The sequence below is a fragment of the Oenanthe melanoleuca genome, chromosome 11 (assembly GCF_029582105.1).
Source record: "Oenanthe melanoleuca isolate GR-GAL-2019-014 chromosome 11, OMel1.0, whole genome shotgun sequence".
NCBI lineage: Eukaryota > Metazoa > Chordata > Aves > Passeriformes > Muscicapidae > Oenanthe > Oenanthe melanoleuca.
Window position 1 is genome coordinate 9,146,009 of NC_079345.1, and position 56,485 is coordinate 9,202,493.

The window sequence follows — 56,485 nt, forward strand, 5'->3', positions numbered from 1 at the left end:
CTTATATCCGTCCTGGAATGTCTTGTCACTGTACACCCATTTCTTGATTAGGGAATATTTTAGTCTACAGAAATCCACAGAACAAGTTTGAATTGACAGTCCATAATAAAGCACACCAGCTGTTTTCCAGAGTTTTTTTCTGGTGATTACACAAGACATTAAAGAGAGACCCCTCTACTATCAAGGCCAGCTTTCAAATGCAGACAATAAATGGAATTTTCAACTACTAATTCACGTTTAAACTCCATGTGAAGGCTACCACATGCGAAATGAAGGCCAAGATACCCACTGCTGGCGCCAGCTTCTACAAATGTAAAGGCAAAATCTAATTTTGCACACTCGGGGGGAAGAGGTTGGGTGACTGGCGTGCCCCGAGCATTGCGGAGGGGAGGTCACGGCTCTGCCTCCAGGGTGGGAGCGAACAATGGTGTCCCCCGGCCCCGCAGCCCGGTGCAAGCAGCGCATCCGTCTGCTGCCTTAGCAACCGGCTGCTCTGCATCCAGCTGCCAACACCTGGACCGGCCGCTGCAAATCCCGCAGGCAGCGCTCCCAGCCGTGTTCCCGTCCCCGCCGAGGGTTTGGTGCCGCCGGAGCCGAGAGCGAGCAATAGGGAAAGCACGGCAGGCACAGGGAGCGGGGACAGCCGCACACCGCCCGGTACCGGCACCGGCACCGGTACCAGCACCGGTACCAGCACCCGGCTCTCGGGGCGCCGCTGCGCCTTCCGCCCGCCAGCCAGCCCCACGCCGGGCTGGAGCCGGGCTGGGACCGTGCTGCAGGAGCCGGGCTGGGACGAGCCGTGCTGGCGGAGCCGTGTTACCCCTGACAGCGCTCTCGCTGCCGGCGCGGCTCTCGGGTCTCCTGCCCGCCGCTCACTCGCTGATGCTCGCCGCACCTCCGGGCGTTCTGGGACCACCCGGCCCCATCCCCGGGGCTCACCCCCCATCCCCGCGCATCGCTGCTGCCTAGCAAATGGCGGCAGCGGGGGAGGGAGCCCGGGCCACGGCGGAGGGGAAATTTCCTCCCCGAGGCGGCCGGCAGCGCCCGCAAGGGAGGGCGGCGGGCGGAGGGCGCCCGCCCGGCCCCGCCCCGCTCCCGCCGCCCCCGGGCCGGCTCTGTCACCATGAATGCGGGAGGAAGGCTCCCCCTTCCCCTCGCCGGCCTCGCCGCCTCCGGCCCCTCCTCCGCGCCCCCGCCCGCCCGAGCGACCCCCGCCCGGCGCCGGCCCGGTGCTGGCGCGGCGGCCCCGGGGGCGGCGGGATCCGCGCCGCCCCGGCGCTGGCGCTGGAATGGGTGGAGTTGAGGAGCGCGGTTTCCTGAGAGGAAGTGACCGCACGGGGCAGGAATGCGCCGCCGGCTCCGCGCCGCGTCCCGCCTGCCTCGCCGCGGTGCCGCGGGGAGCCCTGTCCGCCCCGCCAGCCATGCCGCACTTCACCGTGGTGCCGGTGGAGGACAAGCCCCGCGCCGAGTACGACAGCGTAGAAGGGCTCAGCTGGGTGGACTACCGCGAGCCGGCCGCGGCGCCCGCCCCCGGCGACTCCTACGACACCGTCAGCTCCGACGGTGAGCGGGCACGGCCGGGCGGGGGGCGGCGGTGCCCGCGCTCCGGGGCTCGGCCAGCCCGGCTCCCCGCCCCGCTGTCCCCGGCCGGACAAAGGCGGCGGTGCCGGCTGCTCGGGGCGCCGCGCCCCGGGGAGGAGCCCCCGGAGCGCCGGGCGGCGGCTCCGCTTGCGCGGCCGGGATGCGGAGCGGTGACAGCGAGCCGGGCCGGGCCGGGCCGTGGCGGCGCAGCCCCGGGGATGCCCTGGCCGCGGGGATCCCCCGAGAGCACGGGAGCCAGCCCGGGGTTCCCTCCGCCCCCCCGCCGCCCGGTGACAGCCCGGGGTGCAGCGGGGAGCGGGCTGGCCCGGGGTATAGCTCTTATCGCTGCTCCCGCAGGCTGCCGTCTCCAGAGGTGATAAGAGTATGCGGAGATAGGCTCAGATGTTTTCAGTGCTCCACTGCCAAAATAAACGGGTGATAGAGCATTCAGTTATGTTAGCCGAATTTAACGGTGTCTGCTTTACTTGTTTATATCATCTTAAAAACCGCGGCTGCCCAGCAAGGTCTCTCTCCCGCAAACCGGCCCTTGAATACTACAGAGAATGCTTTGTGCCTGTGTGGCTCTCACAACTGCTCCTGCCATGGCAGAGCTGCTTTTTCTTAGGGGTTAATTTATTCCAATTACAGAAGAAGAGCACGTAAGTAGGAGGGGATTTTGGGTGGTGAGAAGAACATTCTTTAACTAGGCAGCTGATAGCAGTGCTCAGCTTGTGTTTGGCTGTGACTTTCAGATATAAATCGCTTTAAATACAGTGAGTGTTTCTAGTGGGAATGTGAAGGACACAGATTTGGGCAATAGTGTGGTTCTGGTACAAGGTTGTTTTAGCTCTTTGCACAATCTGTTCTTCTTTTTTCTGCCTTGGTTATGTTTAGCTTTCTGTAACCTTTAGGAAGAGGATCTTCCCATGGGCTCATCTGGTGAATCTGACTTACCTCTGTGAATCATGAGTGACTCTAGGCAACAAAAGAAAAAGCAGTAAACACCTGACCTGTTCTTCCTTGCCCGTGCAGTCAAACTTTTCAGACTGCAGATGTTATTGAGTGTACAGTAATCCCTGAAGGGAGCCTGCACTGCTCAGGCCTGTGCTTAAGGAAAGCAACAGGGTTTCTTTTGCTCAGTGATATTCAAATGCCGTAAGAACAAAGTTCAGTTCCTGACTTCTTAACTTGCTCATTTCTCTGAGAGTATGTGTTTCAATCTCCAATATGTGTGCATTGGGAATTTCTTTCTTTCTTTCTTTCTTTGTATCATTTAAAAGGAAATTTTGGATTTCAAGTACCGAGTTGCTTACCTAGCCCCAATGCCCGTTCTTTCCATGCCTAGTGTGGGTGTTTTAGGATGATGAAAGGGAGGTGCTTTTCCCAAGCTGTCTATTACCACAGACAATTTGAGGCACTAGCCCTAAAGGCTGTGCAGGGCCTTTAATTTGTTTTGTAAAATAGGACTGTTTTACTCCCAGGCTACTTTTCCGTGCAATCCCCATGTGTATGAAAGTAACAGGTGTTTTCACCCGTCTCAGCAGGTTGAGGTGGACACCGCGTTCAGTGCTTTTTCCAGTAGCTAGCTTTAGCCGTGGGTTGGTAAGTTGGCTTGTGGAAGTTGCTGCCATGGTGGAAAAGGAAGGTCTGCTCAAACCACCTCTTATTTGGGTATGAGACTGTCTGTAGGATGTGTGCAACCAGCACACTTCAGGATACCACTTGGTTCCTGTCACATCAGTCACTGGCAAGCTGTGGCCTCTAATGTGCTGCTGTCCCAACTGCAGTGCACAGCCATGCTGCTGCAAGTTAGCTGAGTCTCTCTATTTTAAAGCTGATAAATATCTAGTAATTTCTCTACTAATATATGGTAGCTAGTTCTGTTTCTATTTGAACTCTAACTGCCTTCCATTTTTTAATTTACTTTCACAGTAATTAAGTATTGTTTCATATCCTCGGGGTGTGCGTATGAAGATACGTGTCTTGCCTACCTGTACTGACAAGCTTGTTCTTCCCCACTAGCCTTTTCTGTTTTTTCCTAGGTTTCTTGTGTGTGTAGCTCAGTAGAGGAGAATCTGAACTCGATCTTGTGTTACTCCTTTCGGTTTTGGTGCTGGTTCCCACATCCTGTGCAGTTACCCTGGCCCCTCACACCGAGGGATGTTGATATGGCAGAGTATCTCAGAGCTGGTTAGCACTGCCTGGAGCCTGCAGGCTGGGGCTGGAGGGTGACCCTGCAGAACCTTCTGTGGCAGCTGATTACGGGGCTCTTGGAGGGATTTGTTGATGTTGGTGATGCCCCTGATTTGAGATAAGATAAACTGACTTGAGTGCAGAGTTCAAGTTTTAGGTTGTGGCCTTATCAAAGTGCACACAGTTGATACATGATACACACTGACACATGGATGCACTCAGAGCTGCCTAAGCAGTGCCCATGGCCCAGGCTTTCTGTGCCATCAAGTAGCTCCACCACAGGGTGAGAAACTGGTTGCAGTTGTGGTGAGCCTTCTTCTGGGAAGATTTTATTCAGTCAGCTTGCTGTTCAGAACCTGATTTCAAGACTGGTTTGGATTGCTTGGTTTGATTGGCTCGGATGAGGTGACTCAGTGATGACATGGCCCTTCCAGAGTGTGGCCCTGGCACTGGAACTGTTTGTAGCTGCTCTGTAACAGTGTGCAGAGCAGTGGCTGTGTTGTCCACTACTCCTTGCACAATATCTTAGTCTCTTGCTTATGATTCTGATGGATTCTTTTTTTGGTTTGATCTTTTTACCGCTGCCTTTATTTGTCATATCTCTGTTTTTGAAGGTTTTGCTTTTTTTTGCTGAATTTTGCTTTTTTTAGCACATCAAGTGATAGGGCGTCATCTGAACTCTACAGATGTGAAACTGTTCTGCAACAAAATTTCTCATCAACCATTTCCATAAGAAGACATTAGTCAGTATGCAATAATTAAGCCTTGTCAGATAGTTCCAGTGCTTGCTTATGAATAAAATCAGTCTTTTATTTCTAAGTAGGTTCCACTGACTGCCCCTGCTTGTAATAGACTTTGACATCTTTCATTTAGAAAAAGAAGTACAAAGAATTATTCTGTGATCCTATGATAAACACGTGAGCCCTTCTTTATGGATCGTCAGGGATGAGAAATGTGAATTTGGCATCCCCACTGTCTTTGAAATAAAGCCAGCATATTAGGTTGGGTACACAGGGCAAGAAGAGGGATAGTGGGGTCTGAATAGTGTTTTAAAAACCAAATACATTTTGCTTTAATAGAAGTCTCAGCTCCACAGTCATTGTGCACCCTGTTAACCAAAGTGTAGTCATGTCATGTGTCCTGTGTGGAAGTTATTTATCTTCCCTTGGCTTTTGTGTGCAAATGAGACACTGGTCAGCTCGGTGTCACTAACTAGCTTTGGTCAACTGCCACCCTTGGTTTTTGCCAAGGAATTGCTCTGCTTATATATTCCAGTTATCACATGGCTTCCTCCAAGCCCTGAATTCTCTAGAACTAGACTTGAGACTTTTACCTTGAGCTTGCATTCTGTGTCTGCGTGTTCAGTGTTCTTGTGCAGCAGCAGATTGTGCTGCTCATTTGCAGTGAGCTGCTTTGGAAAATGTGGGTAAAGTTCTGGTGTGATAGCAGTGTGCTTTTTCTTTAAACTTCCTGGTTCACTTCTTTAATGTGTGGTAACTTAATGGTAAAGATTTTCAGTCTTTTGCAAGACTTGACACTAAGCTCACATGAAATGCGTCTGAAGATACTTCTGATGGGGATGCATAAATCATTCAAAGATTCTTCTTCAAAGTGCTTAATTCTTACATGTAGGTGTTTTGGCGAAGTCCAGAGATAAGATAAAATTAGTCATGTAATAAATTAGAGCTAGGGCTAAATAGGACTGACAGAAACACATCCAAAGAGCATTTAAATTATCTTAAAAACTTCTGCTGGCAGCAGTGTGGCTAAATGGCACTGCTGTGGTGGCCATACTGGGATATTTTTGCATAACCACTATAGCACAAGTATCTTCAGCATTTTTTGTGTTGCCTGAAAGTCGCAGAAAGGAGTCATAGAGGAGGCAGCCTGGGGTGGAGTTGAGGCAGAACCTCTGAATTGTTTCAGAGAAAAGAAAGTAACCTGAGAATACTGAGTCAGTACTGATGTCAGTGAACTGTCTTTTCTGGTGATTTTTTAACTATTCTCTTACTGAAAATGGGATGAAGGCTGCATGTTCTTCAATGTAGTTGCATTTTGATGAAGAGTTTTTTTTTTTTTTTTTTTTTTTTTCCTGTTCTGCTGGCATCTTGTTTACCCTCTCTGAAAAGTATGATGTGTAAATTTAGGGATGTTGAAGGTGCCTTGTTGGTTCTAAATATGTCAATATTTATTTCTTTTCACAAAGTATATTTGGGAGATCCACAGCAATAGTTATGGTTTTCAGTGCAGATCCTGAAAAGAGTCTTTGCAGCAAGGTTATATTTTAGAAGTCCTGGTAGCTTTTCTTGTTGTTAGGACTTCTTTCCTTTTCTTTCCTTTTTCCTTTTTTAATTTTTTTTCTTTGTTTGACCAACCAGCAATTAGCATAGCACTGATTGCAGTGCTAAATTCCAGAATGCTTTTCTCAACAATACAGGTGCATAGAGAAGTGGACTCTTGCTTCAGATAAGGAAAGATAAGAGCTTGGCATGTGAAAAATGAGAGTGAAAAAGTGCTTTGTGACATAATTAACTGTTTATAATAGCTGGGTGGGTGAAGGAGGTGGTATATACTTTCTTTATACCCTGTAATCAAAGGAATGTTTTTGAGGAGCTCATTTTCCTGGAGCACATGGCCAATACCTTTGGTTTATTTTATTGACTTGTAGTGTAGTAAGGTTTAATTTGTTAAAATGCTTGTCTAGGAAAACAGAAAAGTTCTTGTTGCAGCATAAACTGCTACTTCATGTCTCATACTTCTAATTTGTGCAGTGATTGGGACTGGGCTGGAGAGGCTGCAGCTGTCCAGTACCAAGGGGATCGTGGTGCCAGCTGCTGGTGAACAGGAGACTTAGCTAAATATAGGAAAACATGGGCCTTTTTGTGGGTTCTCTGGTATTTCAGTTATTTGAAAAAGCCCTGGGAAGAATCTTTGTGATATGTCTAAGGGATGTGAAAGCAGCTCCCTTTCCCGTGTGTGTGTGGGTCTGCATGTTGCAAAAAACCAAGAGGGGATGGTTAAAAAAACCCAAACAGCTCTCTGCTGGTCTTGTGCAGCTGCAGATTTTTTTGTGTTTTGGAGAACACCTGCATTAGAAGGCTAAGGAGTTGTAAAAAAGACATGGGTTTTTTATCTAATTTTCTCTGCCTATGCTTACTAAGCAGCCATTCCAAACTTGAGTTGAGACTAAGTTTGGGAATATTTTAATGATGCTGAAGTTATATCTTCTGTACAATCTCTGAACTTTTCTAAAGATTTTTAAGTACATTTTGGGTGTCTTGGGTTTGTATTGTATCTCTCTGTCATGTATAAAATTGTTCTCTGTGTGTTATTCAATTTCCCCTTACAAATTTCTTCAGTGTTTCACTTCCTTAAAGAAAGTAATGACATGTGCTTTCTTTTCCCTGCTGCAACAAAATTAAAGCTTAAGTTTTTGCATGCTTTTCAATGTAAAATTGAATTTTGGCTTTTGCTCTAAAGTTCTGTGTCTGTAGAGTGAAGACTAAGGTAGTTTGCAGTCTCATTGACTAGGAAATGTAGCCAAACATAATAAATGCTGCTGGCTGAGGTTGGCAACAGCCACCTTGAGAACCATCAGTTAGTGATCACTGCCTTGTTTTGAAGTGCATGTAACAGGGTGGGGGATACCCAGTGCCACAGGGAGAGGAAAGCTGCATTTGCTGAGTTTCCCTTTCCAAGACCAAGTTAAGGATTTACATCTCTTTTTGATTGTAATGCAAGAAATAATCTGCAGGCTGCCTTAAATTACAGAAAAATGGCAATTGCACCAATACATGGAGCAAGATTTCTTTGGGCAAAGGGTCCAATGTCTTCAACTTCTTGGTTCAGTGCTTTGCTCTGTGACCTGAATTACAGAGAAAAAAAATTGCACCATTTTAAAGACACAGTTTAAAACCTATTTGAATTACATTTTAGGGGTGTTTCCATTGTCTTCAAACCTCTGAATTGGAAATTTTGCATCTCTTAATTGTACTAAACTGATTCATATTCTCAGATAATAAAATTTCAGGTTTATGGGTATTTTTGTTTTGGTTTTTGATTTATTAAAACCTCTTTCTTAATTATTAGTTTTCAATAGGCAACTGTTTAAATGCTGCCAAGTGATCCCTTAGCAATGAGTAGTACTGTTCTTGTTCTTTCAGTTGAGCTGCTTTGGATGATTTCTTTCAGCATACTTGGATTTTGTCATGCATGGAGGACTGAGCATCTTTCACAGTGGCTGCTGTAGCGACTGCCAAGCAAACAATATCTTTTTTTTTTAAGCAGGCAAAATAACAAAATGCATACACAAAAAAAATATTAGTCTTTTCACAGGCTGAAATACGTGACAGTTAATATGTGTGTCTTTAAATTTAAAAGGTCTCACAAAAGTACAGCCCTTACAATGCACGTAGAGTAAACCTCTCTGGAATCTGAATGTGACAACATTTTGTATACTGTAACTGCATATATACATATATATATATATATATATATATGTAACTGTGTATGGAGATTATTTTGTAGCCTGTTCACTGCCTATTTGTCCCCTATGGCTTTTATTTTTAAAGTTTCACAAATTTCAAACTGTCGCTTCTGAACCACCATAAAAAGAAGTTCCTGGAGTGAATGGAGTAGCATTTTTTTTTTCCTAACAGGCTTTTAATAAGGCTTTAGGTTTTGTGGTGGGTTCTAGGTATGGCTTGGAAAAGAATGTTGTTTGCTTTCCAGCAGTCTTAAATCATGTCTGAGCAGCAGTTCTGGGAATACATTTTTTCAAATTTTTGTTGATGTTAAAGGTACCTGGTGGAGTTCTTTCTTAATCATCTTTTGATCTTCTTTGTGCTCTGTAGGACAGAGAGATGGAATTTGACATGCAGAATAAAGTGCTAATTGCCCCAAAAAAGCTTTTACTCAATTAGCTTATGGATGAATGGGGAGGTTTGATAACTTGGCAGTTGTGCTTTGCTGACTGGAGGCAGCTTTAGACTTGTTGGAAATGTAAATGAAGTGGCATTTTGCTGAGCAGAAGATGAGAGGCCAGTGCCAGGCAGGGCTGGGCAAGGGGAGAGGGAGGAGATGGCTGGTGCTGGTGAATGGGTGGTCATCATCCCACCTCTGTACTGGTGGTCACAGTGCTGCTCCAGGAAACCAGGAACTCCTTTGTGTAAGGCATGGTGTGCCAGCATTTCCACAGGTATCCTCATTTTGCATTTCCCTAATGTCTCCTGGGTTTTTGGCCCACAGTTCAATCCTCTTGAATGCAGAATGCTTAACTTGCCCCTTTCTCTCCACCCAAGTGACCTGCATTGTCCTAGAATTCCAGCTCTTCCATTGATTGGCACGTGGGCTGTGCTGTCATGAGGATGCAATCCATCGATTCCTCTGAAAATGAGGATCAAAGCTGTGAGCTGTGCTGGAGCTGCCTTGCAGGGATTGTATAACAGACCCTGGCAGAGGAGGGGTGATGCAGAGCTGTGTGTAGGGCAGAGACATGCTGTGCTGTGCATAGGTTCAAGGTAATTATGCCTCAACTAAACTGAACAGGTCTTGTTTCCCTGCAGTCTAATTACCAGCCTTCAGTTTCATCTCCTACCAGCAGCCAGCAATTCCTTCTGTTTACCTGAGGGATTTCAATCCCTGCAGTTACCCTCTTATCATGAAGCAGACTATACAACCTTCTGACTTTCACTTCCATGTCAAAGGGAAGAAAGGGTTTTTATGGTGTGCCATTAAAAGCTGCTCATTTGCTGAGTTAAGAAGGGCAAATTTGTTGAGACTTGCTCTCGCATACTTTCAATTGCTGATTGCTGCAGTAAAACACATGCCCTGGAGTATAATTGTTTTCCATAAAATTATCTATAGCAATGCTCCTTTGTTTTATGACCCTGTCTCTGCTTGCAAGCTGGGTAGCCCTGAGCTTAGTTCTGTGTGCAAAGTCCACCTCTGGATTTCCTTGTAGGAGGTCAGGTCTGAGTCAGGGCTACGAGTAATCCAAGAGGATGGCATAGCTGCTGCTGTCTCTGATGGAGCACATTACTCTGCCTTCTACCTTTGCATTCAGGAGCTTTGTCTTGCTGATCCTCTTCTAAATAGTGTAATTGATCTTACTTTTTCTACTGCTTGCTGTAGTAGACACAAAGGTAGAAATTTGTTAATTGTCTTGCAGGTCTGATTTTAGAACCTTCTCCTGTATATTTCTGGCTTTGTTCTGCTAAGGTTTTAACTGTCCAGTCTGTGATTTCACTGTGTGAAGTGTTTGGCAGTAGTACCACTTGACCACTTCCCATCCCCTCCACAGCATCCCTTCCTTTCCTTTGATTCCTGTTTGTGTTCTGCACCCTGTACTGGGGCACAGATGTTTTGAGAGCATCACAAGCCAACCCTTGCTTCAGCTCCTGCATGGAACTTTTATCTTCACTTCTTTGTCTAGGCCAACACAAACCACTCACTCTTGATGTGTTTCTGTGTTCCAGGAAATGTGGTGGCAATGTCAGGGGTTAATTTCTGTGGCAACCAGGAGAGGAGGTATAGCTGAGCCATGTTTGGTAAATCCCTATTCTGTGGAACCAGACACTGGGATGATTGATTATCTGCCTTGTGTTAAGATGCCTTTTAGCACACATGCAAGGAGCTTTAAAGCTGTAACTCAAGGCAACACAGAGAGAATTATTTAATTGCAGTGTTTTGCCTTTGCCCTTTCAAGACACTGTATTGCAGACTTTGTGGCAGAAGCATCTATTTAGCAGGAGCAAACTGACTGTTATACATCTTGGAGTGTTTTCTGACTTAGACTGTGTTCCAGCTGCCTAATTCCTGACTGGTGAAGCAGAAAAGTGACCTAATGTTGCTGATTGCTCCTTGAAGAGTTTCTCTAAGCTAATGTGTTATACCCACTTTGCTCTGATGCAAACAGATGAACTTTCTGTAAAATGATGATAAAAGTCACTGTGGCTTCTCCAGGTATCTGACTTTTTCTTGGTCTGTGCTGTGTTGCACTGTGTGAAATGTGTTGTGCTGTTTTGGGAGACCTGTGGGCTCTTTGTAAGTGTGTGTCAAAATATTTGTGTTTTAGAAGAACGGTGGTTTGCTCTTTATCATGTGCAATGTTTGAACTCTCTCCACCCTCTAAAATGTTCAGTGGGAAGGAGTGACTCCCTTTGCTTGGAGAAGTCTCATGCTGACTTATACTTTCTGTAAGTATTATAACCAGAGTTTAGAGTGAGTTTTGGCTGTTTGGGGCACTTCACACTGAAAGGTCATCCTTGGATTTCAGCCTCGGACTATACACAGGCTTAATGTTTTGTTTTTTTTTTCCTTTTTTTTCCTCTCCTCCTTAAAAAGCCCTCCCTCTTTATTTCTTCTTTGGCTTAAAAAAAGAATTTCTCATGAACTTTGTTTTCACATGGAGCACAGTACTTCTCAAATGTAAGAAATATCTGATACTCAGCACTTTCTGTATGAGTTGACTGACTGAAAACTAATGACATTCAGGATTTCACAATCAGCTTGTAAGTGGTTACAATGTCTTTCTGCTGTCTTCCAGGAATGGATAGTGGATATATGTCTGTAAATGTACATTGTGTAGTGTGCAATGCACAGAATGTACATACATTGAAATGTTCAAAGTAAATAAATCTCCTTTCTTCTGTTATTTTCTGCATGTCCTGAGCATATTTAGCATCCTGGCTCTTACTTTATTTCTTTCCACTTGTTCCCTGTAGGAAGTTTTTTGAGCTGGTGGCTCAAAAACTGGCTTTTAGTGGTCACTGTTCCCATCTGCTTTCTCTCACTCCAAGGTTTGTGCCTGTACAATTGTTTCTGTGGCCTATGTTGAGCTGGAGCAGGTATGTCCAAAATTGTGGTGTGTGTTTTGGACTTTTTTTTTGTTGTTTGTACTGTGAAGCCATGGTCAGTTAAACATGTATAGGGTTGAAAAGAATTTTCTGTATTTGATATCACAAAGAAAGGTGTATTTGAATTGAACATTGTGTGGAATCTGCATACTGGTCTCATAGATGTGTGTTGCAGTCTTTCAGAGAAAGTGAGAACATCTTATAGCAAAGAGGCTTTTCCTGAGGCAGAGGAAATACCAGAATGCTGCTCCTTATATTTTGATAGAAGGTGTGCAGTATCTGAGGTGCCCTCATGCATGTGAAGGGATGGAGTTTCAGGGAGGATAATCATGAGAAATGGTTTTGGAATCGTTCCACATGAAAGAACCTCTGAAGTGGATTACAGTGAAATAAAGGTTGTTTTTATAGTGTTTTTTTTTTCATCTGACAATGACGGGAGCTTTCATAATATAACCTAAGTGATGTGAATTCCTAAATCCAATTTCTCAAAAGTGACTTGGCATCTTTAATTGCACAGGTATTCCTGGTGACTGCACCTACCTCATCATGTAGATAAGTCCTAGTGAGGTGTGTGCTGGTATCCAGATGACCTCCTTGTGAATGGGCAGAATGCTGGGGCTCTGGTAGTTATGAAGTGCTTAGAATCATTAAGTTAGTATTTCTTGAGTATCTTCTATAAACCTCCCATTTCATTCTGCTGTTGCTAGTTTGTTGGTTTTTTTTTTTTGTTTTTTTTTTTTTTTTTTTTTGTGATCTTGCATGTGGTTCATCCATTAATGGGTCATCATACTCTAATGTATTGAAGATGGAAAGAAACAGATCACTATTTTCACTTGAAAGCTGCAGTGCCTGCAGGGCTAACGTCACAGAGCTGCACTTTTCATGGCATTAGCAGGTTTAAAACCCTCTCTGATTCCACACTCAGCAAGCAGCAGATCTGGCACACTTTTCTGACTTAAGTGTGCAAACATCTGTAATTTGCCTCTTAAATGTGGCTGGGCTTGGATTTGACAAGGAGCATTTTCTATAAGATCCTGATATTTGTATATTTTCTCAGAGTTGAAAGGATTATAATGCTAGGATTATATCAGTGTCAGCTTAGCTTTCTGTAAGGAACTCTTGCTTCCTGGAGGAGATCAGTCCAACATTGCAGCCAGCACTTTGTCAGAGCAGGTAGAAAAAGTTCTTTTGGAAATGCAATATTGTTAAAGTTGTCCAATCCTCAGGACTTCACAGAGGAAGCATTAACTAAAACATGTGCTAAGAGCTGGAAGAAGAATAATGGTAAACCAAGTTACTGAAAATGTCAAAGAGCTGTTGCTAAAGGGTAAGTACTTTATGCTGATATTAGCATCTACAAAGAATTGTAGTGTTCTGAAACTATCAGTGTGTTTTAACTGAAAAATAAAGTCATAGTGCTTTCTGAAAAACAGGATTATTAAATTGTTAAATCCTTTGAGTTGTGTAGGGTCAGACAACTTTTTGGGTAAGGCTGTTCTCTAATCTAGTTTTACAGAGTACAGTAGAAGTCTTCACACGTGTTTATCTAGGGATAAATCCAAGATCTGTGCTTAATTGTATACTTAATTTATACTTAATTTTGTACTCTGCTCCAGCCTATCTGTTGCATAGGGTGTTGTCTGGGAAAATTTTGGCAGTGTCTTTCAAGCAGAACAAGCAAGTACCATCTTTTGAACTCTGAGCTGGTTCAGAGGAATGAATACATTATCAATAATACAGCTTTTTGTTTTATTTTTTGGGTACAGTTATGCTTTCTTTGTGTCACTTTTGTAGATGCCATAACTGTTGCTGATGATAAATGTGTGCTGCACTGTAGTATGTAATAAGTTTTAAGAATCACAGCTTTACTGGTTGGGTAAAATCTAGTAAACTCAAAACTATATTAGTGAAGTAAATAATGTTATTACATAGCATAATATTGTTATAATAGTGAATGAAGAGCATATACTATTGAAATGGGCATGAATGTCAATAGTTTGGTGTTTTAGCTGCAGTTTCTGATGGAAATGCTGAATGTTCAGTGTTGCCAGTGAAACTGATAGTTTGAACAGAGGATCTCAGAGCTATCCAGGGGAAGATCTGTCCTCTCATTCTGCTCTGCTTTCCTCTCATAAGCCTTATTGTTGCATGGGTTCTTATCTAGTGTGACTTTGGCCTTTATTTTCATAAAATACTGGGTCAGCTGGGATTTTACAGCTTGTGCTTTCTGCCACCTTCAGTGAAAAAGACCTGGTAGCCCAAGGTCTTGTGTGAACTGGCATTAACAGATTTCAGTGAGTTATTTCATTAGCAATGCCTAGTTTGTAGTGTGAATGAGTTTTATCTAACTAGATGCAATGCTGGTTATTTCCTGTTTCTTCTATTTCTGGTGTAAATACAATAAATCTATTAGAAAACCCCCACACCTAAACCAGCCTAGCCCCAAAGCAAGAACTTAATACAGTTTTCAAAACATTTTGAGAATTGCTTTTTCTGAGCTTGGAATGCCACTTTGCTACTTCTGTCTCTTTCCTACTGCAAAATATAGAAGTTATTGTTTTCAGTTTTGAAAAATATGAAAGTTAAATGTCTGATTTCTGTTAATGAAAGGTCAAGGCAGTGATATCTGCAAAAGCATAATTGTGCATTGAATTATTTGGTATAGTCTCACTGATGAACCAAGAAAAACATTCCATAGCAGTTCTGAGAATGAATAAGAATTTTGTTTAGTCCCAGCCACATGTGAGGAACCACATGAACAGAGGCAGACTTGGAATGTATTTGAAATCAAATTGTTGTCTGCATGTTTCTTAGGTTATCATAAATGACATGTTTTGTTTTACTTCAGCAGTACTCTTGAGTGCTTGGCTGCTGAAATGTGGAGATACACAGGAGGGTTCTTGGAGTGCTGGCAAAGTCCAGAGAGATTGTTGAGGTTTTTCTGTTTCTCAGCAATACTCAGACCTGCAGGTCTTGATGGCCTGTGGGTGATGAGCAGAGCACGCTGAACATCACACAGCCTTTGGGAGAAACAGGATCAGCGTTATCCTTATTGACATCTGGGAAACAGTGTCTCAAAACTGTTAAAAACAAACCAAACCAAAAGTATCACACCAAAGTGTGATAAAAATGGACATGAACAGCTTTTACATTAAAACTTTATCCATGAGGCTGTGAACAAATGCCCTCAATCTGACTAGTAAAACCTGATTACACAATAATTTCTGTTTGCAAGAATCCTATTGTTACTCCATTTTCCCCCCTCCAGTAGAATACCTTGGGTGTATTCATTTGCTTCTAGGTCTTGTGAGAATAGTTAGGTGTAGCAAACCTATTTTGATTTTATGGTCAAAAATCAAAGTAAATTATGTCTTAATTACCACTTGTGTAGAAATTCGGAGAACATACTGACACATGAAAATCTGAGAAACACAAATCAGAACAGAACTAACTCACTTTCCAAAGTGGGATAAATGTTGCCTACCTTAAAACATCTATAAATCAGAGTTTTATTTAGGTTAGGCTCTCTTTAGAGGTAATTTGGGCATGTCAAGGTGCATGCACAGGGGAGGCACTCCAGGGGTTGGCTAATTTCTGAGTGAGAAGTCAGCCTGTGTGATTAGTTGGCTTTAGCCTGCTGTTTAGATTGTTCTTATTTAGGGAAACCCACAACAGCTGCTTGGGTATCAACTCTGATTTCTAATCTTAGATTCCAGTGTTACTGGTAGATGAAATATTAAAAGTATGAATTATTTCTGTTGTAATTAAAAAAAAAAGTCAGATCAAGTAGTGTTCCCTGTGCATGAGAATGGCTCAGTTTGTGCCCTTAACTATCACAAGTTTTGTGGCCAGTAACACTTGTGAAATAACAGCAAAATGTGGTGTTAGGTGCTAGACAGGCTGTTTCATCACAGTGTTTGTTACTGTGGTGGACACAAAGGAGTCTGTACATGCATAGTACAATTACAAGTGAGATACTAACTCTTACAGTGCTCCAAAAATTAAATTACATTGAGGGGAGGAGTGTTGGGCTGTCCTTTGAGCTGGTTTTCTAGGATATACCTGCTTCTTGTTAATTATAAAGGGGTAAATAAACCAACGTGTTTCTTGGTCAAGCTGAGCATTTCAGTTCCAGCTCTGACTTGAGCTCTGGTTTGCACTGAAATTATTTGAAGAAATTTAGTCCCTCATTTAAGACCTGGACTTCATCAGGGAGGATTCTGGCAGCCCTGCATGCCATCCTTGCAGTGTCTGGAGCTTTGTCCAGCCTTCCTGCCTCCAGAGCCTGTTGTGTTTCTCCTGAGATGCTGTGAGCAGGGTGTGTGTGCTTCTGCCAGCAGGCATTAGCTCAGCTGTGATCTGCCTGTAGAAGCAAAGTGGCACAAGTTTCTTAGCAATGTTCAGCCCTCTTCAGAATTTGCTTTTTCTTTAATGTTTTAACCTTGCTGTAGCTTTATTGGCACTGCTCTGCTCACTTTGTTATCTGTGTGGTCAGGCTGTGTCCATCTGTGCCTTCAGCACATCTAAACTTGCCAGGTAGATAAAGTTTCCATAAGAAGTAGGTGAGTCTCTCTGGGTTAGTCATGTCCTGGTGAAAGAATCTGTGGGTTTTTTTAAGGTGTATTAATTTCTGCTTCTTTACCTGAATGTGATGCAGTAGGGGAGTGGTGGTTTTTTGTGAGGGAGTTTAGCAGCTGGCAGAGAAAAATAAAACCTTGACAGGTCAGGTCATGCAACAGCTCTTGCCACCTTCTCAGTGATTATTTTAGTCTGGCATAGTAAACCTTATAATTGTGAAGCTTCCTGGTCTTTTCTTTGCAATAGTCTCACTGTGCTTAATTGTTCAGTTTTCATTTATCTTCACTAGTCTGTCTTTCATGTACTTTCATATGTCTTTTGTTTTCAATTCTTTCTAAATTTTGGTTTTCATCCCTCAGTTACTTAAGAAAACACAATGGCTTACACAAAAGACTTGAATTCAGCATGCTCAAGCAGTGAAACTGTGTCTGTCTGGCCTAATCCTCTTCCAGAAGGAAAGCAGTGACATGAATAGTGTCCTCCGTGTTCTTAATCCTTTTAATTCTTTTTTTTTTTTTTTTTTTTTTTTTTTGGGTAAAGACAACATTAACCTTTTGGAGAAGAACAAAATAAAACCAGTCAGTAGAATATCTGAATATCTGTTTAGTCACAGTGTTTTTTTTCTTGGCTGTGATGCAAAAGTGTGGACACCCATTTATTGCTTTTGTTCTGTTTCCTGAGCTTGTGTGTTTGTATGTGTGGGAACATACATACTTGGGGGTTTAGGTTTTGTTTCATGGATCACCTTTGATGTTTTAAGGAACTCAGGTGATCCACAGGATGAGGAACTTGTTCTCTGGACCTGTGACCATATCAGAGTTCAGGGAAATATAACTGCTGGAGATGTTTAGATAAACTGTATAGTTGAAGTGGTGGCTGCAAATAGAATTATCTAGTTTGGGAGAGAACTGGTAGCATTCAGAAATAAAATGCCTTAATTATCCAAAGATAATGAAGACTGAGAAGCAATGAAACAAGTGAAGAGGAAACATTAGCCTACTTGGAATACAGCTTGAATACCTCAAAATTTGAGATTAATTAGGGACTAAGGCAAATAAATTATTCTCTGTTGCAGAGTATTTAGCTCCCACTTTGAGAAATGTTCCTTGCAAATCAATCTTACATGATGAAAATACCACATAGCTACTGGCCAGGACCAAAGAGTTGATAACTAAGAATGTGGAAAGCTGTGCACATGTCACAGGATGGTGCTTGCCCAGGAGACTTGATGCTTCAGAATGTAAACTGTGCTGGGGTGAAGCTGGGGCAAGAATTCCCCAGGGTGTCTTTCCGAGGTCCCGCCCGCTCCCTGCCCAAGCTGATGGAGGTGACCCCTGCAAGTAAGTCAACTCAAGCTGCTGCTGGTGCTCCTTGGCAGGCAGAATATACTGCAGGAGTTTTTATTCTTGCAGTGTGGTTTCTGTGCTGTGCTGCAGTCTGGTCTGTTGTGTCAAAGTGCAGTTGTGATTGTTGTTGAGGAAATGGTCATTTGCTGGAGGCTTTGTTCCTGAAAAAGAAACACGATATGAGAAGAGAGAGGAATGCTTTGGTTTAGAACATGTCTATAAAGAAGAGATTGCATTGAACATGCAGCTGTGATGAAGGTGATTTTTGGCTGTCATTTAATTAGCTATGTTTAATTTAGCCATGTAGTAGTCTTGAGTTAGCACCAGTTCTGCTTATTGGTGATGTGGAATTAGGAAGTCATTGTAAAGAACTTGCATGTAAAATTACACTCCTTCATTACCTTCAGCAAGTGTACAGTGTTTGAGAGGGGCTTTAAAGTGGCACTTCATTAGATCAGCAAAAGGTCACTTTTATTTTTGTGTTGTCTGCAGTAATTCATATGTATGTTATTTCAGGGCAGTGGAGCTAGTGCTGTGAAAGTGGTAAAGAGCCAGTTGTATTTCTCTCTCATTGGCACCATCAAGAAGAAAATGTGCCCTAGCAATTGCAAAATCAATACTACATTTCCAGTCACTAGTTCTACTGAATTTTCTATTCAGTTTGGGCTTCCTGTGTGCAGGATCGTGTACAAAGCCAGCATGCCAAGGAGTCAAATTTGGAGGGAAGGTCTAGTGGGAAGAGTCTGAGTGATGCTTGAACATATAAATGGAGAATGAGAAAGAAGATGGAAGCTCTTTATAGAGAGAGGGAGGTCTTCTGAACAAACCAGTTGTGAAAAATTCACTGGTGGTAAAATGAAGATGCATCTAAAAATAGTATCAGTTAAGTTGAAGATTCATCTTAAGTCATTACAGTCTTTGTGAGGCTCAGGGAGGTGGTATGAAGTAATCTTTCTTAACTAAGGAGGGGTTATGTAGATTATGATAACAAGGGCATTGTGAAAGAGCTGAAGAGTTATCATCTCGTTTAAGAAACTGAGATTGGATGTATGGATGTATCTTGGCAGAAGTGGGATTTTATACATATAAAGGTTGAGTTTCTTTAAGTGTTACAGGCCCATTATACTGGCTTGACACAGTGATAAGGTTGAGTTCTCAATGGAAGAAGGAAAACTAAGGCAGCAAAGAATTTATTTAAAATCACAGTGATAAAATCAGTGATAAAACAAAAAAGCCAGGCTTTTTTCAATCAACAGAGCCAGTATATAGGATTTCCTATATAGTGTATATAGGAGTGGAGGAAACAAACCAAAGTGGCTCATGACCTTGCTGTGTTTGAGTGTGATGAAGAAGATACTGCAGAGACCAGAGTCTTGGAGAATCAAGCAGACAGTATTTCTGTTGATAATTTGCACTATCATTTGTGTTCAATTTAATGAGTAAAGGGTATATGGCAGATAACTCCATTTCCTCAGCAGAAATTGTAAATGTACTTTAACCACAACAGGATGGGGGGACTGCAGCACACACTGCACCAAATTGATCTGGTATATTCCAGTATAGGCATAACAAATACAGCAAGCAAGCAGCTTTTGCAGATTTTAACCTTTGCTAAAGGTGATAAATGTTTGATTTTGATGCTGTGTTGTTAAGCTTACTGATGTTTTTTCTAGTAGTGTAAAAATTCTACAATTACAGCAAAGTGAGCATCTTTTATGTGTAGGTGGGGTCAGCAGATAAGCTGAGCCCCCTTGTTCAAGGCAGCTGCTCACTCACATTTTGGGATTGTCAGAGCTGTGAGAAAGACAGTAGGCTGCTCTTTTCCTATACTTTTGGTTAGCTAAGTATTTACTTACAGAAGCTTAAAATCTTTCTGTTCTTTGTGATTATTGTTTTTCCAACAGTTTTGTTCAAAGCACCTGTCAGCAATTTCCAGAAAATTGTGCTGCTTTCCATGCATGCCTTCCCTTCAGTAAGAGTAGGACTGAATGTTCTCATAATTTTTTGGCTTATAACAATTACTTTTGTAGCAGTGCTGTTTGTGCTGATCACTCTCTGTAGGGGAGGACTCTTCTCTTTGCCTGTAGGTTCATTTTGTAATTTGATTCAAATTTCAAAATGCAGAGAGATTTTCACTTGAATTATAGTAAAATAATTTAGTGTAGCCTGGTTGAATTGATTACAGTAATCATTGAAAAGATGCACCAAAAAATCAGGCTGTATAATCCCTTGCTTTTGGTGTACTCAGTGTATAATATTTTAACTTGCAGTATTTTCATTTGAGATAATAATTTCTTTTTCTTTCATTTTTAATTTCTGTAGTGGTTACATCTTCTGTAAATAGAAAAAGGTATTCCTTGGATTAATTCTTTCTTAAGGAGATGCTCTTGGAAATCATTCATTTGTATTGGCTGAGAGAGCAGGCAAAAGAAAAGAATTTTTGTTTGTTAAGCATAGGGTAATGGGAGACATAGTTCCAAGAACTTCTTTTGAAGATGAAAATCAATTTAATTATTTTCCTCCTTCAGAGGTTTTTTTAAACTATAGTGCCCTTGGTTGGTGTTTTTTTTTTTTTTGTTGCTACTTGCTACAGAAAGCTCCTCTGATCTTCCATGCCCCCCCCTTTTTTCTTTTTAATTTTTTTAATATTGTTCATTGCATATGGGAATGCTCTGGTTTTAATGTACCTGATATTAGGTTTTAATTTAGAAGTATAAGAAGAGCCTGAAGAATGCACAGCTTCAATGTTCAGAACACAGTAAGGGTAAAAGTAAAGCATGGGAGTGTTGAATGTCTGGGATTAGTGGCACAGTGAATAACAAACAGCATTTAAGAACTGAAGAGGTGCTTTGGGGGCTGTTTAGCTGTATTGTCATTACAGAATCTAGTCTTTGGAGTGTTCAGTCTTACTGAATGTATCTAACTGGGTTGGACATGCAGCTCAAAGGTTGCTGTTACATTAACAGTGATTTATAGTGCACAGGAGCTGTGCTGGTGCTGTCACTGTTCTGTACAAGAAACAGATACAGAAGTGAGTGCTAGACAGTAAAGGCACACACAGCATTGCAGCTGCCTACAGCACATTGTAGCTGTGTCCCTACTTGTACATTTTACTTTGAGGTGACTTTTATTCTATTTTAATGAAATAGAGGAGTAGAAATAGAAATAACTCCACCTTGAGAGCAACACCTTTGGTATTGCTAATATTGTATGACTAGAGATACTAAAAAGAAATATATTCAGTTAACCAAATGAGTTTATTCTCTATGGATTCTTCAAGGTTACAATCTCATTCTCTGCTTGTCAAAACTTGCTTGTTTTTTTCTTCACAGGTCATGGCAACCATAAAGAAAACAGTCCTTTCCTAAACAGTTCAGAAGCTAGCAAGGGAGGTGATTACTATGACAGAAATCTGGCCTTGTTTGAGGTAATTTCTAGCTGCTGTTTGTACTTCTAATGTGGTTTGTGATCTTCCATGATGGGAGGGATTGAGCACATCTTTCTTCCTCACGTGCCTTTATGTGGGTGTCCATCTGTTTTTGGGGTGCCAGTAGGCAGAGAGGACAAAGCTCAGGGATGATGGCACTGGGACTGTGAGGCAGAATTACAGCTCTGTACAGCTGTGTCCATCTGGAACAGACACTCCTGCTTTTCCATGGGCACAGCACCACACCAGCTGTGCAGGCTCTTCTGTGGGACTAAGCAGAGGGAGGATCCAGCAGGATCCCAAAGGCCATGCTGCTCTGCTGAACAGGAGATATGTGTTCTTTCAGCCCCTTTCTGGAGGGAATTGTAATCAGGTTTTTAAACATGTGAACTGCAGGTCAGATGATAGGAAGGAATAAGAAAAGGGGTGCTTGGCTCATGCCGTCCCTTTAGGGATGACCCATTTTGGGATCAGTTTCTGCATCATGTACAAAGCACATAATGCTGCTGATCCCACCAGAAACTGTTCAGTGTGATACCTAAAGATACATAAAGCTGCACATAGTGAAGTCTTTCTCAATTGGTTTTTATTTCCTGTGGAAAGTTGTTTCTCTTTACCATGCATTCCTTACTGTGCTATCAGACATGCAATACTTTAATTTCAAAGAGAAAGGGAAAGGGGATGATTTTGTTCTGGGACTTTTTCTGTCCCTCTGTCCGCAAACCAGAAACAGAAATTGGATGGGATGAGTATAAAGGTGGGAGGCCCTCCATACATGTGGCTTTTGGGAATTTTGTCTAGATCCAGATGAAATAGGTAACATAGTTTGGAAAATGTAATAAAATCATCAGAGTGCATACATGTCTACAATGAGCGAGTTTAATCACTCTGATTTGTCTGGCAGCTTGACCTTTTTAAAAGTGTATCTGTTGATGTAAGTTGATGTTAGAGCTACTTGCAAGGTACACATTCATTTTGTCAGAGTTCTAAGGCTCAGACTTCTTCATTGCTGTAATTATGCTTTTCAGTACCTAAGGAGAATGATTCACATGGTGTGGACATTTTGGCATGGCCTTTTCCTATTATAGTTGCTTTCCTTTCAGAAAATTAAAACCTCTCATGAGTGGCTCAGGCACAGTGTAATTTCCTGGATGATTTTCCTGGTGTGTTCCCTTGTAGCCTCAGGCATGCTAGGTGTGATCCCAGCCACTCTTCAGAAATGCTGAACTGCAGAAGTTGACTTGTTGTGTTCTTCACAGGAAGAGCTTGATATACGACCAAAAGTGTCATCTCTGCTTGGCAAGTTGGTCAACTACACAAATCTTACTCAAGGTGTCAAGGAACATGAAGAAGCAGAAAATACTGATGGATCTAAGAAGAAAGTATCAAAAGTAAGTAAAGATTCTCTCCATGGCCAAAGCTGATGAATGGGGTGATTCCCTGTGTGATTTTTGGGGAGCTGGCCTCCCTTCTGGGATGATGCTGCAAAGAAATGACACAGAAGCTGCAGGGAATCACCTGTTACCAGAGAATTGGGGCAGGTGTGGTTAAAACTGTGCACTGCAGTGCAATTCCTTGTGCTTGGATAAGGAATCAGATAAGAAGGATAGATAGGGATTTAGATAAGAAGGGGATAGGATTTTAGTGGGGTACAAATAAAAACTAAACAACCCCCCAGCCTTTTCCTAGTGCTATTTAGGTGCCCAGTGGTGTCTGACACATCTCTGCAAGCCTGGTAGGTAATGACACAGGGTTTGCAGGAGACAACACCTGTCTGGTGGGTGGGTGGAGATCAGATTGGACACCCTGGGGCAGCTCAGGAGTCATTCTGGTGTCAGGCACTCAGGCAACTGAATTCTGCCCCAAAGCATCTGCATTCAGATGGTTGGCCCATGGGGCTGGCCCTGGAGTGACTGCAGCAGGTGAGGTTTGATCTTTGCAGGCTGATTTCTATCAGCAGGGCAGTGTTTAACTGCTCCTCTCTCCTCTGGCAGGGCTGCAGGTGATTGGGTTCCTGCTGCACCTGCAGGTGCTGTGGTTGCATTTTATGGCTTGCAGGCCTGTCAGTTTGTTTGCAAGTTCTGTCAAAAGAAAGGTTTCCAGAAAAGCTAAGATAGCACTTGAATTCTGCAGGTTTTATAGCACTGCCCTACAAAGTTTGAGCCATTTCAGAAAGAGATGGCAGTGATAATGCTGTAAACCAGTAGTGCTCTCAAGGAGCATGCATGTTACCCCACACTGAATGCCCTTACTCACACTCCAGTTCCTTACTCTGCAGTTTTACACTGGGGATCACAAAGTTGTTTTGTCAATGTAAACCTTAAAATTCAATTTTATTTGAAACCACATGCACTAAAAGTGCTGCAATATTGTGGTTAGTGTGACATCATGACAGGAGTGAGCTAAGGTCATCTGAGTGAAGTAGCTGCATGCTGGTCCTGTAAGCTGACATTAAAGAAGTAATTTAAACGTTTTAATTATGATTTTCTTTTGTGTGGTACTTGCTATTATACTAATGGCTGAGTCTTGTCCAAAGTTTTCACCTTCACATTACTAATAAGGAATGTCAGCTGCATCTCTGTCTTAGCATGCTTTTGGTGGGAATAATGTCAGGCATCAGCTGCTAATATTGCATAATCTAAAATCATTTTAATCCTCTTGCTATCAGAAGCAGATTGATTATTTCCCTGACAGAAGTAGAATGGTGGAGGATACAACAGACAGAGTTCTTGTGATTTTGAGGAAGTTCTGATCACTTTTGCTCTTTGTTTCCTTATTAATTGCCTGACCAGAATACCAGGGTAAGAGGCAGAGCAATCTGGAAGCTCACCCTTTGCTTCCCTGATGGAAAAAGAATTGGAAGAATTTGGCAATGGTCCTGTAGTATACAGTTGGTTAAAACAAATGTATGTAAAACTTCCCAAGGTAAAAATGGGGCAACCAGAAAACTGAGGACTGGTAGAGTACCACACATGGTGTGGTGTTAATACTTCTACATTTAGGTATGATTCATGCTTGCATACTTTCAAGCTTTTTACTGCCATTAAAAAGGATTATTAACTTTATTAAAGCTTTACTTCTATGGCAAAATGGAGTTCTGGTTTAATAACTGTTTTTTCCTGAATTAGACTTTCCCATGTCCCAAAAAAATGTGTTCACAGACTTCTCAGATGTTTTTTGCAGAATGGGTTTGGTGACCTTTCCAAAAGTGACAGTATCATGCTGTATTAATATCTCAGTGTTTTCTGTGTAAACACTGCAGTTTCCTTAGGCAAACCATTGTCTGCATGTCTGTCTCTGGGATAAATGACATCAGCTGCAATATCATAGCTGCAGGTTGAATTTCTTCTCCCTCTCTTGCCATGAGCAATACAAAATTTTAAACATCATGCAGAATATAAGACGACTGAAAACCTTGGCCAATAATTATAACCATTAAACCCAGGAAATTGAAAAGCAGTAACTGGACAAGGGTATGGATTGAAGGTAATCAGAAACAGTGCAAATGGGATTGTTCTACTTACTTTTTAAATCATCTTTGAGGTGTAAATCACTGTGCTGCTGTTACCTTATCCTTCCCATTTGAACATGAGAACAGAAGTCTGGCAGCTCATTCCAGCACCAGCAGGTCTGTTTGAAGTGGATAAAGCCCTGTTAACCCACCCATTGGTGAGTGCTGCACTGGGTGTGCCAGCTGCTGTGACAAAGGGTGACCTGCCTGTCACTGGAATTGGCATCTCATAGGCAAGAACAGGAGCAAGGCAGGTGAGCAGACTGATATTTAAAAATGAACTGAGGAGAGCAATCCTTTCAGGCTGTGACTGTAATTCTCTGAGCAGGTAAGATGGGTCTCTCAGTGGCACCTAGCACAGCCCTGCCTGCCAAATCATATCCTTTCAAATTCATTTCATTTCAGTGCAAGACATCTTAATATGAACATATTACCTTGTTTCAGCAACCCCACTAAATATTTTGGTAGTAGCATTCTCTGTTAGGTACACATCAGGTAAAATTGACACAATTCCAGTGTAATAAGGTGGAAATTGTGTTGTTTTTTCTTTTCTAAATATGGTCTTGCAATAAGTCACTTAACAGCCACAGTGCTATAGAAATATCCCCTTCTTATGATGGAAAAAATGAGATAAACTGTTTCAGCTCACGTGTCTTTAACAGGGCAGTTTGTTTCTGTGCTGCTGTCTGTCCTCATGCTGCAGAGCAGCCATGAGAGCTGTCATTGCTGATCAATGTCCCCCAGCCCTGCAGCCAAGTGCTTCAATAACCCATCACACTGGCACAATGGAAATAGTGTCCTTCAGACTCAGATCAATATTTACATAAATTATGTGTCTGCAGCTGATGAGAGTGAACAGAAACACGATCTGCCTCACTGAAACTGAGACTGTTTTCGAGATTTTTCTGTCCCTTCTTGGCTGTTCTGAAACAGTGTTTTTCACAATGGCTCTGTTTTATTTCCTTTATGCAGCATGGGGTGTTACATTTTTACATGTGGTTGCTGTTGAGGCTGAATTTAATAATACCCTTGTTTCAGGTCACAGTCTGTTGAAACTTTAGCACTGGTTTAGTATCACTTAGTGGTGATTAGATGCTATAAAAAAGGATCAAGTCACTGCAGGTTACTGGTGTTACATATTTATGTGAACAAGCTGGTTCAAGTAATATTTGTAAATCATTCTTTCTTATGAGTGTTTTTTTTCACAGGGTAAAATAATCCAGACTAAGCTCTAATGCCTGAGATACACGTAGTAATATTTGCTTGGGCAGACACTTGGGCATTTCCCAGGCTGTTCTGCTCTGCAGTGGACTCACAAGTGTACAACTAATGCACAATTTCTCTTCCTCTGTGGCTGAAGTGAGCTTGTAACTTGATAGGCTTAAGAGGCCACTTAGGAGGGAGGGGGAGAAGATGATGGAACATGGTACAAAGCTGCAGGGACCAATAGGGCAGAAGGCAGGAGAGAGCTGAGCTAAAGTGGTTCTTATACAAAGGAGCAGGTGTTGGGAGGTGTGTCAAGGGTGTAAAATCTCACCTGCTTTCATAGTGTGTGAGGGACTGTCACATAGAAAACACAGTAATCATGGTCCACTTACTTCTCCTGTGTAGGAGCAACAGGATGTGCTTCTTTCCTTCTCCCAGATGCTGGTTTTGACAAACTCTTTAACTCCTTTATGCTGAGATACCCACATGTCTGATAAATTCACTTGATGGGTTCAGAGATGTTGTGAGGGAAGGACTGATGGATGAATGGTCAGATAGATGATGATAAAATTGTGTGGAATTTGTCCTTGAGAGGCAAAGTGTGCTTTAATTGACAATGGGAAGTCTCTGTGCTGGGCAATATCTGCCTAGTGCCTGGCAGCATTTTTTAGTCCTTTCTGAGTTTGTGTTTATGGTGTTAAAGACACAGAGTGAATCAGATGAAAGTGTTGGAATCAGAAATATCTACACCTTCCCTTCTTTAAGGAAACAAGTACACTATAAATAATACTCCATGAGGATCCTCCTCAATTATAGCACTGGAATAACTCAGTAAAATATCCTTACCTTGCCCTGATCAGGACACTTACATAACAAGTGTCATTTCTGTTACTATCAGACAACAATTCATTTTATCCTCATACATTATCCTGGTAAAACTGATCAGGTTAGATATTAAGAATGGTAATTGTTATAAAATGGCAGGTGATGGTTTAGGGAATTACTTTTTTTGGTACTGTGGCACTGGAACAGCTGAGGACCAGCTCTGGCCCCATGCTTGCAGGTCTCATGGGGTGACTCCCCTGCAAACCCTCAGCACATGATTGTCACCCACCTTCCTTCAGGAGGTTCACCTGAGCTGCAGTGTGCATGAGAAAAGTCTGGTTGATCTGTTTTGCCTTTAGTCACACCAGGAATTCGAAGCTGACTTAAAAAAATTCTGTCAGCAGCTGCTGGCACTTCTAAGGAAGAGCAGTTCAGATCATGTTTTGTTTCATGTCTGGCAGGGCAGGTTTCTAGTGCTGATGAGGAAATTCTGCATTGTAACATGTAATTGCAAGTTGAAGCACTAAATTCCTTGGTTGCTTTTAACATGGTGATCTTATAAACAAGTGATTCTTTAAGGATTTTGCTTTTTGTAGTGAAATATACTCTTGGATTACCTTATGTAAAGTCTTTGGCATGCATTTTATTGCTTGTCTTACATAGTGTTGCTTTGGGTTCATGACTTCATTTGTCTATAAATGTGCTATTTATTTTTGCATCTAGTTAATGCTGTATGGAGTCAAATTTGAACAAGTTTTGTCATCTTCCTTTTATAGCCTTCTCATCTGAATGATTGTTCAAGGGCTTCTTTAAATGCTGTCTATCTAGTGTGTTTTGGAATTCATGTTTATTTATAGAGGGGAGTATGAAAAGGAATGAGCCTTTCAGAAGTGACACTGTATTCCCCCTGTGTTTTAGAGTTCAGTACAATTTTAAATGCAAAAGGAAACTTTAAAAAGCAGAAGCAATGAAATGTCTTGGCAGGAAACAACAGAGATTTGCTGCTGGTGCCAGGTGTACCAATGCAACAAACATCTTTATATTCCTTGGAATAAAGCCCTTTGCAGTGGCACTTTGATGCCATTATTTTGGATGATTATTCTGCAGGATGCTATGTTGAAGTCAGTGCAGCTCCTGTCATGTGACTTGTGTTTTCTCAGTCTGTCAAAAGTAATTCAGAGTCTGATGCTGACATTGAATTTAAGAAAGGCTGGAACCATTGGTTTTATATATATGGAATATATAAATGGAAGAAAATACATTATCTGTGTCTCCAGATTGCTTCCAAATCTTTTCTAGTGGTAACTTGACAAAAGTATGTTTTCTTTGAAACTAACTTGTGAACTCTGGGCAGTAGGGTAAGGATCTGTGTTATTTGGCATCTGCAGCACCTGACACATTTCATGCTAAAAGTTCTATGGATCTACAGAAAATCAAATACATATGCTGTTGTTACTAGTCAGTGTTAAATACTGAGGATAATTATTTCACTATATTTCAGGGTCTTCAGAAATTAATGATTTTGGAGCTTGTGTTGTGTTCTGTGGAAGTCCAGCACAGTGTTTGAATGTGTCTACCTTAGGTTTCCCAGGTTTCCACCCTTTAAAAAACTGAGCTTCAAGGCCTTTTTGGTTATCTCTGCTTTGAATAATTTCATTTAATGAATACCAACTTTTTTTTTCCCAGTCACCCAGCATGGGCACCCTGATGGGGGTGTATTTGCCATGCATGCAGAACATCTTCGGGGTAATTCTGTTCCTCCGGCTGACCTGGATGGTGGGGATGGCTGGAGTTCTTCAGTCCTTCCTGATTGTATTGCTCTGCTGCTGCTGTGTAAGTACTTAGGTACAGTAATGCATGAGACATAACCTCTGTGAAACTGCTGAGAAACCTGGGGAGGCAGCACTCTAGGTGCTTGTGTAAAGGAAAGTCAGATTTAAGCCAGGCAGCTTTGCCATGTTAGTAGCTGCAGGATTTTTAAAAAAGAAATACTTTTTTTACTGTTACTTCTAAACTGGCAAACTGTAGTGTAAATACAGTCTTATAAATAGTGTTGGTTCAGCAAATAGCTATTTTCCATGGCTGCCCCAGGTGAGGGCTGCCTGCTTTGCTGGACCAGCCTTGGTTGGAATCACAGGTCTGCAGATGGAGGAGCACCTGTGCTCTGTTATCTTGCCTTGTCTGCAGACACCCACTGTTTGACCTGATAAAGCAGGGGCCATCTCTCAAACAGAAGTCTCAACAGCTCAGTGATTAAATTCCTGCTGCCCTTGTTTTCTTTTAGATAGTGACAGGCAGAATAAATAGAAATGCTGTACCTTATATGCAGTGGCAGCTTTATTTTATCAAGAAATAAGTTATATTTTAAAAAAATGTTGACACAATTGCTTCCTTTTCCCTGTTTTCCCCAGACTATGTTGACAACCATATCAATGAGTGCAATTGCCACGAACGGTGTTGTTCCAGGTAAGTGTAGTCAGCAAATGTCTCAGTTGTGTTAAAAAGGTAAAAAAAACCTCTAAAACCTAAGTCTTGCTGTAAGCTGCTAACCTGGTTTTATTCTAGAGAAATTTGCTTAATCCAGAGTGCAAAACCTGCATTCATATCTAGTGTTTCTTCTTGTTATCAGTCAGGTTGAAGATGAATTTATTTGGTTTTTACCCCTGTACTAGCAAAAAAGATACTTCAGTTGAACCTGAGAATAGCAGATACACTGTATATAATTCTGTTACATTCTTTTTTTGTGAATATTTATACATTTATAGCATTAAATCATAATTTTACTCTGACTTTTCTTGTTTCACAGCTGGTGGCTCCTATTTCATGATATCTAGGTCATTGGGCCCAGAGTTTGGTGGAGCTGTAGGGCTGTGCTTTTATTTGGGAACAACATTTGCAGGAGCCATGTATATCCTTGGTGCCATTGAGATTTTATTGGTGAGTAATCCTGCTTTAAAGACAAGTAACATATAGAAAGTGCCCCAGTATTCTTGTCACATATTTGCATACACATTTACAGGAAGAGACTGGAAGGTCTCCAGTTCTTTGGTGTCCTGTTCTTTACCTCTAGTGCTTCCCTTTGGAAGCTGCACACTCTGAATATGCAGCCTGGGATGCAGATGAAAAGTCCAAGACTCATGCTCATCTTTGATAAAGTTGTCTCAGTTGTACAGCTGACATAGAAAGGGCTGTTATCTCTTACCTATTATTTTCTTGTTAAAGATTCCCAGTGAAGAGCATGCTGCAGAATGCAAAGTGATTTACATTTCTAGTACAGGCATGTGATCCCAGAAAGGGTTCTGTGCTGGTGTTCCTCCAGCTCACTTTTGCTTTTCTTGTTTCAGACATACATTGTGCCACAAGCAGCAATTTTCCATCCATCTGGTGCCCACGATGCATCCAGTGCCATGCTGAACAACATGAGGGTGTATGGCACTGTGTTCCTCATCCTGATGGCAGTGGTGGTGTTTGTGGGGGTGAAGTATGTGAACAAATTTGCTTCCCTCTTCCTGGCCTGTGTAGTAATTTCCATCCTGTCCATTTATGCTGGAGCTATCAAGTCCATCTTCGATCCACCTGAATTTCCGTGAGTGATATTTCTGTGGCTTTGCCTGTGGGTCTGGAAGTTGGGCTTTAATGTAGTTTACTTAAAGCTTGTGCCTGACACATGTTGAAGCTACTCTGTTTTGTGAATTAATTCCAATGTTTTAGCTGTGTATGACAGTGTGAAGAGCTCATGGAACTGAACTTTCTTAGGTAAAATGAACATATTATTACATTTTTTAAGCTGTTTTGGCTGGTGGTGAGGCTGGTGGAGGCTGGCACTGCTCTGCTTCCTGCAAAGCCAATCCAGTCCCCTGGCCTGCAGCTGGGATTTGAGTGATGGAGTTGCTGGGTTATTTGTGCAGCTCTTAGGGAGTTGGGCAGGTCCCTTTTTCCCCAGGCCAGTCAGGCACCACACGCTGCCTTGGTTGGAAATTCTTCGTGTGGTCAGCTCCTTGCTGAGAAGCTGGGCACCTCCTGGGAGTGTGATGTGGGGCTGTGTGAGGCTCCAGAAAAACCTTCCCTGCTCTGTGAGCAGCCTGCCCTGGACCCAACATCCTTGGCAGGTTGGCAGCTAAACATGGAATTCTTAACTGGGAGCTGGAGCAGCAGCAGTGTGGATGGATGTGTTTTACCAGGAATGCAAACTGTGTTTTCTGATACTGGCGACAAGAGATGAATGGAATGGAAATAGAGGAGTTGGATCTGCATAATTATTCACCTCTGGAAATGCTTTGACCATAATTAAGTACTTGCAGCCCTCAAGTGTTCCCTTTGGATATTTAAGGCCCAATGATTATAGTGTTTTACAACAGTGAAGGTTTACAGCAGTAAAAGTACAGCAATGTCTCTGCATCCCCCTCATTATCTCTTAGATTGCTTGGGAATGTTTCCCTATCTTTCTTCTTGGACTGTATTCCTCTTTTTTTTTCTTTTTTTTTTTTTCCCTGAAGTAACAAGATAGTGTGTTTATTTTTAATTTTGTAAGGGAAGGCTTCTTTAAAGTTACAGTTCACAGGCTTGCAAACCATGCAATAACAGCCCAGTGTTTTCCATTTTTCTGTCTTCAGTCATAAATAAGACTGTGAAACAATTAAAATGGAATTAAAATTAATTAAAATTAAAATAGAAGAAACTTTGTTTTCCTGTGGGTGTTTTCTGACAGCAGGAAGAGAAGCTGAATAAACTTTCAGTAGCAGGAAGCTGTTACATTACATCACTTCTTGTGGAATTGTCTTTGGACAAGTGGATTAAAAATTTTTCAGTGGTGAAATAAATTATGTTTGTGGTTAGATGAAACACAACAGGCAGTGGAGGATTTAATCAATTAATCACAGGAGCTACTGATGAGAAGAACCTTTGCTTATTGTGATTTAAATATGTGTTCCTAATTCTGAATCTAAAATGTCTATATTGCAATTCAAGTGTTGCAATATAGAAACTGGGTTGATGAGATTCCAAATATCTTTAAATATTATAAATATCTAGTAATTTGAATTCTAGTTCTCTTCACATTTCTTCCACTGCAGTAGCTCTGTTGAATAAACAAAAAGAAATCGACCCCAAACAACAAAAAAACAAAAATTGTCCTATTGTTCCCTTTTATTCTTATTGTTTAAGATAAATCAATCAAATTCCATTAATCAAAAAAATAGCTTTATACTTCTGGCCCTTAAAGGGAACAGATGCAGTCTTTGTAATGCTACAGCCACCCCTTTGAAGGTGAGAAATGATGTAGCACAGTAGAGCCACTTGCAGTTTCCACATGGTATAAAATAATAAATATGGGCAAGTGTGGATTTCATTTTCCCAGTGACATCCAACAACTCTGGTTTTCATGTTTCCCTTCCAGGATCTGCATGTTGGGCAACAGGACTCTGTCAAGAGATCAGTTTGATGTTTGTGCCAAAACTGTAGTTAAGGATAACATAACTGTGGCCTCTAAGCTTTGGGAGCTCTTCTGCCACAGCACAAACTTAACCACCGAGCACTGTGATGAATATTTCCTAATGAACAATGTCTCAGAGATAGCAGGAATTCCAGGAGCTGCTAGTGGCATTTTAATAGGTATAGTAGAATTTTTTTTTTTTCCCCTTGAAGAGGAGGCATGCTGAGCAGCTGAAATGGGTCAAACTCTTCCCTGCTGGTTAAGAAAAAAGGAATGAAGAAATGTAATTACAGTGAAGAAAATTATCTTCAATAATGCAAATCCAGTCTTATAACCTTTAAAAAGAGGAGATTAAAACTTTTGTCCTGATACAGTACTTGTCTCCTGTAAAATTGATTAAATTTTCCTTGTTCATCCCATAATTTCAGTATGAAGTCAGCTGTAATTTTAAATTATACTAGCATGAATAATAGCATTATTAAATTTTTTCAGAACTCTGTAGTGGCAGCTCTCTACTTTAGACTGGTTAAGATTATGCTCTGAAAGAGAAGAGGACTTGTATAGAAATAGTGTCTCCTTCTTTGTCCACTCCTGAATAAATATAATTGACAAGTGTTCATTATTGAAATGAACACCAGAGAGCAGCTGCTCTGTGCAGGTGCTGAATACTGAAGGTTCCCATTTTCACAGAAACCAGCAGTCTAGTTTCCAAGATTACAAGAAGACTCACCATTTATTAGTGAAATTTCAAATGCCAAACATACAATTCTGTAATTCTTCCACTGACTAAAGTGCAAATCCATTTCTGTCTAGAAAACTGGTCAATATTGCTGCTTTGCATTCTCTGAGCCACTGTGTGTTATGGTGGCTCATAAAAATATTCAGTGTATTTCCTTGGGTTGAAATAGCTATGAGGTTAAAATAATCTTACATTTACTAATTATAAAGTTGAAGTTGCTCAGACTTCTGTAGACTATTGATAATATTTGTGGTTTTCCTGTGTTGATCACTGAATTGCATTTGTAATCCTCAGTTGTAAACCCATTACAATGCGAACAAGTTTGAACTGAAATGTGCTTTTCTTTTCTGTGGTGTGATGATAACCTTGAAGACAACTTATGGAGCAATTATTTGGAGAAAGGAGAGATACTGGAGAGGGCACATCAGCCCTCTGTGGATGTAGCAGGCCAGAAGAACAACCTGCACCTGTACGTGCTGTCAGACATCACCACGTCCTTCATGGTGCTGGTTGGCATCTTCTTCCCTTCAGTGACAGGTGGGAATGCTGGGTGAGGGGCTCCCTGGGGCTCTGAGCTTCCTCCTGCCCTGTGATCTCACCTAAATGTCCTTTCAGGCATCATGGCTGGTTCAAACAGATCAGGAGACCTCAAAGATGCACAGAAATCCATCCCTGTTGGAACAATTCTTGCCATTGTCACCACGTCTCTAGTCTGTATCCTTTTAGAATTACTGGGGTGCTGGTACTTTGGATCTGATTTCTGGAACTGCTTTCAGCCAAATTGTCAGTGCAAGTGTTACTGGCCAGTGGAAAAAATGACAAAAACAACAACAGAACATTAATCCTTGAGCTGAAAGAATTGTAATTATCCCATTACTTTCCATCCCCCTTTTTGTGGTTCTTTTCTTTTGCATTCCCATTGCTGTTCTTTGCTACACAGAGATCTATAGCTTTTCAGGCTGGTGGTGTACTTGGAGATTTATTTTTAGGTTGCAGTGAAACATTAAGGTGAGGGTAGGCTTTAATGGGAGAGTTCATAAATTTCAGTTCCTTTCTTTTTAAAAAAGCCTTTTCTTTGGAGTGACTTTAAGGAGTATAGGTTTTCTTGAACATTTTAGAACAAGATAAACTGGAGTCAGAAATTAGACTAAATGTTCCCAAGTGTTTTCTCAGCTCTTCAGGGCTTAGGATGACAGGAGCTTTGCTTAAAAAAGACTGTTCTCATCTCTGCTCTCCTGCTAAAGAAGAGATGAGCCAATATCTTTCAGCTTTATCTAGCTCTTGGTGTTCTAAAGGACAATTTATCAACATAGTAGATGGAAAAAAAAAAGTATAAAGAGCTTTCTGAGAGTCTCACCCAAAGGGCAGCTGGCTGAGATAGTGACTCTCCTGGAAATTCTGCTGTTTCATTCCTGTTTTATGCCAAAACTTGCCAAGCTGTAAATCAGGATCCAGCTTGCTTATCCCAGCTCCTTAGGAGAGCAGCCTTTCCCTGCTGTCACTTTGGGAGCTGACCCTGTAGCAAGAAGCAGCATTTCCTGTGGAATAATGAATATTAAAAGAGGTCACAGCCTCAACCCCCAGCTCTGCTGCAGCTCAGGGCTCAGCCAGTGGGGGATGTGACCATGGCCCTGAGCCACCCTGGGGAGGCTGACACTGTCACCTGCAGGAGCATGTTTCTCCTTTTATTGCAGTTTGTAACTTATAGCTGCGTTTCAGGAGTAGAATTCAAGATTTAACCATTTGTGTGAACTTAATTCACAAGAGCAAAAACTTTACTGGAATGCCAGGTCCCAAAAGCCTGAGGTATTTTTGTAGTCCCCAATGCAGAAGCAGTACATTTAATGACAAACCTGATAGTCAAAGACTTACTGGTGATGTGAATGCCAGCAGAGATACAAAAAAATGATTGTGCAAGGTAATGGTTTGCTGTATGTTCAAAATATCTTCAGACACAGGATAAGGAGAGAGAAAAGAAAGATTTCAGTGTCAGCTTCTGTACTAGCAGAAGATTAAATTGACATTTTAGTGTAAAAATGCTTCATTTGATTATTTCCTCCTTTATCATAACATTTAAACCTGTCCTTTTTAAAAACTGAAACTTAGAAGAACTTTTCTCTGTAACATTAGAAGGTGCATTTGAGCAGTGAGACATTAATTTCCTTGCCAGCTTTACCCTGTACTTGTGGAGAAGCTGGAGTGCAAGTGCCATGGGATGGAGGCACATACTGTCCTTTCCACAATGCATTCATCTGCCACGTCTAAATAAATTTTACTTCCTTAGCACGCTCTGTCCTGCAGACTTCAGTTGTGTGTTATTATTTGGAGCCTGCATAGAAGGTGTTGTCCTGAGAGATAAGTAAGTGTTGCTGCTTTAATGCTCTCCTTTGTTTTTCTTTTTTTTTGCAGTGTAGGTGTGTTCTTCCCTGTTTGTCTGCATGTCTCACTCCTCTCCTTATTTATTTTTAATTTTTATTTTTTTTTTAATTTTTTATTTTTACTTTTGGGTGCCTTTAAAACCACATTTATATGTAAATTGTAAACACTGTTTTTGGCATCTTCTTGTATTCCATTTGATATTTTCTGGCATGGCATCCTCAGATTTTCTGTCTTGTGTCTTAGTTCTTGCATTTTTTCGGTGATAGTAAAAAATAATGTTGTGATAATCATATAAGAATTTTAAAATATATGTAATGAAATGTTGAAATCAAGCTGCAGACACCTCCAGTCTGTATATCAGAAGTAACTCAGATTATTTGCTACTTTGTTTTCTAGTTAAGAAAATATTGCAGTATTATTAATAATATAGTATAGCATATTAAAATTATGGTGTTATTGATAATAACTTTTGAATGGTGCTAAAACTGAGCTGAAAACCCCAAACATGAGTCTCAGAGCAGTCCTTAGAGTCCAATGCCTGGCTGTGTTCCTTCCTGCAGGTTTGGTGATGCAGTGAACAAGAACCTGGTGGTGGGCACGCTGTCCTGGCCCTCGCCCTGGGTCATCGTCATTGGCTCCTTCTTCTCCACCTGCGGGGCAGGTCTGCAGAGCCTCACCGGGGCGCCCCGGCTGCTGCAGGCCATAGCCAAGGACAACATCATCCCTTTCCTCTGGGTCTGTACTCCTGCAAGGGCTTTCTGCTCACTCTGCCTCACCAGCTGGCTCACTTCATGCACTTAAAATCACATTTATTCTCCCTGGTTTACCCACTACTGAAGTGAGGGGCAGTATTTTTATTTCGTTTTTTTTTTTTCTTTGGTTGAAAACAAAGAAGGCTTTTAAGGATTTTTAACTAGACTTATAGTGTAATTTTGTCAAGAAGTCAAACATTTCATTCTGTGAAGCATGGCAAATCATTAGACTAATTTGACTCCTTGCTCTAGAGAAGGAAGTATGTAGGAGAATTACTGTTGATCTTAAAAAAATGTAATTTGCTTTTTTCCCATTACAACCTTATGAAATACCTGGAAGATTTGCTGAATGTTTCTGTTTCTTCAGATCTTTGGTCATGGAAAAGCGAATGGTGAACCTACATGGGCTCTTCTGCTAACAGCATTAATTGCTGAGCTAGGAATCCTTATTGCTTCACTTGACATGGTGGCTCCAATCCTCTCAATGTAAGAAACAGCCTGGTTGCTGTCTCTGGAGGGGGGAATAGAAATACTCTAGAATTTTGCTAGTTTGTCTTTCAGAACATCTTAAATCAGTAAAGCAAATTCCCAGAGCCTGAGTTCCACTTCTGTAATTTCTATGAATCCTCTGACTTCAGACTCTGCATATAAATCTGTTTGGTTCTGCTCTGGAGTATTCTGTGAATAAGCAAGTTTTTATTATTTTTTTATTTGATTTGGAAAAACATTTTACTGACAGAACAAAGACAGCATTATATTGTGAACAGATCTAACTTGACCCAATTAAGAAATTTCTCTAGCTACTTTATGCTGATAGTTCATTCTAATAAAAATCAGAGGGGAATAGGGGGACAGGGCATGTGACAGGGCAGTGGGAGTTTGACTTGAAATCAGTCATGTAATTATAATACATGCCAGGATCTATGAATGTGCATGCTGAGAGGTTTTGCACTTTTGTTTTGCAGGTTTTTCTTGATGTGTTACCTCTTTGTTAATCTTGCATGTGCAGTCCAGACTCTTCTGCGAACCCCGAACTGGCGGCCCCGCTTTAAATACTACCACTGGTGAGTGAAGGGTGGCACCTCACTGAGCCTGCAGTCTGCACCTCAGAGCCTTCTCCAGGAGTACAGGCAGCATCTTTTATTGCTCTGGGTATCAGTTGGACACAAGAGCCAGACTCACATATGTCATGACACAAGAGTTTCATTTTAACAACAGGATCCTAAAACTGGTGGGACTCAGGAGATTCATTGGAGGCTTTACTTTCACTGCCTGTTCAGCACAGACAGCTTAAAGAAAAAAGAGCAAGAATGTGACTGACTTGTTTTTTAAGCTTTTATGCCCCACTACTTATTAATGCCTTTGCTTTTTGTTTTAGGGCCCTCTCATTTTTAGGCATGAGTATTTGCCTGGCACTGATGTTCATTTCATCTTGGTATTATGCTTTGGTAGCTATGCTTATTGCAGGCATGATTTACAAGTACATTGAATACCAAGGGTAAGTATTAACTGGGTAAGAAAGGGTAAAAGAGTGGCTGGATCTGTTTAATGAATTATCTCTAGCCTTCACATTTGGAAAAGGAACTGTCCAAAGATGACTTGGAGGGAGTTCCTTATTAGTTAATTTTTGTTTTCATTCTTTTACTGTGTCACTGCTAAGCAAAAGCCCATGAAGTACTTTGCTTAACAGCCTCTAAAGGTGTTATGTGAAACATGAATCACAGGATGTAGAAAACTGGTTGGGATCTATCTGCTGTGTTCTGCACATGATTACTTCAGGCCCAGAACAGCCGATGTCAACCATTATATTCCAATTTATCTGGTGCAAAGGTCTGTTTAGAGCAGTCCTTGCAAAGATGAATCTGCTGCTTGGGTTGCTTGGATGGAGTCAGGCTGCAGTGTGGCTTTGTAACTTAATTTGGCTTAATAACTGAATAGAGTGTTGAAATGGTAGATGTTTGTGAATGCTCAGGAAGCTTTCTCTGTAGTGTTGATTGCAAATTAAGCCCAGAATGGTGATTCATCATATATGTTTTACTGAAACATTTTCATTTCCTTACGTGATCTGTGATACCGCAGACATTCACATATAAATTATAAACGTGGATGGAAATGTGCCATGTGTCACATTGTTAAACTCACTGTAAGGTGCTCAGATGTCTGTAGCCTGGCTGTAAGTGTGCAGTTAAGTGGAGGCAGGGCTGACCTGTGTGTTCTTCACAGTGCAGAGAAGGAGTGGGGCGATGGCATCCGGGGGCTGTCGCTGAGCGCGGCGCGGTACGCCCTACTCAGGCTGGAGGAGGGCCCTCCCCACACCAAGAACTGGAGGTACTCACCCTGGGCTAGGGGAATGCTGCCATGCTTGTCTGCTTACACTGCAGGAGTAAACTGGGCTCTAAACCAGAGTGTGAATGAGTTTAAATGCCCAGAATATTAAAAGAAGCGTTGAGTTTGCAGTCAGCTGTGCTGTCACTGCCAAGCCTTGCTGTGTGGATCCTGTATGGGCAGAGCTTTAGTGCCCTTTGGATCTTTAACTGGGCTCCAAATTGGTGAATTCAGAAGTAGAACCTGGGGAAACTGGAGATCTCTGAGTACAGAGGTGTAGAGGCCAGGAAATGAACAGTGGCCAACATTATTCCTTCTGTTTTCATCCCTACTTGGTGCTGAAAACAGATTAAGTGGGCAAGAGCCTTTCTCTTGGTTGGGCATTGCACAACCCTTGGGCTCTGAACAAGAACAATAGGAATCTATTGAAGACAGAGTTTTATAAGTAGTTTTTTACTTGCTTAGCCAGACAGAAAACAACTTGATTGATTGTGTAGCATTTCCTCAAGAAGAGAAGGCAGGTGGGATCTTGTTTAGATGCAAATGTTTGTGTTTTCCATGTGCCAGGTTTCTGGATACAAAATACAGATATTTTCTTGGCACAAGTATCCAGATAGATCTGGGAGAACAGCCCTGCAGTATGAACACTGTGTGCTCCAGTAATACTTAAAAGAGCCTTGAAAAACATGCCTGTAAATAAAACAGTAATGCAAGCCTCTCAAGCTGAGTATATCAGCATATTTTATTACAGTGCAGCAGCAGAATTCCCACACTTTCACATCTGCTTTTAACCAAGAAAAGCAAAATATTAAGTAAAATCCCTTGAATGTGTGAGATACTGAAGGAATGTTTCAGAGTTAATATTCAAGCACAATATAAGTGAGGAGAGGCAGTTTTTTACATGTGTTACTGTTAAAATGTTAGTTAAAAAATAAGTTGTCTTTTTTATTTTCTGCAGGCCTCAGTTGCTGGTGCTTCTGAAACTTGATGAAGATTTGCATGTAAAATACCCTAGACTGTTAACATTTGCATCCCAGCTGAAAGCTGGTAAAGGTTTGACTATCATAGGATCAGTCATCCAAGGGAATTTCTTGGAAACTTATGGAGAAGCCCAGGCTGCTGAGCAGGTCAGTGTCCTGAATCCTGAAGTAGAAAGGGGTGATTGGGCTGGTAATGCAAAATTTTGTTTCCTTATCATTGTGGAAAAAAAGCATCTTAATAAAGCTTCCATGAAACACAGAACAAGCTCAGCAGCAGCACAGCTGTTCAGTAAAGGACTTGCATACGTGTTTCAGCTGCCAGCTGTGCCTTTGGGAATGCAAGATCAATGCTCATGTTTGTAAACAGCCTTACTGCACAAGCCTCTCTTCATTTATAGGAAATAATCACTGTTGAAGTTTCTGTATGCTGCTTAATGGAGGGAAGAGGAGTATTTAGTTTCCTGAACATTCCAAGTAAAAAGTTTTTTATTGAAAGAGTGATCAAGTACTGGAATTGTCTGCCTGGGGAGGTCCAGAGTCACCATTCCTGGATGTGTTAAGGAAAAGATTGGATGTGACACTGGGTGCCATGGTTTAGTTGAGGTGTTAGGGCATGGGCTGGACTTGATCTTTAAAGGTCTCTTCCAACCTTGTGATTCTGTGATTTCAGTAACTTTTAAACCTAGCAAATGTGTTCTTTTTCAGTTTGTTGATAAATATATTGTAAAAAGCATTGAAGGATGGTCCTGAAAAATTTGTAATTAATTACTTACTTGCTCCTTGTGTATATATGACATCATATCCCTGTTTAGATCTGTATAGTATCAGCATATTTGTTTTCTTCCCCAGAGGCTTTTTCTGTAGGAAAATTGTTACAAAAGGAAAACTAATTAATGGGTTATGTGTTGATCAAATTTATTTAGTTTTTAAACTAATAAAAGGTATACTTGCTGTTGTCTGGGATTTGGTGCTTATATTTGTAAATTTAATATAACACAGCATGTTACATGGGAATCTGAAACTGGAAATCCAAGTGAAGTCAATTGGCCTTGGGTTTAAAAAGGTGAGTGCTATAGGATTAGTAAATGGGAAGTAAAATAGTAACACAGATGTCACTATCTACTACTATGAATAAGAGATGATAGCACAAACAAAAAAAATCCTTATTTTAATCTGTTAGAAATTATTATGTTTGGAAAGAAACTGTTTTAAACAAGTGTGTGTTTTCTCTTTTGTTTTATTAAGGAAGTCTGATGAGCAGAACTTTGCATTGTAATGTGCTTTACCTACGGACATATGAACCAGGAATTTACATTGTAATCTCATGACAGAGAAATATTAGGAGTTCCTCTTGGAATGGAAAACTGAGATTTTTTTTTTTTCCCTGCCTATCTTGCAGACTATTAAGAATATGATGGAAATTGAGAAGGTGAAAGGATTTTGTCAAGTAGTTGTAGCCAATAAAGTTCGAGAAGGAATTGCTCACTTGATCCAGTCCTGTGGGCTCGGTGGCATGAAGCACAACACTGTGGTTTTGGGCTGGCCCTATGGCTGGAGACAGAGTGAAGATCCAAGGTCTTGGAAGACATTTATAGGTGAGCTTTGAAGGTTTGGTGTGATAAGGCATTGTGAATTTATTACACACATGGTACACACAGAGGATTTTAACAGAATCCTTGTAAGATTGGTTTTGAGTTTGTCTTTTTAGTATTGATGGAGAAGTATTTTCTCACAAAACTGCTCTGTTTGAAATACCAGTTCCTGTAGGTAAAAGACCTAAGAAAGACCTTTAAAAATTAATTTAGCAGCTAAAACTCATGTGTCTAATGAATGGTTAAAAAATTACAGGCTTGAGACATGCTGGGTTTGTGGCAAACTGTAATTTGTTTCCTAGATAATCTCTTTCTATCACTGGTTCTAGCCTATCCTTCTCTAGTGGATAACACTCTCCTTGCCTCTTGCTCTCTCCTTCTGCTGTGGTCCATTACTTAATCAAATTAGAGCAGAGCAGATGCTGTATCCTCATACTTAGCTTTGAAGGTTGCTGCTTTTCTTTTGAGTGTGAAATAAGGCTTGTGTTCCTGCAAGTCTGCTTTATCCTGCCTTTGTCACTTGGACTGACCTGTCTGTGCAAGCCTTGCTGTACATACTTTTCTTTATTTAAGTGATGGCTTTTTTGGTTTGCTGACACTTGCTCAGTGAGCAGCATTTTTGTACACATCAATGACTCTTGCAGGATTTGGAATTAACTGTGTTCTCCTCCTCCTGGGCAGGTACTGTTCGCTGCACAACTGCAGCTCACCTGGCTCTGCTGGTTCCCAAAAATGTGTCTTTCTACCCCAGCAACCATGAGCGTTACAACGAGGGCAACATTGACGTGTGGTGGATTGTGCATGATGGAGGCATGTTGATGTTGCTTCCTTTTCTTCTCAAACAGCACAAAGTAAGCAGCTACACAGAGAATGTCCCCCACCTATTTCTGCATTCTTTAGTTTAAAGAGACATGATCCAGTTGTCAAGCCTGTATTGATAAATGAGAATGGATATGTTGCTAAGTTTCTGTTTTGTAGAGTAAAGTATTATTTGCTTAAATAACTGAGAGTTTGTGTTCCCTCCCCAGGTTTGGAGAAAATGCAAGATGAGAATTTTTACTGTTGCTCAGATGGATGATAACAGCATCCAGATGAAGAAGGATTTGGCTACTTTCCTCTATCAGCTCCGTATAGAGGCAGAGGTAGAAGTGGTAGAAATGGTAAGGAAATTGAGCCCATTTTTCACTTTATTGTGCATGTTGTGATGTCTGGCTAAGATTTGATTACAAGCAAAATATTTGTCCTTGTTTCTGCAGCACAATAGTGATATCTCAGCATATACTTACGAGAGAACTCTTATGATGGAGCAGAGATCTCAGATGTTGAGGCAAATGAGGCTGACAAAAACTGAGAGGGAAAGGGAGGTATGTCATTTGTGGTTGTTCTCAATGGACTGCTGAGGGGATGACACAAACTGCTTCCTACTAGTGTGTTATGTAGCTGCTGCTTAAATTTAACTCCTGTGCTCTGAAGATGTAAGGAAATACTTTTAGTGTAGCTATTTCTGTTTCCCAAAATTGCGAGTAGTTCTTGTTTTTTTCTTTATATGGGATATCCGGTATTTGTCTCAGTTTATAGCATATCCTGTTTTCCTTCTGAAGATCTCTTTCCAATTTGGACTTACAGGACATGTGACTATGATGTCTATGACATGTAGCTATGAAAGATGATCCATCTTTTCTGCATGTGCTTGGCAAGCTTTTTTTCTTTTAGTTGTCAGTTTTGGGCTCGTTTTGTTTGTTGTTTCTGACTGTGCCATGATGTGAGCTAGACTGACATTTTTTCTTGTATGGATACAGGTTTCTGTCAGTCCAAATTCTGCTTGGCTTACACCTGTCAAAACTGTTAAAAGTCAGTTTGGTATGTAAGACTTCTGGCTAGGGCAGATGCCTGGTATCAGAACTCTCCTGAAGGCTAAATTAAGTGAGCAAAATAAAAGATTCAATGGAACAAAAAGTCTCTAATTATTTAAAGATCACCAGAGAGCATAAAATAAATCCTGAGTTTACCTTGTCACTCATGTTCCCTCCAGGCTCAGCTTGTAAAGGACAGACATTCAGTAGCACGACTGGAGAGCCTCTACTCAGATGAAGAAGATGAGGGAGACCCTGTTCCTGAGAACATCCAGATGACCTGGACTAAAGAGAAGTGTGATGCTGAGAAGCGGAACCGGGGCAGTGCTGTGGGCAGCTTCAGAGATCTCATCAGCATTAAGCCGTGAGTCTCGTCTAAGTCTGCACTTTGCATCCCTTGAAGCTCTTCATGTGCTGTGCTTCTATTATCTTTTGTTTCCTAATCCTTGGTTTGGACTTGTGCTGTAAACATTGAGACCTGGCTATGAAAAGACAGCAGTTAGCCTCCCCAGAAACCTCTAACCAATCAAATCTGCACACATCCCTCAATATTTCACTTGGTATAGCCAAATTCTAAACTGGAACTGTTAAATCCTGTAACAACTTCCCTCCTGTCTCCCAAATACCTCAATAAAACACACTGATAATTTCATTGATCTAATCAGAATGTAAAAGAAAAGATGATAAAAGTCTAGTGTGTAGTGTGGACGTTTAATGCATAAAGGCAGAATCTGTGGAGATGGTGATGAATGATTTGGAACAACATCTGTGTGTGATAAACCCTCTGAGACTGCAGGAGCACTGACATGTAACAGCAGCTGTGGCACTGCCACGTGTGTGCCCCCTGAAGAGTGAGAAGTAAAGGTCTATTTTGGCTTTGTGTAAAGCTGTGTGAATCTCCTGTGACTTCTTTGATGTCCTGCATCTCACATGAAGAGCTCAGTCAGTTTTGCATACCTGGCAAAGTTCCAGATTTTGCTTCCTCATAAATCAGAATTCAAATCTGTTTTAGGCTGCATCATACTGTAGAAATTCTGCTGAATTTGGTGTTAACTACCTGTACTTTTTCCTCTTCCATGCTTTCAGAGGGTGGGAAAACTTGTAAGTTTGTTATTTAAATTAGAAGTACATTAAGATGGTTGAGAGGAAAGACTTAATTTTCTCAGCTAAAAGCAGGAAAACTCTGTGTACTGATGGAAGAAAAGGCATTAGAGTTGAGCAGTCTTAGCAATGGTTTAAAGGGAGCAGGATTAGCTACTTAAGCTAAGTATCATTGTAAATAGGATGTAACAAGCTACAAGAGTTGTCCTGATGAGAACTGAGGATAGAAAACAATTCCAGTCTGCACCTGTTTTCCTAAGCAGAGTATGACACAAGCAGGAGGAAACATTACTCATTTAGAGAAGCTCTCATTCTACAGCACTGCTAGGATGTTATTTCTGGCAGTGTCTGGGCTCTAAACATGCCCTTTCTTGTAGCCTACACCTTCAAATCCCTGGGGAGATGCCAGCTTTAAAAATCACTTTAGAGAAAACCAAACCTTTAGTTTTCAATTCCCTTTCCAAAACTATACAGAGCTAACAGCTGTTATGTTCCTGTTGCTGGTTTTTTTCTCACTTCCTGTAAACATTATCTGGCCTTAGTGTTGTCCCTGGTTTTCTGAAGCTGATGTGGTGAAGACAGAGGGTGTCCTTGCTCCAAATTAAATAAGAACATGCAGTAACAGAGAGGTAATTCACAGTGGGTAAATTATTCTGTTAGCATAATAAACATGGTTCTTTCCACTGCATCTTCTTCTTTCTGTGTATATAAATTATTTATTTTCAAATCTGAATATTCAGAAGAGCAGCAAGGTTACTAAAGAGTTTCACTCATTATGCAAAGCTGAATCAATGAAAGCACAGACTCATATTTCATTTGTTTCTACTAATACTTATTTTTACTATATTAAAATGAAGACAAAAACTCAAGTGGAAAAGTCTCAAAAGTATAAATACATTCTTCTTTTGATAAGTTTCTGTATTGTATTTCCTTTTATGTTACCAAATAATGGTTGATTTCCTCAAAGAAGGAAGCATTCCCTGGCTTGAAATCCTGAAAGGTTACTTTTGAGTTTTGTTCCTGCATGAATTGATGTTATTTTGTATTGATATATTCCAAATAATGATTGCTTTTACCTCTCTTAGCCTGGATTCTTATGGAGTGGAGACATATGAGATTATGCTGCACCTATTTCCCTTTTGTCCCCAAACTTTTGAACTGTGGCTACTCAAGTTTGAAAGCGTGATTGAGATTTTAAGGACACCTGGATAAAAGTGTTGTAAACAGCCAGGCAGAGAGGTTGATTAGTGTCTGAAGAAGAGCTTAACATCCTGTAACCCTCCAGAAAAGGAGGGTGTAAGGACAGCCAGCCTGTCCCAGCTGCCATCCTGTGTTTGCCCGTGATGTCCCTGCAGTCTGCAGCAGCCCAGCCTTGCTCTGGGGCTGGCAGCTGCTGGGAGCACCCAGAGGGAGGTTTTCTCCAGGGCTGTGGGCTGGGCACCACGGTGCCAGCTGCTGCTTGGCTCCAGGTCACTGAGAGCTTGGGCTGCTGAGTCTGGAGGGTGCCTGGCCCGTGGGTGTGAGGGGTGCCAGGCACTGCTGTGCCTGGCTGAAGAGCCCCTCCTGCAACTGTGTTTTAATTTCTTATGCAACTACGAATCCTCTTTATCAAGTATGCTTTTTGAAGAGCAGTCTAACTTTCTAAACTGGAGACTTGACTCCAGAGACCTTAAAACCAGCAGTACCTCAGTAAATCTGGGAAATGTCTTTTGTATCTTCATCATAAATTTTGAAGAAAATCACTGTGTTGAGTTGACATTTAGCAGGGTATTTAGGAGATTTGAGTGTGCTTTTTAGGGGCCTTGTTAATAATTCAGTGTTTGTAACAGTAAGTCTGAATGTGCTTCTCCCACAGGAACCAGTCCAATGTCCGAAGGATGCACACAGCAGTGAAGCTGAATGAAGTCATTGTAAATAGATCCCACGATGCCAGACTTGTGCTCCTCAACATGCCTGGTCCTCCAAAGAATACTGATGGAGATGAAAACTGTATCCTTTCAGGCAAGGCCTGGGCCACACAGAAGGGTTTTCTGTAATCTGTTCTCTTGAATTCATTTGGCCAGCAGTGCTGTAGAGCTGTAATATGTGACAAAGTGTCCCCTGAGTGGAGGGCACTGCCTTGTGGCCCTAGGGCAGTAAAAGTGCCACAAACTCGCAGTGTTTTGGTGCTTAGAGGGGTGCTTGCACTAAGTGAGAGCAGAACTGAGGGCTGTGAGCTGGTCTAATCCCTCTGTGTTTTGGTTTTGATCTTTTTGTCCTTGACTTTACTGAAACAGACATGGAGTTCCTGGAGGTCTTGACGGAAGGTCTGGAGAGGGTGCTGCTTGTTAGAGGCGGGGGCCGAGAGGTCATCACCATTTACTCCTGATTCAGAAGCTTCTCACCCTGGTCTGCATTTACCTCCTTGGCCATTACGGACATTCCAGTTTTAAAGGGAGAAGAAAAAAAGGTTTTTTTGCCTAACTTTCTCCTCATCCAGTCCTGCTCATTGTTTTTTCCATTTGCAACATACATATCTTTCAGGATTGCAGTATTTGTTACACCATCCACTTAGCAACATAAATTGTGAAGCTGCCACATTATTCAGTTTCTGCTTTGGTACCCCAGCATTTGTGCATGTAGTTTTAACACTAAACCTATTTTTAGTCAGCACTGCTACGTGCAGTATTTTTAGTAACTGTATGTAAAGTTAGGACATGAAAGCCAGTTACTGTAAAAAGATTTAAAAAGCTTTTTATATTAGGTTTGGGGGATAGAAGTGCATTATATAGCAGCTAGTTTCTGCTGAAGTTCAGCTATAAAGCATTTTCTAAGAGCACACTAAATTGTAAGAGAGGACTGAAAAAGCTTTCCTTTTCTGGGTTTATTTCCAGAACTAAACTCTCAGTATTGGGTAAGAATTTATACTTTTAATACATTTATTGATAGAGATTTAAATAAATTATGTTGATATAGTTGAAATTATGTATGTAGCTTGCTATAAGTTTTGTTGCTTCTGAGACTTCAGGTTGTGTGAGGCCAGATCCCTATTTATTTTTGTATTTATTTGTCAGAAATATTGGATGTGCAGATGCAGACTGTTTAGGAGAACAGATCTCACAATAAATTCTGAATCACCAGTGGATTGAAGGACCAGTCCTGTGGCAGTTCTTCCATGCTTTAAATTTCTTGCAGAGCATCCATCAAAAGTACATTGGGCATGTTGGAGTCCCTGTAGAGCCAGTGCTGTGCTGCACACAAAGTGATGGGATTGCACTTGCACAAGTACAGGGGACCTGCTGCTTCACTGTATGCTTTGTGCCCTTAGAGGGAAAAGAAGAAAAGAAGACCCATATTAACCAATAAGTCTCTGGAGATTTTATCAAGCCCATTAAGTTGTACTTTATGTACAGAACATTCGTATTTTTTCAATAAAATGTTGCATACACTTTGAAGCTGCTCTCTGTTCTGTGTGTGAGGGTGGGTTGTGCAGGAGGAGCCTCTGCCCTGCCCTGGCACTCTGCACCAGGGGAGCTGCCAGCTCAGACTGCAGAGCAGCTGGGTGTGTGTCTGAGGAGGAAAGAGAGGCTCTGGGGGCACTGCCAGAGCCACAGCCACACAGAACTCTGCACCTGCAGGCTCTTGAGCACACACAGGCTGGTACCCCCTCGAGGTTTCTCTGTCTGGGACAGTGGTGATCCCATGGCAGGGGCAGGTGTGAACAACATCCCAGGGAGTTGGGAGAAACGTGGGGACTGGCACATTTCTGTCCCTTGGGCTCTTGCTAGGTGGTGTGCTAGTTCTGCTGTGCTGCTGCTCCTGGGTGTTTCACTGATCACAACATGACTCAAGTCTGAGAAACTATCCAGGCTTTTATCTTGAATAACTTAATAAAAATTCTATTCATAGGATTTGATAGTTTAAGCCTGGTTGTCCTCTCTGTAAAGGGCATACCTGATGGGAGCAGGATGGTATTCATCTGTGCCAAAATCCAGGAAATACCTCTAGGGTGTGCTCTCTATTGAGTATTTTTTTTAATTTTAATAAGCCTTTGCTGTTTTGATTTTGAAAGCCAAAATTAATGTCACACTTTCAAACCAATGGAAAGAATAAAGCTTTCTTATTTGCAAATGTTGTGCTATTTGTACAGATTATTTTTATATCTTCAGAGCACTGAGTAATGGAGTGCAAGTGTACAGCAATTTTGATAGTTAATACCTATTTTCAAACATTCTTTCATAGAAGTAATATTGTGTTCCTCAGACTTTTACTAAATGTGATCTATTCAAACACTGAAAAGTACATACACCTTCTCCTTATGAAACTTTGTGCAATTGGATGATGACTCCCTCTCACAAAGGGATTTCAGTGCCATCTGTTACCTGACCCAAGTAACCTGTTTGTGCCTCATTGTTTTAACATCAAAGCAACCAAGTGAATCTCTTTACAAATACAGTAGATTGGGTTTTCAGAGGTGATTACTGACTGTGGGGATTAAAAACCTCCACACTAATTCAGCATTGTGGGGACCCTAAGGATTTTATAGATTCCATTTATGTAAGCCTTCATCACATCCAGAAGATCATAATAAGTTCCTTTGAGACTTTGTTCACAGCACTGGAAATAAAGTAGCATGGAAAAGGTTGTGTAAGAAAAAAAAAAGGTAATTTCTATCTGAGTCATCTTCCATTATTGTTCCGTTTTTGATAAGGAGATGAGAACATAGCAACTGAAATATAGTGTGAGGAAGTTGATTTAAACTCTTGGCATAGGGAATTGCACCTGAAGCACCAAGGGGCAGCGTTAATAGCCGGTGGGTTGTTAGAAGCGCTCCCGTGGCAGCGCAGGGGTGGCTTTGCTGTTTTCCCTGCGGCCGGACCCCGCCAGGGGGCGCTGCGGGAGCGGCTCCGCCGGCACCGCTCGGCCGCGCCGAGGAGCGCGCCCTGAGAGAGCGCTTCCCTTCTTCAAAGAGCGCTTCACTTCTTTAAAGAGCGCTTCACTTCTTTAAAGAGCGCTTCACTTCCTTCGGGAGCGCTTCCCTTCTTTAAAGAGCGCTTCCCTTCTTTAAAGAGCGCTTCACTTCCTTCGGGAGCGCTTCCCTTCCTGAGAGAGCGCATCCTGAGAGAGCGCTTCCCTTCTTTAAAGAGCGCTTCCCTTCCTTCGGGAGCGGTTCCCTTCCTTCGGGAGCGCTTCCCTTCCTGAGAGAGCGCATCCTGAGAGAGCGCTTCCCTTCCTTAGAGAGCGCATCCTGAGAGAGCGCTTCCCTTCTTTAAAGAGCGCTTCACTTCCTTCGGGAGCGCTTCCCTTCCTTAGAGAGCGCTTCACTTCCTTAGAGAGCGCTTCACTTCCTGAGAGGGCGCACCCTGAGAGAGCGGTTCCCTTCCTTAGAGAGCGCTTCCCTTCCTTAGAGAGCGCTTCACTTCCTGAGAGGGCGCACCCTGAGAGAGCGGTTCCCTTCCTTAGAGAGCGCTTCCCTTCCTTAGAGAGCGCTTCACTTCCTTAGAGAGCGCTTCACTTCCTTCGGGAACGCTTCCCTTCCTTAGAGAGCGCATCCTGAGAGAGCGCTTCACTTCCTGAGAGAGAGCACCCTGAGAGAGCGCTTCCCTTCTTTAAAGAGCGCTTCACTTCCTTCGGGAGCCCTTCCCTTCCCTAGAGATCGCTTCACTTCCTTAGAGAGCGCTTCACTTCCTTAGAGAGCGCTTCACTTCCTTAGAGAGCGCTTCCCTTCCTTAGCGCTTCCCTTCCTGAGAGAGCGCTTCCCTTCCTTAAAGAGCGCTTCCCTTCTTCGGGAGCGCTTCCTTTCCTTAGAGAGCGCTTCACTTCCTGAGAGGGCGCATCCTGAGAGAGCTTCCCTTCCTCCATTAGCGCTTCCCTTCCTTAAAGAGCACTTCCCTTCCTCCAAATAGCACTTCCTCAAGGAGTGCTTCCCTTCCTCCAAAGAGAGCACTTCCCTTCCTCCAGGAACGTTCCATTCCTTAAAGAGCACTTCCCTTCCTCCAAATATCCCTTCCCTTTTTCCAGGAGTGCTTCCCTGTCTCCAGGAGCACTTCCCTGCCCACGGAGCACTTTTCTGTCCAAGGAGCACTTCCCTGCCTCCTGTGTGCCCTGGTAGCCAGCAAAACGTGCTAAATTAAAAGTTTTCCACTTTCCTCCTCCCCCGTCCCCATTTCTCATTTTCTCATCTGCGTCATCCGTAATAATGTTTGCTTCTTCAGCGGTTCCCCTGGGAAGGGATAAACTGCCTCATGCTGTGCTCAGGAGGGTGTAAGTTCTCATTCCATTCTGGAATAATTATCCCCCTGCACAGCCACTGGCCCAGGCCAAATGGGGCATCTGTAGGCAGATGCTGCCAATACAAAGTGCTGCTTTTCCCTGGGAGTGGCTCCCCATTGCTCTGGATTTCCTGTGTCAGACAGCATAGTCAGACCCACAGCAGGTGGTGGGTTTTGGAAGGACATTCCCCATTTCCCCCATTCCCCAGGAGTCACAGCCTGTATCCAAGCTCTCTGAAAAGAATACACCCTACTACTGTATTCAGAAAGCAGTACCTTTGAAAAGCTCTTCTCTTCAGCAAACTGAAATATTATTTAACAGCTGAGGTAAGCCTTCCTCAAGAAATACTGATTTCCAGGTGCCTTCATACAAGAATGCCTGTATTGTACAGACTCTGAGTTATATCACACATTCTTATGATGTATTTGATGTTGCCAGGGCTAAAGATGTGCAGTTCCTCTCTGATAATTCAGACCTCTGCACTGTGTGTAAACAAGAGAAAGAACCAGTAGCTAGCAGAGCCCGTGAATATAACATAGTTTGTAGAAAACTGGCCAATAAGGAATCAATTGCTGAGGCTTTAAAAAAAAATTACTACAGGAACATTATTGATCTAAGTGGAATATGTAAATAGTTCTCATCAAAATAAGCTGGCTGCAATTAGGACTGAATACTTTTTTATTTGGCTCCTTTCATGTCCTTCACCCAGGTCCACACAAGCTGTCCCCACAATATAACTCTTTGTGGCTTATCTGCTCTTTTCTCTTTCAAGGACAAGCACAATCAGCCTCCTCAGAGGCCAGCTGTGCTAGGGGTGAAGTGTGGCCCTGCTTATTGTTAATGGACTTCAAGCTAGCACAACTCTTGTCAGAGAGGCTTCAGCTCTGTTTTCCTTAACTGTGTGTTTAGTTGGGCTCTACTGGTTACCATTTTCAACAAATTGCTTGCATTTATGGAGACATTTCTCACCTCAAAAGAGCCTATTGAAGTGGTCAGCCAGGCCACTGGGCTAAAATGGACATACTGAAAATAAAAAGCAGAGAGAAAGAGACTGGCTTTTCTCCAGCCCGTCTCAGTATTTCAGTTTAACTCTCATGCCCATTTTTTAACTAAAGTTAAAGCTGTGTAAGACTGCTGTGAGCAAAGCTTAGCAGGTATGTTAGTACCAGTTCTCAGATTTTAAAATCAGCTACTTCAAATCTGCCTGATTTGCTTCTTGTGTCTGGAGACAGAACCCACCCTTCCTCTACTTTATTCTTTCTGCCACCTGTTGTGTCAGTAGTTAATGAAACTGGCATAAGCCCCACATCACTGGACAAAACAGAAGTATTTTACTTCAGTGTCTGTACAGTCAGGCCAAGAAAGCACATTGAGACTGGATAGCTTTGTCTTGGAGTTCAGTACAGCCTTAAGTGGCTAAGTCCAGTTCTGACATTTGCACCTCCTGCTGTCTCATGCACAAAACCTTCTGGCTTTCTGTATGGGCTGTACCTTGGTACAATGGCAGCCCAGAGTGGTGGCTTTGGAGGAAAGGGCTCATTGCTTCAGTAACAGTTAAGAGATTTTTCACTCTGAAGGCCACTTGACTCCTATGGGAGATTAATTCCAAGTACAGACTGTGATCTGAAGCACATGTCAGCTTTTAATTGTGTATAAATAAATTTTATTGCTGTTGAAAACTGTGCCAGACATATCTAGTTACTTGAAATGTGTCTGTATAAATGAGTAATTTTGGAGAGGAAGAGGAGGAAGGATAGGTACTGATACAAGAATACTAAGTCATAAGTTGTAGGCCATGTGCACTCTAAAGCATTGCATTTATGTCTCTGCATTTCCCCCTCCCATTTAGCTTTCCTCTAATACTAAGAGTGGCCTTTGTTTTCCTGAAAGACCAGTTTTGCACAAAGTCAGGACAAAAATGAGAGTGGAAGTGACAGACATGCTCTTTACTATTATTTCATACACAGAAGGAACAAGGTACAGAAAACTTGTTGGGAGACTGAAATTAAAGGTAATCCTGTTTCTGTGTTAATTCACCCCTGTCAGTGAAGTCTGCAGAGAACAAATCCTGTTAGAATTCACAGTAGTTGTTCAACTGGACATCTGTGATTATGCTGAGTTTATTTCAGCAGGACTATATGTGGGATTATGAAATGACTGAATTTGCTTGTATGATTTTTTAGTTAATACCACAATGTGCCAATGTTTTATCAAGTTACATTTAGTGGTGCAATCCAGTTAAAGAGAGGCAGCTTTTAGTGCAGAGTCTGTAAGGAGGAAAAAGTCACTCATAATCTCTTCAAAGTCTAACACGATTAAGAGACTGACCCTCCTCACACCAGGCTTAAGTATCAAAATCTAATTAGAATGTCATTACTAACCATATACCCACAATCAAATCCTGGGTACTGCAACCTGCCTGTCAGTACTTTTAGGGAAACTCAATAATGTGTTTAAATTGGGCATACAGTGGCAAATCTAAGAAGCAGAGAAGGCAACTTAGAAAAAAAAAATTAGAAGTCGATAGTCCTACAGATAAGAGGCACAAAGGAAAAAGATCACATACTTTAGCAAGGTTGACCTTCTGCTGATGCTGACATTTCTTTTGCTTTAAGGTACTAAAATTAGCCAGGAAATTGATCTCACCTTTGTAACTGAAGAATTAGACATGCTTCAACCCCAGATGACCAAGTCATTTCATATACTGGCATCATCAAAGAAACCCATGTCAAACACCCATAAAGAGACTCCAAGTGCAAACCCACTGCATTCAGGTACCTGCTCTGTGACATCTATGCATTTCTTGGAGATAGTTCACAGAAATTGTTGAACTCCTCATGAAAAAAGACTCAAGTGTCGTCACCCTCTGGTATGTCTGGGCCAACTTTTCAGTTAAGTGTTGGATTTTAAAATGAGCACTTGATGATCAGTGAAAAATCAGAAAATACTCTAAATGCAATACTGTGAGGTTGAATTAAAATGGAACTTGGATGAGAACTGAGGTACTCTTCATAGGTTAATTGTACCACAAATGAAACAAACAAACAAAAAGAAAGCCATACCGTGCACAGGTACCACTGTTAAGTCAGAAGAAGACACTAGAGATTTTCTTGTTTGAACTCCTCATCACAATTAGAAACAGCACAAATATATAACCCTGCTTGTTACTTGGTACTTGATACTGTTTGTTTTTCACCTGAAAACAAAGCAGACAGTAACAGTCTGTATCCCATCTTATATTTCTTATTACTGCACCAAAGGGGAGGGTGCCTGTGACTGAGAGAAGGCTGCCACTGGGTTTCTTGTTCTGTTTGTTGTTGCTGTTTGTTTAACATTGTTATAAATATATGTATATACACACATACACTAGTAAAAAACTGTTATTCCTTTTCCCATATCTTTGCCTGAAAGCTCTGCAATTTCAAAGTTATAATAATTTGGAGGGAAGGGAGTAATTTTTTTTTTTGCAAGGGAAGTTCCCACCTTCCTTGGCATACACATGTCTATCAAACCAAAACACCTGTGGATGCTGCTAGCAGTGCCTTCAGCTGACACTGCTGCTTACAGATGTGCTCTCCAGTTATCCAGCTGATTCTTTTGTGACTTCTTGAGCAGCCAGGATCACAAGAAATATCTGAGAAATATCTGCTGAGTTAAAGATTATTTAATTCATGCAGAAAGTCTAGAAAGAAACAAGTATAGAAAAGGAAATTGCTGCTTTCAATTCCTACAAGAGGCCCTATCATTTGATAATGCAGTAACCAGCAGTGCTTTGCTTGACTGACTTCCAAACAGCTATTGCATAATCTGTTCCCTTGTTAGACCATGTGCAACACTAAGGAAATAAAAGGCAGCAACTTCTGGTTAAACACTCAAGTTCTAGTTTGTCTTAAAAAACACTACAACAATAAACAAGCTTCAATTGCTTTTCCAATAGTGAGTAAACTGTATAAACAGTCTTTTTTGTCCTTTGTGCATGTGATTAAAAGAAAATGGAGCTCAATTCCCTCAGCTGAAGCAGAGCAGAGGAAAAGCACAGGGGAAGGTCTGCTTCAGAAGTAGAAGACTCAAGATTTTCCATGTGCTGTAGAGCCTGCAAGAAAAGGGGAAACTTCAGAATATATCAGTTATAATTTGGTATTACTTCCCCTTACAATGTCATTTTCTCTATTCATGGTGAGCTAAAGAGACTTTAATCTCTATTCCAAACAATTCTATGGAGTAGATCTCATGAATTGAATGTAAATGAATGTAAAAGAAGAACCCAACAAAACTGCATTTCTGCTATTAAATTTTTCAGCAATTAGAAAGCTAATCTCAAGATTAATAGAAGTGGTAAGCTACATACTCTTGAATGTGCTGCATGTCTACAGGCCATGCCCAGAGCACTCACCTTGTTCCTGCTGCTTATTTTATAGACAAAGTATTTCCTTCTGTAATATTTGAAAGCAAAACTATTCCATGGATTCAGAGAGAGAAACAAGTTGTCAGAATGCCAGGAAGCAATGTTGGAGTTTGGGTGTAGCTTGCTTGAGCAAGTCAGTGCAAATATCCTTGTGACAATGTAAAAAGGATTATCCATGTGTAGGTGTTAAATGGTGCTCTTGGAGCCCAGAGCTTTAATCACTTTGACAACTTATATGTAACTGTGGCTCTGCTGGATACAGACTTTATTAAAAAGCTTGTCCAAAGAACAACCAAATTAAAAGATACTATGTAGGAATAAATACATCCTCGATTTTTCTTGCAGTGATCATTCTTTGAGAATGCTTGCTGTATTTTGTCACAAAATATGTTTTGAGACTAAACACAAAAGCCCCCAGGGAATGCAGAGGTTGTGTTAAGTCTAGCTGTTCACATGGACAAAATGGGCAAGTTTAGTTGTGCTGTTGTTACTGATGAATATCTGTATCTTCTCTCTACATTAAATGCTACAGCTGATACTCAAGCAGGACTGTAGGCATAAAAGAGAAGGTGGAGACAATTGCTCCTGCCTTTTAAGTTTTCTTTTGCACTGACAAATGGCATTTGCTATAGGCATGTTACCTGTGAATCTAATTCCAGATATTTAAATAGATGGTATTGACCTCTTGTTACTGCAGGCAGCTGGTTAGACAGGAACATTCAGGAAAAGAACACTGGCTGCTGGGACCTGGGTGTCTTCATGCTTTTGTCCTCTTTTCTCCTTTGTACACTGCCTATTGCTTTTTATAGTTGGTTGGAGGGGAAGAACCATATGCAGTCTATATAGAGATTCATAAAAACAACCAGAATTTCAGGACTTGATTTTTTATCAGGACCCTTCAAGGATTTTTCTGTGACAATTAGAGAAGATTGGTGGGAAAGCAGTGGCAGGTCACAGGATTTGAACTACAATAATGCTAACTGTTATGGACAAGGCAGAAAGGTGTAGCCTTGAGCACTGTACCTTTTACAGCTATGGCAGATCTGTTTGCAAGGTGACTGCTTGTAAACAAACAAATTGAGATAAACATTTACCTTGCTGAGGTTTAGGGAACCACCCCAGGACACCTCCCCAGGGGTTTTGGTGTTTCAGGTGCCACAGGGCTGGGGGTGCCTCGGGGTGGCACAGGAGGGGAGGAGAAGCTGCATTTCACACTCCACACAAGAGAGCTCACCTGAACAGAGACTGAAACATGCACTCTGAAATGCAAAATGGGGTAAATAAATCTAATAGATCACTGCTTTGCAACAGGCACTGTGAGGGGTTAGTTTCAAATGATGGCAAGCACAAAGTTTAGGTGCTCTAATGGGAGATTTTTTTTTTTTATTGTTATTCTGATATTAATAAAGTTTTGTGCCTGTGGTGGCATTTTTGAAAGCTGGAGAACAGAAGGCAAACCCAAGAAGAAAATAATGTCTCCAGATCTAGGGGCTAGGATATTCTGGGGAGGTGTGAAAGCAGAGATGCCTTCTCACTGAAAGCCAGGCTCTAGACAAGGGTCTGCTAATAAACTTCATCATACACTAACCCATAGATTTTGGTTGTAAAATTCTGTGACTGTGTAAAACTTTGGAGTTTTATGACTACTTCAGTTCTTTTTTGTTGCAATGAGACAAGAAGGACCTTTTTATTTTTGAGAGAAACTGAATTTCTTTTTTCTTATCTTACTTTTACTTCTAACAAGTCCTTTAGGTCTTTCTAGTTAGCAAATCTTTAATAGATGAGAAATTGGCATAAGGGTCTGGGCAAGTAAATTCTTACTCCTATGGCTTGGAAAAATTTTCCCCTTGCATATGAAATTGAGTGAGAATATGAATCAACCTCATAAATAATTAAAATCAGAAGTTATAAGTTATGTGTAATTATTTTTGCTCTTATGATTAATTAGGAGAGATATTATTTGATACTGTTGTCTTTTTGCATAGGCTGTTTGTCCCTAAAAATGAGACCTCTAAACTGCTTTTGTATTTTTACTTCAGTTCTACTGATGAGACCTGGGAGAAATACCCCAAAGAAAAATTTTCAGGCTCTTCAAGGAACAGCCTATGAGCTCACAGAATTGGAACTTCCTACAACAGTCATGTCAAGGTAAG

At 41.5% G+C, this 56,485-nt stretch overlaps 1 protein-coding gene across 3 annotated transcripts; it reads left to right on the forward strand.

The window, feature by feature from the left end:
- Nucleotides 1-1,218: 1,218 nt before the first annotated feature.
- SLC12A4 (solute carrier family 12 member 4) lies at nucleotides 1,219-47,109 on the forward strand. Of its 3 annotated transcripts, XM_056500504.1 has the most exons (25): nucleotides 1,582-2,240; nucleotides 17,284-17,548; nucleotides 20,887-20,981; nucleotides 22,241-22,372; nucleotides 28,210-28,356; nucleotides 28,935-28,989; nucleotides 29,330-29,460; nucleotides 29,868-30,109; nucleotides 31,919-32,133; nucleotides 33,066-33,230; nucleotides 33,309-33,407; nucleotides 34,995-35,052; nucleotides 35,633-35,807; nucleotides 36,192-36,310; nucleotides 36,790-36,888; nucleotides 37,203-37,322; nucleotides 38,048-38,152; nucleotides 39,108-39,276; nucleotides 40,529-40,724; nucleotides 41,403-41,572; nucleotides 41,750-41,881; nucleotides 41,978-42,085; nucleotides 42,754-42,938; nucleotides 45,531-45,664; nucleotides 45,952-47,109. In XM_056500504.1, exons 2-25 carry the CDS (start codon nucleotides 17,386-17,388, stop codon nucleotides 46,041-46,043), a joined length of 3,306 nt encoding a protein of 1,101 aa, XP_056356479.1. In that variant the 5' UTR covers nucleotides 1,582-2,240; nucleotides 17,284-17,385; the 3' UTR covers nucleotides 46,044-47,109. The 3 variants fall into 3 exon arrangements, with proteins under 3 accessions (XP_056356477.1, XP_056356479.1, XP_056356480.1); XM_056500502.1 differs by lacking the exons at nucleotides 1,582-2,240; nucleotides 17,284-17,548 and adding an exon at nucleotides 1,219-1,563; XM_056500505.1 differs by lacking the exon at nucleotides 1,582-2,240 and having other exon boundaries at nucleotides 17,239-17,548.
- Nucleotides 47,110-56,485: the final 9,376 nt, after the last annotated feature.

What these genes read in the sequence shown, in the direction of transcription:
- SLC12A4 (XM_056500502.1), top strand. Translation starts at nt 1,290, where the DNA reads ATGGGTGGAGTTGAGGAGCGCGGTTTCCTGAGAGGAAGTGACCGCACG. An exon ending in CCCCACACCAAGAACTGGAG is followed by an intron (nt 38,153 to 39,107) that starts GTACTCACCCTG and finishes TATTTTCTGCAG; the next exon opens with GCCTCAGTTGCTGGTGCTTC. An exon ending in TTCTTCTCAAACAGCACAAA is followed by an intron (nt 41,573 to 41,749) that starts GTAAGCAGCTAC and finishes TTCCCTCCCCAG; the next exon opens with GTTTGGAGAAAATGCAAGAT.